Source organism: Ipomoea nil, unplaced genomic scaffold, assembly GCF_001879475.1.
Source record: "Ipomoea nil cultivar Tokyo-kokei standard unplaced genomic scaffold, Asagao_1.1 scaffold1416, whole genome shotgun sequence".
NCBI lineage: Eukaryota > Viridiplantae > Streptophyta > Magnoliopsida > Solanales > Convolvulaceae > Ipomoea > Ipomoea nil.
In genome coordinates, this window is record NW_017617844.1 from 1,433,173 (window position 1) to 1,488,384 (window position 55,212).

General features: G+C 38.4%; 2 protein-coding genes across 2 annotated transcripts; one reads left to right on the top strand and one right to left on the bottom strand.

Moving 5' to 3' along the window:
- The first annotated feature begins 1,629 nt into the window (after nt 1-1,629).
- LOC109187003 (cytochrome P450 87A3-like) lies at nt 1,630-8,736 on the top strand. The gene is made up of 9 exons (XM_019337166.1): nt 1,630-1,899; nt 2,321-2,630; nt 2,703-2,852; nt 2,947-3,195; nt 3,285-3,374; nt 4,955-5,033; nt 5,125-5,231; nt 5,428-5,555; nt 8,609-8,736. The coding sequence occupies exons 1-9, from the start codon at nt 1,652-1,654 to the stop codon at nt 8,697-8,699; spliced, it is 1,452 nt and encodes a 483-aa protein (XP_019192711.1). The 5' UTR covers nt 1,630-1,651; the 3' UTR covers nt 8,700-8,736.
- Nucleotides 8,737-28,410: 19,674 nt separating this feature from the next.
- Nucleotides 28,411-48,926, bottom strand: LOC109187025. The gene is made up of 2 exons (XM_019337183.1): nt 48,141-48,926; nt 28,411-28,446 (listed from the first exon to the last, which is right to left on the bottom strand). The coding sequence occupies exons 1-2, from the start codon at nt 48,924-48,926 to the stop codon at nt 28,411-28,413; spliced, it is 822 nt and encodes a 273-aa protein (XP_019192728.1).
- Nucleotides 48,927-55,212: the final 6,286 nt, after the last annotated feature.

A 55,212-nucleotide genomic window follows, 5' to 3' on the forward strand; every position in this document is an offset into this window, starting at 1 on the left:
ACCCATTAGTTGGTGAACGGTTTTATTCTCCCAACCGCCATGCTCTTGAATGGCCGTGACCTTCATCCTGAACCGCGGAGAAAGAGAACTTAAAATCTTTTTGATAAGTCTAGATTGATCGAATGGTTCTCCTAGGACAATCACACGATTTGCCAGTTCTTGAACACGGGCATGAAATTCAACAATTGATTCGTCCTCTTTCATTTTCAGATCTTCAAAGTCTGACTGAATCATCTATAGTTTGGATTGCTTGACTGATTTAGTCCCTTCATAAGTGGTTTCCAAAATCTCTCATGCGTCTTTTGCAGAATCACCACTTGCAATAAGAGTAAACTGACTTTCATGCATTAAGAAATAGATAAGATCTAAGGCTTTATTGTTGTAGTTTGCAGATGTCATCTCAACATCTGTCCATTCTGTTTCTGGTTTGAGAACTGGAGGGGCTCCTGTAATGGCTCCATCTTTGGTAGGAAGAGTCCACCTAGTGAGGACAACCCTCCAGATCATCCCCCATGAGCTCGTAGGTGCATTTTGGTGCGAACCTTCCAGTACGTATAGTTGCCACCTATTAATTCAAGAGGTGCTCTATGTCGTTCCATTATGCAAAACTCAATGCACAGTGAGCTAAAGAAGATTGACCAGAAAAGTAGAATTAAGAACAAAAACCGAGATCTTGAGTTCAAGAAACATGAGTAAGCCAGATCGGTCAAACTAATATTTTAAGTCCCCAGGCTCTGATACCAATTGAAAAAGCTCGTGGATCTTGAATGCAAGAGATATCCTAAAGGTTTCTACTAAATTTTAAATCAATTAACAAACTGGACCAATGCCAGACACTAAGCCAGAATTAAATTCGAATCCTAGTGTGGACAAGGTGGACACGGTTCTATGTTCATAATTATAAAGTTATATATTCATAATTTTTGAATTCTATACTCACAATTACTGAACTATATGTTCATAATTATAAAGCTATATATTCATAATTTTTGAACTTCATATTCACAATTACTGAATCTCTATATTCATAATTACATAACTATATATATGTTCATAATTATATTCACAACTCTATGTTCATAATTATAGAACTATATATTCATAATTTTTGAACTATATATTCATAATTATGAACAGTTTTGAAATCATGTCCACCTTACAAGGTGGACACGGTTCCACAACATAATTTGCCAACTGTGAAAATATTGACTCTTTATACTTCAGTAAGTTAAGAAAGTATGTATGAACTGATACTATAATGTAACTACAACTCAAACACTAAAAATAATGACACTTATAAATAGAAATTCATTATTTTTTTTTAGTTTTTTATTTTTATTTTTTAAAAAAAGTTAACAAACCAAAAATATAATTCTCCTAAACCGATAATACAATACAAATCAAGAAGTTAGTCATGATGCCATCCCGTGTCCCTTTCTACACGCCAGCAATTTATTATTCCATCCGTTAGAAGTTAGTCAATTAAATATTGGGTGATCCACTATTCCATTATTCCATTCTCTATCCTTATTCTTCCTTTTGTTCACCCCCAATCACCATAACTTACCTTATAAAAACCACCTCAGAAGACAGAAAAATCACACAAAAATCTTCAACCAATTCCCACTCTCTTTCAGCTTGTTTTGCTGTAATGGAAACACTGTTCTCCTCCTCCATGGATGAGCTGAGGAAGATGAATGTATCAACCATAGTATACTCAGTTTCTGCAATGCTTAGCATTTACATTGCACATTGGATTTACAGATGGAGGAATCCTAAGTGCAATGGTGTCTTGCCACCTGGCTCCATGGGCTTGCCTTTCCTAGGAGAAACCCTTCAGCTCATCATCCCCAGCCACTCTCTAGCCCTCCCTCCATTCATCAGCACAAGAATTAAGCGGTAACTACGAGACCTGTCATCAGTGTTAGGATCAAGTGCTTACCACTACGCCAAAAGCTATAGCTAGTAGCGAAGGCGCAACTTTATTTCTTTATACACCGCCATCACATTTTCGAGAGACAGGACGTTGAACTTGGCTCTTCACGGTCCCCGTGACCTGACTTTAATACTACTTGTTACGATTAAGCCTTTATCACTATGCCAAAAGCTATAACTAGTTGTAAAGTCGCAACTTTATTTCCTTATAAACCGCAATCACATTTTCGAGAAGCAAGCCGCTGGGATTGACCTTCACTGGCCTCCGCTCACAACTACTAGCCACCAATTGATGGACTTGGCCTTTTACCGGCCTCTGCCCAACAATCAGCTCAGGAATAAGAGGAAACTAATGTTTTGTTTTTTGTTGTATTCTTGATTGCAGATATGGATCGATTTTCAAAACGAATGTGGCTGGCAGGCCTGTGATCATATCAGCAGATGCGGATTTCAACAGCTTCATCCTGAAACAAGATGGGAAGCTGGTGGAGACATGGTCCATGGACACATTTGCTCAGGTGTTTGATCAGGAAATGCAGTCTTCCAAGAAGTACACTAGGCATCTGGCTTTGAACCATTTCGGGGTGGAAGCCCTCAGGGAAAAACTCCTCCCTCAGATTGAAACTTTCATCAACCATACCCTCCACAAATGGTCTGCCCAAGACTCAGTTGAAGTGAAAAGTGCAGCCATCACTGTAAGTCTACAATCCATAATCCTCAGGGAAGTTTTAATTTACTTTGCAGTAATGGATTTCGGGTTATGGCAGGCAACGGTTGATTTTGCTGCAAAGCAAATATTCAGTGGGGATCTTGAGAATGCAGCATTCAGTATCAGTGACATGTTCAGGGACCTGGTGGAAGGCCTAATGTCTTTCCCAATCAACCTCCCAGGAACTGCCCATCATAACTGCTTGCAGGTAATTAATACCTTCAAATCCTGCACAAAACACTTCCGTGTGTTACTTATTTAAATTTGAGGGAATTACTCATAAATGAATAAAACATCACCAGATTCATAAGAAAGTGCGCGGGGCGATGAGGGACGTGGTGAAGAAGAGGTTAGAGACACCAGAAAGACCGCAAGAAGATGTGCTGGATCATATGATCAGAGACATGGAAACCCACAAATTCTTGTCAGAGGATTTCATAGTTCAGTTGATGTTTGGTTTGCTGTTTGTCACATCTGATTCAATCTCAACCACACTGGCATTAGCCTTCAAGTTGCTGGCAGAACATCCTAATGTCCTGGAGGAACTAACCGTCAGTACTAGGTTTCCCTGAATTCATTATCACCACACATCTTACATTGTTTTTTATCAAAAACATAACCAAACTGAACTCAATTCCAGGCTGAGCATGACACAATCCTGAAGAACAGAGAGAATCCAGATGCCCCTCTTTCTTGGAATGAGTATAAATCCATGACATTTACATTGCAGGTTTGTCTTTACCTGACTTTGATATCACTTGTCAAATCAGGCGCTTAACACGACAAAAGTCATATTTTCTTATACCACCACATTTTCGAGCCTTTCAGGCCTCCGCCCAACAATTCCCTGACCACTTGGTACTGGGTTTGGCCCTTTATCGGCCTCTGCCCAACAATTCCCTAACTACTTGGTGCTGGGTTTGACCCTTCGTAGGCCTCCGCCCAACAATTTCCTAACCACTGGTGCTGGGTTTGGCCCTTCGTAGGCCTCCGCCCAACAATTTCCTGACCACTTGGTGTTGGGTTTGGCCCTTCGTAGGCATCTGCCCAACAATTTCCAATCGTTATGCTATGGACCCGTGTCCAGCATGCATGCTGGACACGGGTAACAGTGCCGTTAGGCACTGTTATCTTTTTTTTTTTTTTTTTTTTTTTTTCTTTTTTTTTTTAAATTTAAGACCGCTTTGTTATAGGAGTATATGTTCATAATTTTATTACTATATGTTAATAACTGTACATTCATAACTTCATAACTGTACGTTCATAACTCTATAACTGTACATTCATAACTCCATAACTGTACATTCATAACTTCATAATTGTACATTCATAATTTTCGAAGTTCTATGTTCACAATTTTAGAGCTATATGTTCATAATTTTATCACTATATGTTCATAACTGTAAGTTCATAATGTCAGAGCTCTTTGTTCATAATTCGATCAATAACTGTACATTCATAAAATTCCATAACTGTAGATTCATAACTCCATAACTGTACATTCATAACTCTATAACTGTACATTCATAATCTTCGAAGCTCTATATTCACAATTTTAAAGCTTCATGGTCATAATTTTATCACTATATGTTCATAATTGTAAGTTCATAATGTTAGAGCTCTGTGTTCATAATTTCATAATTACATAATTGTACATTCATAACGGCATAACTGTACATTCATAATCCAAAAAAAAAAAAAAAAAAAGTAACGCCGTTAACGGCAAAACACACGCGGATTTTTTTGTTTTAACTAAATGACGCGTTTTTTTTGAAAAACGACGTCATTTTGGGCCCGTGTCCACAATGAATTGTGGACACGGGTCCAGGGCATAATTTGCCAACAATTTCTTGACCATCTGGTGTTGAGTTTGGCTCTTCATCAGCGTCCGCCCAACAATTTCCTAACCACTTGGTGCTGGGTTTGGCCAATATGAATAGTAGATAAACAAATATCGTTATATATTCTTTGAATGAAAAATTTTCTAAAATAATGAAATTTACATATTATGTTTTTTAGTTTTACTATTTGCCAAATCTTTTTTGACAACTCTAATCTACAACTTTTTTTGTAAGTACTAATATCTAGTTCTAGAGTTACTTTTTTTTTCTCTTCGGTAATTCTTTCTATTTGATTTTTGATTGTACTTGTTCTATCAGTCATATCTTATCGGCCTCCGCCCAAGAATTCTCTGACCACTTGGTGTTGGGTTTAGTTCTTCATTAAACTCCGCCGAACAGTCCTGAATAAGTACCCCCAAAAAATGCAGCATTTTACTTATTGATCTAACAATTATATTGTACAATTCAGGTTATAAATGAAGTCCTGAGGTTAGGGAATGTTGCTCCTGGATTTTTTCGTCGCGCTATTAAGGATATTCCTGTCAATGGTACGATGACCAAACAACATTTTCCACTTACTTTCAAGCTTTCTAAATCGAGAAGAGTTTGAACTTTGAGAACAATGCTATCCCTTTTCAGGATATACTATTCCATCAGGTTGGGTTATTATGATTGCCACAGCTGCGCTTCATCTAAACTCTCATCAGTTTGAGGATCCACTCGCATTCAATCCATGGCGCTGGCAGGTACATATATTATATTTGTGTCAATAATACTGGGTACAACTATTTATATCATATTTAGTTATCTAATATTATCAGTATCAGAGCAGATTAGCACAGTAAAATCCCTAAAACTAATTATAACAAATCAGAAATTTATATTTTTTACTTTCATATGTATAGCCAACTCTGATTTTATTTTTGTTTTATTCTTTAATAGAAAATCCAACAAAATAGTGCAAATAAGCATTTCATGCCATTTGGATCTGGAATGAAGCAATGTGCTGGTGCAGAATACAGTAGGGTGATTTTAGCCACATTTCTGCACGTTTTGATAACGAATTACAAGTAAGTCCAAAATAGACGTGACAAATGAGTCACCTGGGTTAAGTTTATTAGGTCAGGTCAAGTTAAGTAGCCCGCAATACAGGCGGGACGAATTTGATTTTCGAGGCCCGCCAAAGAGGCGGGCTTTGGCAACACAAGGTGACCCCTTTATAAACCAGCAAATTGACTGCCTTTAAAGCCCGCCTTGCCAAGGGGCAGACGTTATGCCGTGTAACTGTGTTCACCATTCATGGTAAACACGATTCTAACGATATTAGTATACCGTTATCTCTTCTTTTTTTTTTTTTTTTTATAATTAATTGCGTGACTTTTCTTCTTTATTTTCACATTTTGCGGTTTCACTTTAATTTGAGGTGAACAAAGATTTCGGACATTCATAAATTATGAATTCATGCCTGCACATTCACTTTGGAACCATGCCTACACATTCCCGTCCGAAATCACGGACATTCATAAATTATGAATCCATGCCTGCACATTCACTTTGGAACCATGCCTACACATTCACTTTGGAACCATGAGATTATGAATTTTCTGTTATAAGATTATGAATTTTCTGTTATGAGATTATGAATTTTCAGTTGTGAGATTATGAATTTTCTGTTATGCGATTATGAATTTTCTGTTATGAGATTATGAACTTTCATAAAATTCATAATTTCGGACATTCATAAATTATGAATTCATGCCTGCACATTCACTTTGGAACCATGCCTACATATTCCCGTCCGAAATCACGGACATTCATAAATTATGAATCCATGCCTGCACATTCACTTTGGAACCATGCCTACACATTCACTTTGGAACCATGAGATTATGAATTTTCTGTTATAAGATTATGAATTTTCTGTTATGAGATTATGAATTTTCAGTTGTGAGATTATGAATTTTCTGTTATGCGATTATGAATTTTCTGTTATGAGATTATGAACTTTCATAAAATTCATAATCTCATAATAGAAAATTCATAATTTGATCAAACGCGCGCCGTTAACTCCACATCCGCAATTTTTTTTTTGGCCTAAAAACGACGTCGTTTTGCCTTGTGTTCACCATTCTCGGTGAACACGATTCCATGGCATAATTTGCGGCCAAGGGGGGCAAATTATATCGTGGACCGCGGTGCATTATTGATTATTCATCGCGCATCAAAACGATGTAGTTTTATTTAATAAAAAAAAAAAAAAAACAGAATCCGTTTCGAGCCATTTCGCAAAAAAATAACTCTGTTCTTCAGTTTCATTTTGTATACACTGCAGTTTCAGTTTAACACAACTACAGTTCCATTTCGATATAACTACAGTTTCATTCAATATTTATACACTCAAATATGTGAAAATGTTATTTAATTTTATTTTATATACACTATAGTTTTATTAAAACACAACTACATGTTCGATATAATTACATATTCATTGTACAATATAGACTCAAATATGTGAAATGTTATTCAGTTTCATTTTATATATACTGCAGTTTCATTTCACCACAACTACAGTATCATTTTGATATAACTGCAGTTTCATTTGATAATATAAAAATAATACGTGAGGCAATGTCGATTTAGATACACTGTAGTGTCACTCCGTTAACACTAACAGCGCTCCGTTTCTTTACTTAAAGAAACGGCATCGTTTTGATGCGCGGTGCATAATCGATTATGCACCGCGGTCCACGATATAACGACGGGCCAAGGGGCAATCATTATTGCATGGACCATGGTCCACACAATTGTGTAGACCATAAATAAAAAGTACATTTTTAATATACTAAGGGTACATTATTTTATATAATGTACGTTCAGTACAAAAATAATGTACTTTTAATATATTAAAAATATACCTGATATTCATAATCCACACAATTGTGTGGATCATGGTCCATGCAATAATTTGCCGCCAAGGGGAGTTTTGGCAAGTCCAACTCACTTTGATGGTTTTAGATATGATATTTATAAGTTTGAACTCTAAATTTGAGAATTCTTTACCGCTCATGTTTTGGAGACTTGAGATCAATTACATGGAGTGTTTCAACTGACGTAGAGACCTCTAAATGCTTGTATATTAGTGCTCACTACAAGTCCAAATCCATACATGCTCTTTTAGTTAGACCCTTCATAGCCAATTGGACCCGTGTCCAGCATGACAGTGTCGTTAGTGGCACCGTTATCTTTCACTTTTTTTTTTTTTTTTTTTTTTTTTTTTTTTTTTTTAATTTCAGACTGCTTCGTTATTAGAGTATATGTTCATAATTTTATCACTATATGTTCATAATTGTAAATTCATAATGTCATAGCGCTGTGTTCATAATTCCATAACTGTACATTCATACTTCCATAACTGTACATTCATAATTCAATAACTGTAAATTCATAATTTTTGAAGCTCTATGTTTACAATTTTAGAGCCCTATGTTTACAATTTTAGAGCTCTATGTTCATAATTTCATCACTATATGTTCATATTGTAAGTTTATAATGTCAGAGCTCTGTGCTCATAATTTCATAACTGTACATTCATAATTTCATAACTGTACATTCATAATTCTATAACTGTACATTCATAATTCTATAAATGTACATTCATAATTCTCTAACTGTACATTCATAATTTCATAACTGTACATTCATAATTTTCGAAGCTCTATGTTCACAATTTTAGAACTCTATGTTCATAATTTTATCATTATATGTTCATAATTGTAAGTAAATAATGTCAGAGTTCTGTGTTCATAATTCCATAACTAACATTCATAATTCCATAACTGTACATTTATAATGCCACAAACGAGTAACGCCGTTAACGGCGAGACAAAATCATTTTTTTTTTTTTTTTTTGTAAATAGAATGTCACATTTTCCCTGACGTCGTTTTGAACTCGTGTCCACATTGCATTGTGGACACAGCATAATTTGCGGCACTTTGTTGGACCAACTAGTCCATGGCCCAATTACTATACATATATAATAAGTTTTTTTTTTTTAAATGAAGAAAATCTAATTATATCATTATACCACAAATATTAATTCTTTATATTATGGGATTTTGGCAGATGGAAGATGGTGAAGGGAGGGAAAATTGTCCGAGCCCCTATCATAAGATTCCCAGATGGATTTCACTTCAAGATCTCAATGAAGATCTAACAACTTCCGATTAATTTTTCTCGATATCAATGTACATCAATATCGAGATTATTAAATAGAATAAATATAATATACATACATATATATATATATATATATATATATATATATATATTGTAATTTTTTTCTACCTACAAAGTCATTGTTATTATTATTAAGTAAACTAGTATTGTACCCGTGCGATGCACGGATATGACTTATGTTAAGTAATGTTACTTAAATATTAACATATATAATAAATTGTAAATAACAACATTCTTAATAATAAAACAAAAATAATATACTGATGTTTTCAATGACTTCACATTGGGATAAACGTACACACTTTTATTTGTAAATTGTATTTGTTTAATTATTGTAAACTAATTAAACAGTTATTTTATTTACATTAGAAGGTTTGGGCATTTATATCTCTAACATATTGAAATTAAACCATCGCAATACAAAAAATCAAATCAATCAATTTAACTAAAAAAAAAAAAAAAACATTCACCAATGTTACTTAAATATATTTACATTAGAAGGTCTAGGCATTTATATCTGTAACATATTGAAATTAAACCATCACAATGCAAAAAATCAAATCAATCAATTTAACTAAAAAAAAAAAAAAACATTCACCAATGTTACTTAAATATTAACATTAACATATATTTACAAAGCACAAAGAGTCAAAAACACCTCCAAGGCTCGAATTCACAACCTCCCATATGTGAGTCCAACCTAAGTGTCATCTGTACACAAGGTGCTTATCATAAATTGTAAATATTAACATACTTAATAATAAAATAAAAACAATATACTGATAGATGTTTATATTCATTATTTATCTATTTATTTATATTTAGTATTTAATTACATATATTAAAAAATAAGATGGCTCTTTGTAATATAAAAAGATATTGTTGCGATTCGTAGTTGGTGTACATTATGATTTATTTGCATCCTCCATCTTTACTAATGAATTTTTCCATTATACTCAATTACTCTATTTGCTCCCGTAAATAAATTACCGATTCTTGATTTCCATTTTTTTTTTGAAATGATGTAGGAGAATTATAATTATATATATATATATATATATATATATATATATATATATATATATATACAAGTTTATGGAATTAGAATAAAAGATACTATCCATGAACCTTCTACAAATATAATAAATATTAATATTTTGTTCAATACTTTCACATGAGAATTTACGACATATATCTCACAACACATGAAACATGTAGGGAAAAAACTGTCATTGCCAAATATCAATAAACGCTTGCAAAATAAAGAGTTCATAGTACAACTAAGATCCAGTTATATACACAACTAGTAAATTTCTCGTACGATGCACGGTCATTAAATATGGTCTGTTTATAATTCAAGATTAACCTATAATAGTAATTGTAATAATAAAAAAAATGAAAGAAATTATAAATAAATTAGTAAATAACAAATAGTTTTAAGAAATTATTTTATTAAATGACAAATAGTTTAAGAAATTACATGCTCTTGCTCGTTGCTCTTCCACGTAATTCAGGAACCTCATAAGTTTAGTTCTGACCAAATGCACTCGGAACCTCAATATGATTTCGCAGAGTTTGTTACTACAGAATGTTTCGTTTATGTGTACAGTGCTGAATTAGTGCACTATTTATACTATATTTTTGAGTGTTCATATCTTGATATCTATATTCTGTGTATGCATTAAGCATTAATGATTCGTTATTAATATCCTTAGGAGGATGAACAGCTTTCCAGCTTATTTTAAAAGTGAGACTGTGGGTATTCTACAATTATTGTTATTTTAAGATTCTAAGATGTTTATTTAAACTAGTAATTGTCATATGCGATGCACGGACTATTATTAATTTAACAAATTTACCAATTAAATTTTTGACATTCTCTAAATTAGCAAAGAAAGTAATGACTATGGAAACATAAAAACTTACCTGAGTTCTTCAGCTCCCAGAAATATTCATCTTCTCTAGATCGCACGGTATAAAGCTCCATAAGAGATTTAAGCTCCCAAAAATATTCTTCTCCCTATTCTAGGCACAACCATCCTCCCAATTGCAGCCACGACCAAAACATAATTATAGTATTGGTTTGGATGATGGCTTATTTATAGTGTTGAAGTAGGTGTAAATGTTCATGTAAATATTGATTCTAAATTTTAAATTGATCTCCAATAAAAAAAAAAAAAAAAAAAAAAAAACGAAGCCTCGGAAAATGTTCTGATGATGTTGCCGAGGCCGGGGCGATTCTTATTGGTCTTAAAGTGGCCTAGGGTATGAACTTTACCAAGGTGGCTATTCAAAGTGACTCGCCCAATGTTGTCAAATGGATCAATGATCTGCTTTTTGTCGCCAATCGTGGAGGAACTCTCAACAACCTCATTTTTGAATGCAAGTCTTGGTTGAAGAAGGATTGGAGCGCCAACTCCTATCACATTTTGAGAGAACAAAATCAAGTAGCGAATTGGCTTGCAAATAACTCTCGTTTTCATCCCGATTTGGCCTTGTTTTATTTTTGCATGAACGCCGAACTTGAAGCGTGTGTTCACAGGGATTCTATATATTGAGGTTCCTTTTGCCTGCGGTGATTGAGTTTTGCCTTTTTCCCTCGGGGCTTCGTCATTCCTTCTTTGTAAAAAAAAAAAAAAAAAAAAAAAATCTCCAATCAAAAATTCATTTGTAATTCAAAACATGTGGTTATTGAAATTTGCAAGAATATTTTGTTTATTGCAGTAAATGTGAACACAATTAATGCATTCATACTTTGCTAATATCATTTGTAGATAGTAAATGCTTATATATTAGAAACATAATATAATTATTGCAATGTTAATTCTCAATTATGGATATGATCAACAATTATAACCAACATGGTTGGTGTGGTGGTTCAGCACCTCGTCCCTTAAGCGTGAGGTGAGGAGTTTCATTCCCACCCATGTGAATGGAGGTCTCCTATTGCTTAGTGCCCTGACTATTGGGAAGGGGATTAGTCTTCTGGCTAGAGGGATACCTTGGGCAACCAAAAAAAATGGATCAATAATTATTCCTCTCCACTAATCTCTTTTTACTTATTATTTACTTTGATTTTCTTTTCATCTTTATTTATGATGATTATGAAGTTCCTAAACTCTTGATATTTCATAACTCCCAAATGTACTAAATGGCGGGAAAGATTTTTCCTACTTCATTTTGCTTTAATATATATAGAGATAGAGATTCTGATCTAGTGTACCAAATTAGAGTTTTAGTATTAAGAAATTATTATTATTTACACTGATGAACAGGTGCGGGGGAAGTATTCATCAATAAATAATAATCAATTGTATTTTTGTTGTATTGAAAATAGATAAGCAATTGGCATGAAAAACTCAACAGGCGTATTAAATATATAAGATAATGCTATTATATTGAAAATGGAAAATGGATGAAAATATTTAAAACTGAACACATTAAATATTTAAATGTCGATTACATACCATTACATACTCTCAGTTTTTTGCTTGGGAATGAACACGCACGTGCCAAATTTTTGTGGTCATTTGAATTTCAACCACTTCAATATTCATAAATTTGACATTTAATATTCTCATACAAATCTTTGTAGGCGGGAAAAATTAATCTGTTTCATTTTGTTTTAATTGTAAAGAGCTGTGTGCGTGTGAGATGTTGTGGCTATTTTATTTTATAGTAATAGTAATAGTAAGAGTAAGGATAGAGATAATAATAATAATAATTGTAATAATAACTGCTCATTAAAATAACAATTATAATAATAATTGCTTACAAAACCATTCGCTATATTATAATTAAGACAAAGCAAATCTACAACTTCTTCATTGCATGATGTTGCCATCTATGCTACCACCCGTAACCCAATTGCACATGACACACTACTAATAAAAAAGAAGAATACAAGTACTGAAGATGAAATGATGACAATGCTACACAAAGGAGAATTAAGAAGATGTAGAGATATTCAAACCAAAAGTAATATTTATTTATGAGAAAATGACACTTTTTTTCCCTGAATTATATGTTAATAGCACATTTTCCCCCTCAATTATTCATGTAAGCACATTAGCCCCCTCAATTATTCTAAAAGTGGTTGTTTTCCCCCCTGATATATTAAATTGACACTTCTACCCTTAAAGTAAACATTTTATTTATTTTTTATCTCCAACAAATTATTGCTTATACGTAGGGGTGACCACGATTCAATTCGAACTGAACCGGACACTATAGCAATCGAATTGAAAGTTTCCGGTTATGATTCAAATCCGGAACCCAATATTTAGATTTCAATTTATTAAAATTATGAATCGAAAACACTAGATCCTGAACCGTGAACCGACAATTCTGGATCTGATTTGCGACTTTGAACCGTCTTTATTTTAAAATTTTATTTTTTATTTTAAAATAGTCTAAATTCAACAATAAATGTATTTTATTTTATTTTTTCAGTTCGGAACATGAACCACCCGTTGTTCCGGTTTGCGATTTTAATAAACTCTAAATATCAGGTTTTGATTCTAAATTGTAATTAGAATATTTCGTTTGGTTGCTATAGTGTCTATTCGATTTGAACCAAATCGTGGCCATAATTTGTTAGAGAAGAAAAATAAATGAAATATTTATTTTAAGGGTAGATATGTCCGTTTAACATTTCAGGGAGGAAAACAGCCACTTGAGTATTTCTGGAAGGAAAAGTGCTATAAGTATATAACTCACGGGGAAAAAGTATCATTTTCCCTTTATTTATTTTATCGTTTTTAAATAAAGTATTTATACTAGCATTATTACAAAGTTGCAAACATTTATTTTTGTGAAAATTATAATGAATATCTCCTATGAAAATTTATATAGTAGGGATGTAACTTTTAAATATATTAACGCAATAACAAGAGTTTTTACTCTGTGATAAGTCCCAGCCAGAATTCAATAGGAGTAGTTACTCTACGTAATACTCCAAACAAAATGAAATTAAAATAATCAAGGTAAAATAAAAAATACACAAGATATTTTTTATCGCAGTTGGAGAACACTTCCAACTCTGCGGGGCCACGCCCAAAACTTTCCACTAAAGATCAACCAACGTTTTGTTTGTTGGAATTTTTAGCTAAAAATGGCATTTTGAGTGATTATTTTGTGGTACAAATATATGTGGGTCCACTTCCAATTTGGGTCGGGTCAAAGTGGATTCGGGTTCTTCGTAGTGAGACGAAGAATTTGATATAATGTACGCTCAAAATGGGTAATAGGTGAATGAGAAATTGATTCTCAAAGTGAACCTATTTGAGAGAAGTCGACAACTTAAACCTATTGTTTAGTGGCTAATTAAAATTAGCACTAATCTTGGTGCTAATTACTTAGCATTCACGAAGGAATGCTTGTAATTTAGCATTGGAAAAGGTTAAGTTGCAACATGGTAATTAAGCTTTTGAAAGCTTGATTAGTGAATTGGGAAAATGAACTTTCGTGCTATGCTTTGTGCATTGACGAAAGTTGTGCATGAATTGAGCTTAAGCTTTGGATTCCAAAGTAGCTCGTTTCGTGCTGTGGATTCGGTGTGCACGAATCAAATGTTATATGCATTGATTCGTGCTGCACCGTTTCGGTGCTTGCGGACCACTCGGGTGTGGTTTCAGGTCCCAATTTGTTAAACCTTCGGGTTTATACGGACTTCTCGGTCACGCAGATATTTTGAAACGGGTCGTTATGGTCGGTACGAATTAATCGTGTATTAAGTTCGTGACCGTTGATATTATTTCGATAATAAGTATGACCGTTTCAAACGTTTTAATTCAATTTTTAAATTGGATTAATGGTGGTTTATGTGCCATGAATATGTTATTTATTCATATTTCCCCTACAAATAGCTATGGTGGTGGCAGAATGTTTATACACAACATTCAAGATTGAAACTCTCAAAACCTTTGCATTTTCTCTCTACTCTCATCTCATGTTTTGAAAAGAAATTATGCCAACATCTTCCATAAAACATCGGAGTGCTCAACTTGTGTTCTAGTTCGCCGGACTTTGGGTTGGAGTGCTCGAACGCCAAAGTCGTAGTCCGTTTTATCCTGGGAGACTGACGCCACAACGATCCTAGCACCCTCGGGAGGTGGCAAATCAGTTTTAAGGAGAGTGTGTGTACACACGACTCGGGCTTCCTCTGCTTCTTCTTTCTTCTCGTTGGGTTAAAACCTCAGGTTTGAAACCCGTCTCTTGTTTATTTTTTGTTCTTGGTTTCGGACCAAGTGGTGGGATTAATCTTGGATAGATTAAATCCTTGTACTAGTTTTGTACTAGTTGTGGTGGGATTAATTTCGTGGAAATTAAGTCCTGTGTACTAGTTTCGTACTAGTTGTGGTGGGATTATTTTGATAAAATAAATCCCTATTTGGTTAATATATATATATATATATATATATATATATATACACACACACGTTGTATATATATGTAATTTTGATTTCGTACCAAAATTGGTTGGAATTAATTTTCTATAAATTAAATTCCATTTTTTGGGACAAATATATATTTTATATATATATATTTTGTGTATCGATTTAGTCACCAATATCCAACAATCTTAAAACTGATTATTTCTTGGTGATTAAATTGATGGATTCCACGAGTGGTGGAACCGTGAATGTTGCTCGTGATGCACATTCAAATGGTCGGATCGGCAACGTAGTTGCACATTCCAAAACCCCGGTGAACTTTGGTTCGGAGACCGGTGGTGGCATCAAAGGGTATATCCCTATGATGAAGGTATGTGGGACGGTACCTTGTGGATTGGTCGAAAGACCATGGAGATTCAAAGAAGTTGAATTTTGAATGGTGGCAACTTAAAGTGTTGTTCAACCTAGTGATTCTCGGCATGTCATGGTTCTTGATCGAGATGGTTCCTAGTTGAAAGGAACATGAGTCTAATGCTCAAACCGTTAGCATGGTAATGATTTGGAAATATTTGATTTTTCCTATGCCTAAACTATGTTTTTAATGGCTTGTGTGACTCGTTGTGGGAATCTTTGGACCTGAAGTATAAGAGTGATGACGCTAAGGCAAAAGTGTTTGTCGTTAGCCGATTACTTGAATACAAGATGGTAGATTCCGGGATCGTCCTAAGTCAAGTTGACGAAGGAATGATCGTGAGTGAAGCCTTTCAAGTGGAATCTGGTATCCATTTGTTGCCTTTGGGCAGAAAAGACTTCAAGAAGCAATTCCACGGAAAATGCTTGAATGGCTTAACGGCCATAGTGGTATGTAACAAACGTGTTGCATGGTTGAAATCTCGTAAAGGACTTCGGTTCTAGATTTAAAGTATAGTCAATTTGTCAAAATTGGGATGTCTATATAATCGTGAGCGTCAAAGCTCAAGTGTATTGAATATTTTAAATAATATTCTTAATACGATTATAGAAGCTTGATTCAACTAGTTGGAAAATTTGGTTTATATAATCTTGTTAATTGTGTGAAAATTAACTTGATTAAAGATACCAAATTGTACTAGTATGAAATTAATTTGTGACAAATGACGGAAGTGTTGGGACAACAAAATAAATCTTGAACCACCTAACTTGCGAGTAATGGTGTAATGATTTATAAAGTTGTCACTATTGTGGATTAAGACAAGGTTTTGTCTAAGTTTTAGAATAAAGGCAAGGGTTAATTACTAATCGGGCTGTAAGCTCGGTGTAATAACCGTAATTAATAAAATATTATTAATTGGTCTTGCTTGGTTGACTCTTCGTGTTTGTGGCACGGTAGACAAGGTCATGGTAATTTTGAATCTATACATAGATTAGTTAGCATGGACCACATTCCAAATTTTATGATAAGCACAAATATGATGTTTGTGATGTGGCAAAACCACCGAGAAGTGAAGCGCACATCTCGGGTCTGAGAATGCTAGAAGCACCTCAAAGCCATGTGACCGAGAAGTAAACGTATCTTCTGGTCATAGGCGAGTTATCGAGAAGTGGAGGTACGTAACCTTCGGGTGACACCTTGGATGTATTTCTCGGAGTATTAACGATAGCACTCGGTAGTGCTAACTGAGTTTTGCTTGAGGGCAAAAACGATGTTGTTGATAAATTTATTCTTTATAAGAATAAAGTGGAAAACCAACTTAATCGTGGAATTAAGGCGGTTAGAAACGATCGATGTAGTGAATATGAAACACCTATTGGTGATTTCTGCGCAAGCATTGGTATCGTACTCGAGCGTACGGCACGGTGTTCACCTCAATCGAACGTTGTTGCCGAACATAAATATCAAGACGTTGATAAGTTCGGGTTTACCTCAAAGTGTGTGGGGTCAGACAAGACTTTGGACAAGTAAGTACCTTTTAAATAAGGTTACCCGCATGAAACTCGATAAGGCTTCTTATGGGTTATGGGTACGTAGGAAGCTTTCCTACTAATACCTGAAATGTGGGGGTGTCTTGCCAAAGGCGTTCTTTGGTTCTTAGTACACGAGTCCTATGTTCTGGACGTACATAAGAACACGATAAATTGAATCAAGAAATTCATCACTCTTTGAGAATGTATTTCTGCGAAGGTTCAATGAAGGAACCTAGCACGTTGAAATGAACGTTCGACGTAGCTGTGGTTGGAGGGTATGAAAGAGAACCCGAGCTCAAAGTTAGACGTAGCAAGAGAGCTAGGATCGAAAAATCCTTTGGTCCAGATTTTCTAACGTACATGTTAGAATGTGATACGCATATTCTAACTTGTTTACTAGAAAATGAACCGAATTTTCTGACATGTTTGTTAGAAAACGAGCCTCAAACGTATGTAGAAGCTGTGATTTCTACGGAAGGACCAATGTGGAAAGAGGTTATAAAGAGTGAAGTGGATTCTATCCTACAGAATCACACTTGGGAACTGGTTGATCTTCCTCCGGGTAGTAAGCCCTTGGGATCCAAGTGGGTCTTTAGACGGAAGTTGAAACCTGATGGTTCCATTGAGAAGTATAAGGCTAGACTTGTAATTAAGGGTTACAGGCAACGCAAGGGCCTTGATTACTTCGACACATATTCTCTTGTGATGAGAATGAAATCCATTAGAATGATACTTGCCATAGCTGCTTAGCGAGACTTGGAAGTTCATCAAATGGATGTGGAAAATCACTTTCTTAATAGACATGGAACGACCTGAGGGTTTTGTGGTTCCGCGCTATAGAAAGAAAGTGTGTGATTGGTGAAATCGTTGTATGGTTTAAAACAATTGCCTAAGCATTGGCACGTGAAGTTTGATCATGCAATGATAACCAACGACTTTAGTATAAACGAAAGTGAAAAGTGTGTCTACGTAATGGATACGATAGACGGTGATATCATTATTTGTTTATACATGATAAACTCATCGTGGGTAGTAACGATCAAAGGATCAATTCTACCAGGAACATGTTAAATTTGAGATTTGACATGAGAGGTGTGAGTTTGGTAGATTTAATCTTCGAGATTAAAATCGTGAGAAGACCGTACGGTCTCGTGTTAAGCCAATCTCATTGTGTTGATTGAATCCTTGCAAAGGATGATAATCAAGTGGCTTGGACACCGTTAGATACTAACGTACAACTAGCCAATAATCACGGAGATTGTATTTCTCACGGAGAATACATCCAGATTATTGGTAGTTTAATTGTATCAAATGGGTGGTACTACGCCGGATATTGCCTTGCGGTTAACAAACTCGGTTGACATACGAGTAACCCTAGTGATACGCACTAGAAGGCAATAGTGGAAGTTATGAGATAGTTAAGGTATGCTTGTGACTTTGGACTGCACTACGTGGGATATCTAGCTGTATTTGGAAAGTATAGCACGTTAAAAAGATATCAAAGGACGCTAAGTCCATTGAAGGCTACGTGTTTACGTAGGCCAGTGCAGTTGGTTGTATGGAAACTCTCGAAACGATTTGTGATAGCTAAGATCCATGACGGGATCAAAGCTGAGAGCCTTACACTCGTGTCGCGAGCGAGTAGGCCAAATGGCTATGCCATTTTTCGGGAATGTTCCTAGAGATAAACTCGTACCTCCAATTTGTGTGCGTTGTGGTAGTCAAGCCAAAATTGGTTAAGTACAGAGTTAGATGTGGAATGGTAAGTCTAGACTTATAAGTCGTAGACATAATACCATTAAACAATTTCTCACAACATGGGTTATCTCTATTGACTACGTGATGTCAAAAGATAACGTAGCGGCCGCTAACTCGCTAACCCGAGGGTAAGCAAATGGTTGTGGAGAAATTGGCACGAGGAATGGGTTTGAAGCCCTTGGAATAAAAAGTTCTATAGTGGACACCCAACCTAGCTGGCACCTAGGTTCAATGGGACAACTAAATTATGGAACGAAGCGTGTCACTGTGGGGGTCCCAGACTCCCTACCATTCCTCGTTAGAACAGTGACTCCCGCACGAGGCTAGCATGTTGATGCTTTAATGATTCGAATGTCGGTTGACATGTGTGAGTATGCGGGATACTCGATAAAGAATCACCCTATGTTAGAGAGAAGTGGGGTCGCTTCAAAGGAGAATTGATGGGCTCAATTCTTTAGAAACTCTCGCAGAACCAGGAAGGTGACCCATGACCAAAACGGGCACACCCATGAGAACAGAACAAAGGTTGGAAGGTTCCTGTGTGGGATATGTCATCGTCTACACAAACGGCAGTTGGTTCAAAGACATCAAGTTCTACCATACAGCCAGTAGAGTAAACATTTCTTCACAAGGCAAGGTTCAAAGGGTAACACCTACCTATGTTCGTGTCGTTTTTTCCTCGTCCCGAAAATCAATTTTCATTCATGTGGGGGATTGTTGGAATTTTTAGCTAAAAATGGCATTTTGAGTGATTATTTTGTGGTACAAATATATGTGGGTCCACTTTCAATTTGGGTCGGGTCAAAGTGGATTCGGGTTCTTTGTAGTGAGACGAAGAATTTAATATAATGTACGCTCAAAATGGGTAATAGGTGAATGAGAAATTGATTCTCAAAGTGAACCTATTTGAGAGAAGTCGACAACTTAAACCTATTGTTTAGTGGCTAATTAAAATTAGCACTAATCTTGGTGCTAATTACTTAGCATTCACGAAGGAATGCTTGTAATTTAGCATTGGAAAAGGTTAAGTTGCAACATGGTAATTAAGCTTTTGAAAGCTTGATTAGTGAATTGGGAAAATGAACTTTCGTGTTATGCTTTGTGCATTGACGAAAGTTGTGCATGGATTGAGCTTAAGCTTTGGATTCCAAAGTAGCTCGTTTCGTGCTATGGATTCGGTGTGCACGAATCAAATGTTATATGCATTGATTCGTGCTGCACCGTTTCGGTGCTTGCGGACCACTCGGGTGTGGTTTCAGGTCCCAATTCGTTAAACCTTCGGGTTTATACGGACTTCTCGGTCACGCAGATATTTTGAAACGGGTCGTTATGGTCGGTACGAATTAATCGCGTATTAAGTTCGTGACCGTTGATATTATTTCGATAATAAGTATGACCGTTTCAAACGTTTTAATTCAATTTTTAAATTGGATTAATGGTGGTTTATGTGCCATGAATATGTTATTTATTCATATTTCCCCTACAAATAGCTATGGTGGTGGCAGAATGTTTATACACAACATTCAAGATTGAAACTCTCAAAACCTTTGCATTTTCTCTCTACTCTCATCTCATGTTTTGAAAAGAAATTATGCCAACATCTTCCATAAAACATCGGAGTGCTCAACTTGTGTTCTAGTTCGCCGGACTTTGGGTTGGAGTGCTCGAACGCCAAAGTCGTAGTCCGTTTTATCCTGGGAGACTGACGCCACAACGATCCTAGCACCATCGGGAGGTGGCGAATCGGTTTTAAGGAGAGTGTGTGTACACACGACTCGGGCTTCCTCTGCTTCTTCTTTCTTCTCGTTGGGTTAAAACCTCAGGTTAGAAACCCGTCTCTTGTTTATTTTTTGTTCTTGGTTTCGGACCAAGTGGTGGGATTAATCTTGGATAGATTAAATCCTTGTACTAGTTTTGTACTAGTTGTGGTGGGATTAATTTCGTGGAAATTAAGTCCCGTGTACTAGTTTCGTACTAGTTGTGGTGGGATTATTTTGATAAAATAAATCCCTATTTGGTTTATATATATATATATATATATATATATATATATATATATATATATATATATATATATATATATATATATATATATATATATATATAAGAGCGCTCATATGCGGCGGGGTCTTACGGTGCGGCGGTGCGGTCAAATTCCAGAATACATCAACAGTGTTAACAATATGCACCAACAGTGTAATAAAAACACACCCCAATGAAATGTAATAAAACATCACAAAATACACCACAGACTCAAAAAAACACACCATATAACTCACCACCCCCAATGGTGTATTTCTGAACAGTGTATGATGTTTTTACTCACACCTAATGGTGTGTGTTTGGTGTTGCAGGGCTCTGTTTACTCTGTTTTGTGTGGTGTATTTCCTAACGTTGATGGTGCATATTTGGTGAACTATTGGTGTTGCCGCACCGTAAGACACTGCCGCACCTGAACCCGCCTCTATATATATATATATATATATATATATATATATATATATATATATATATATATACACGTTGTATATATTTGTAACTTTGGTTTCGTACCAAAATTGGTTAGAATTAATTTTCTATAAATTAAATTCCATTTTTTTGGGACAAATATATATTTTGTGTATCGATTTATTCACCAATATCCAACATTGTTAAATACATAGTTCAAATAATTTACAAAAATTAGGTCTACCACCTATTTTTAACATCAACCTTATACAATAACTCAGTAGCAAAGTCTCAAAATACAATTTGAGCTAATATAACAATTACACAAATTATATACCACCCGAATTTTTCACACAACATGTAGTAGTCTTAAGTGTAGCAGCTACTCCAGATAGTACTCCAATTTATATCTTTTTCTTTGAAATTTCTTCACGTACTTTGTATTTTGATGTATGAATTTATCAACCTGAAACTTCAACTTTTCTTCATTACAAGGCTACCTATTTATAGTGTTTGGACACTATAAAATTAGGTAATTTTGTTGCACATAGATCATGCCTTTCACTAAGTGGAGTTGAGGGAATTAATCTTAGCCACATCTTTGTTGAGAGATTTTAGCCACTTCCATCATTTTTGCAACTTCCATAAACACATCAACATTAATTCTTTGCTCCACAAAAATAGCTTCAAAATTATCACTGACTTGGACCAACAAACTTATAATATGCCAACTAAAAAACTAACATATGCCAACTAAAAACTAAATTAATATTTTCATATTAATTTTGTACTAACAATCCCCCCCCCCCTCCCCTCCCCCGGCATATGTTGATTAAACAAACAATCAATCTCCCCTTTATAGCAAACAACTCCTCCTAAATATGTACATGTCTCCCCTTGAGATTTTACAGATGTTCTCTCCGGCAAGCCAAGACATGGTTCACACACAATTCACACAAAATTTCTAGTACAAAACACTCAATGATACCCCTGAATTGTCACACTCTCCCCCTTTTGATTAACATATACTAAAAGTAAAAATCCTACGATTCAAGTACGCACACCTAAGACCATGCAACTATCTTTATCCTGAGCACTAAGACCACCAGATGTAGGAAGTGAGAATGACACATGCAGTACCATAAGTCATTATCATGCAGAGATAATAGCAAGATACCTTAGCACCAAAAGTGATATGGGTGTGTTTTTGGGATAGAGATGTAGTTGTTCGGTTTCAAGATCAAGAATGATGTATCAAGCTCAACATATTTTTCTTGTTTAAGCCGAGTAGTGAACATTGTTTATTTTGAACTTCATGCTCGGGAGTATAGATTTCACACTTGATAGCTTTCACAGTGGACTTTTCTTGGTTCCCTTTGAACCTAATTAAGCATCGGGTAACCCTCTTCCAAGTAGCCATTTTTCACCACATTTCGGCCTGAGAATGTCAGCATAGAGAGAAGTCCTTTTTGGACTCTTTAACTTGTGTAGATCGCTGACCAATTTTGGCAGTAGAATTACAACAATATAAGGAAAATTTTAGGAGTGATTTCATCATAAGTCAAAGCATTCAAACATTTGATTCAGAAAGGACGACTTCATAAAAGTGTTTACAACATTTTGATATGCTAGAATGTTAACAGTTTGAGTACCAAAACAAATTACCATTTTGGCCATAAGCTTGCAAAGATCAAGATAAAGCCATATCTACTCTACTGCTACCCCATAAGATAGTGATAGTACCTTAGAAAAGACATGTAGTAGAAATTAAGCATTCATCACCCAAAACAATAAGAAGATTACAAAGAGGCACCTCAAAACGCTAGGGTGCTATCAGAAGGAGAATATTGGGAGTCTGACGGTGTATTAGCAGCTTAAGAGTCTTGAACTCCGGTGTCATCTATATGATGATCAATAAACAGCCTATAATCTTCTTTGATTGGATTAATTTCTTCCTCAAGGAAATTCATCATCATTCTTCTAAGAACCCTGCATCACTAACAAACCATAAATATGATTAAAAACTCATCTTCATCATGCCTTCAATCTTTTCTTTTCAACTCTCTTCCCTTCTTCTTCTTCTTCCTTGTCATTGAACTTCTCTTCACTCGGCCTACCAGCCATGGCTTTTTCTTCTTTTTGTTTCTTTTGTTTTTTTGTTTTTTTATTTTTGCAAAAAGTATTAAATTAGTGCAATTAAACAATTGTGATCAATGAATTTAAACTAAAAGGATATGTATAACAAACTTTCATGGAAAATATAGACTATTCTTTTAAAAGTAAGACAAAAAACTTCAAATTAATAGTTTTGAAAACAAAAATCAATTTTTTATAACGAAAAGGTTTAAAAAAAATAACAAAAAAAAATAGTATAACATAATTTACACAAAAGAATTACTTCAAAAATCATTTCAAAGTGCACAACCATGTCTGTGCCAGAGTTCTTCACATCTAGTACCATCTGGAGCTCTTAGTGTTTCTTGCCCAATGATTCCTCCTTTTTCATCGTTTTCAAACTACCATGACGACGAGGACATGTTTGCAGACATTGAGACTTTTGTTGCCATGCTGCGCACCTTGGGCCTCCATACTTTCTTTTGCCTAGGCCCCGATCTTTTCACTTGAGCCGACTGCAATGTCTCCCACCATGCCCTCTTTTGTTGCACCTAAAACACACCTTATTATTAACAAACTAGTTAAAATATCCTGACTACCTTTTTGCCTTTTGTGAGTTTTCTTTCACCCAAGTAGTGGTTTGCTGATTTCCTTGTTTGCGGACATAGCCCAAACATGGTTTATTAGACTGGTTTTCACTTTCCCTTAATATGTCATCTAGGCTTTCAGCACCTGGGTTGAGCATCCTAACTTGCTTTCGCGGGTTTTCTGACTCTTTTTGCAAATAACTTTTCATTTGAAGTTTTAAGTTCAAGTTCTTACCTAAGAGTTTCTTCAGTGCATTTCAATTTAGAATTTTCAGTTTCAAGAGATTTAATATTCTTAGTCAAAGTGTGATTTAGCTTACTTACCTTGCACCAATTTTTGAATATCTCCTCGTAGGCTTGAGCATGGTCGTCATCTTCATCTTCAGAAACATCTTCCTCTACAATTGCCCCTTGTTTTGCAATCTCTTCAGTGTAATATGTTGTGCCAAAGAATTTTTCAAAATCAGCACGCTCTTCCAAGTCATCTAGATGACAAATATTCCCATAGAATGCTACAAAGTTTCGGGTTTGTTGTTTTGGCTTTTCTTCATCTAAATCTTCAATGTCGTTCCAAGCGAGATTATTTGATTTCTTCCCTTTATTATTTTCACACTCAGACTAAATGTATCCATAACCCCCACATTCGGAGCATTGAACTCCTTTGTGCTTGTAGTTTGCATTTGAACTTTTGGATTTTTGATTAGTTCCAAACTCGTCTCCTTTCGAGTTCGCGCCTCGAGTCTTACCGTTACCCTTCACTTTCTTCGGGAATTTGTAGAACTTTTTGGTCAGCATGGCCACAACTTTACTCATGTCAGTGTCCGAATCAGAACCAGAACTAGGAGTAGTTACTCCAAATGTAACTCCTTTGTCTTTCTTTAGGTGCTTTTCTTCTTCATCTAATTCCATTCCATATGTTTGCAAATTCCCATCAACGCATCTAAGGTAAGAGTTTTGAGATCAGTTGACTGCTTGATTGCATCTTGAACCTCGGTGGTAAGGATTGCAAGACTTTTCGCACCAATTTTTCCTCACCAAGTGGCTCCCCTAGATTGCTAGCACTGTTTGACAAATTTTTTATCCGAGCACTAAAATCTGAGGATTGTCTCAGTATCCTCCATTCTTAGGCTCTCGGGACAACAATATCTGCAACTTAGAAACTTTGACCGAACATGTACCTTCATAGTGAGTCTGTAGAGCATCCCATGCATTCTTTGCATAGTCAGTTGCTGAGATGAGTACAAATTGGTATGGAGGTAGACTGTTAGAGCACTATAGATTGCATTTATAGCTCTATTGTTATTTTCTTCCCTTAAATAACCCTAAATTCCGTTAGTATAAACTTTAGTAACGGAATATTCCGTTAACTATTTATTATTCTTAACATACTCTCTCCCTCTGACTGCGAACGCACACTTTTTAGGGTTTAATCGTAGATTGTATTTCTTCATGACATTGAAGCAATCCGCCAAATCCTTTGCATGGTCAACTTCCTCTTTGCTTTTGACTAGCATGTCGTCAACATAGGCAGCCATGGATTTGCCAATCAGATCTTTGAATAGCCGAGCAGCCATCATGGCGTATGTGCCCCCCGCGTTCTTGACGCCAACAGCATGACTTTATAGCAATAGACTCCTTCCGGAGTTACAAAGGCAGTTTTTTCCTCATCCGACTCGTGCATAAATATCTGATGGTACCCCCGGAAGGAATCCATAAAACTGAGCAGATCACATCCAACCGTGTCATCGATTAACTGGTCGATTCGCGGCAGGAGAAAAGGATCCTTTGGGCATGCGTTGTTAAGACCCGTATAATCTACGCACATCCTCCATGCCAGCGGCTTGGGCACCAACACCACGTTAGCCAGCCAGCCGAGATACTTAACTTCTCGGATATGCCCTACGGCCAGTAAGGTATCCACTTCCTTTTTCACGAAGTCTCTACGATCATTCGACAGGTACCTCATCTTCTGGGCTATGGGCTTAAGGTTGGGATCGCCCGCTAACCGATGCGATATGATGGACCGGACAATACCTAGCATATCCTCGGGTCCCTAGGCTAATATTTCCCTGTAACCTCTTAACACCTCAACGACTGCCTTCTTTACTATTGCGGGCAAGCTTACCCCCTCCCGAACTGTCTTTTCCGGCTGGTCAGGTTCTAGAATGACTTCTTCCAATTCGACCGCTGGAGCCGGGAGCTCTATCGACCGCTGGAGCCGGGAGCTCTATCGACCGCTCACTCACCTGGTGAGCGATGGTGTTTACCCGGTAAAACCCCTGGCCAATCTTCCGACAAGCTTACAGGTAACAACTACGGGCCATATTTTGATCACACCGCACCACCCCGACGTCGGTCGGTGTGCGGAAATTCATGCATAGGTGCTCAATGGAGACCAGGGCGCCCAAATGCTCAAGACCTGGTTGGCCGAGTATAGCGTTGTGCGCACACTTCAGAGCGACCACCACGAATTCCACCTTCAATTTTTGGACATGGGGCCAGGTTCCCACCTCTACAGTCAACGAGGTATACCCCTTAGCCTTGATGGCGTCACCTGTGAAGCCCGCCTACGGGTTCTGACTGGCCGCAACTACTCACGAGGCAGTCCCAATTTCTGGAAATCCTCTAGGTACAACACGTTGACACTACTGCTCATGTCAACCAGTACTCGATGAATGACCGACCCCTAGATATCCATGGCGATTACCAATGCATCCCGATGGGGAGTGGGATCCCTTGATATGTCATCGTCTATAAAGACGATCGGCTCCCTACCTGCTTTCTTTCGGCCTGACTCTTGGAACGCTATCGCTCCCACGTATAACTGCCTTGCTCGAGCCTTTCGAGCTCTCGCCGAGTCACCAACTTCGTGGCCGCCTACTATCATATTGATCACCGACTTATGCTTCCAATTTTTGTTAGTGTCATCCTCTTGCATAGGATGTTTGCCCTTGTCCACGACCTTCGAGGCAACTCGGGCGGGCGCCTCTTTATGGCAAGGTGGGCCCGGGCGACGCCACAGATTGGGAGGTAGTGGCCGACCATGCTTTATGAGCGCCTTGATCTATTCCTTTAGGCCCTCGCATTCCTCCATGGTGTGGGTACTCGGGCGGTGATATCTACAGTAAGGGGCAGTGTCGCTGCCGACCACCTATGGTTTATCACCCGATCGGATGGGCGAAGGTGGAGGTAACTGTGTGTCAACCTCGTGGACGGATTGAGCCATCGGCCGAAAGGCAGGAGCTCCTAGCCGGTCTTGAACCCGGCGAGCTCTCACACGAACGTTCCCCGCATCATCTGTTCGACCATTGCGGGGGTTATCCTCCCGGAGGCGCCTGTGGGAGGACACCTCTTGTTTGTGCTTCTGCATGATCGCCTCCTCCGTGTTAGCCAGTTGGTTAGCTCCTTGGATTGCCTCAGCATATGTCTTGGAATTTTCGTCCCGTAGCTTGCTGTAATACCCGTCCGCCCTCAAAGACTCAATGAAGAATGTCAGGGCTGACTGGTCGTCCAGACCATCGACTGCATGGGCCTCCTTCTTCCCAAGTTGGTGGGGTGGTGGGGTGGTCATGGTCGTGGTGGTGCTGGTGCTGGTGGTGGGCTCATGCTCGTGGTTGTAGTGATAATAATGATAATTTTGAAACTAACATTAAAAATTAAAAATAATAATAAAAAAAAGTGAAGAGTTGAGCAAATAAAGAATCCATAAAATGTGTTCCGTCAAAAACTTAGGAAGACATTTTATAAGTTGAACATTTTTTTCATTGATCATAATGAATATTTTCCTTTAATTTTATTTTTCTTGAATACTCAAACATGCAAAATCCAAAAAAATGACATCCGAAAATCATTTTCGTGCCTTCAAACCGATCCAAAATTGCAAGGTTAAACACAAGCTAATATCATTAAAAGAATGCCTAACAAGAAAAACACCATGAACAATGAAATTTTGAATTTTCTATGGCAATGAAATTTATGAAAATTTTAAATTAAAAACAATAAAATTAGTGACTTTTTTTTTTTTTTTTGGTATTTTCAAAAAAAAAAATGAAAATCTCATACCTTGCAAAAATTTCCTAACTGAAAATGAAAACTAATGACTTCTTGCACTTTTCAAAAACAAATGTCATACTTTTACAAAATTTTCCGACCGGTAACGATCAATGGATGAAACTTTTGCCAATTGACTTTTCGGCATTTCTCAAGAATCCCCTTTGCAAAATGTTACGGAGTATTTATTTTCGGATTTTCTTAACAAAGCAACATAAATATAATTTCTCCTTCAACGCACATGGGTGGGTTTATGAGGTCCAAACGAACTATAGTCCAATTGAAAGTGCGGAAATGGATTATTTGTGTGTAAAGTCAACAACAGAGATTGACTGGGAAGCTGTTTAGGCGGCTCATGATTTACCTTCTCTTGTGCAGGGGTTCACGGAACTTATATTTGGGAATACGGGTCAAATAGGTCACCCAACTGCACACCAAAGTGCAATTAAGCCATCAAACTAAAAACAAAAAAAAAGTTGTAATTGGGCCCCTAAACAACAAAAAATCATGAAATTAGGGCCAAAATAACCTGTTTACTTGAAATTGCGGTACCAATTTTAACAATAATTTGTAAAAATAATTTTAAATTAAAAAAAAAAAAACTGCCAGACACGAATCGTCTTAGGCAGGCTTCGTCTCCATGGCTGGAGACGAAGGAACCTTCGTCTCCATGGCCGGAGACCATCCCTTCGTCTCCTATAACCGCCTGTAACCGCCTCTGGGTGGTGGTGGCGGCGGCGGCAGCGGTGCTGTGGTAGTGATAGTGCGGTAGTGGTGATGGTGGTAAGTGTAACAACCCAAAATTTCATTTTATAAATCCGGTATTAAGAAATCCCAAAATAGCCATTTTCACTCCATTAAAAAATTTTACGAACAATCGGTGTTTGAATAATATATTTTCGTCACATTTTAAATTAATTCGACACCAAAAATGGATTCTATTTGAAAATTTCTAAGTTTTCGGGTACTTTGCATACCAAGATTTAAATCGAGAAATTTATCTGAGCGAGACCGGGAGAATTCAAAAAGATTTTAAACAAGTGTTCATCCAAATAGCTTTTTGGGAAAATTCATTTCCAACCCAAAAGTATTTAAAGTTAGCATTTCTAGCCTTGGTCCATGATACAAGGTGAACCATTCCACTCCAAAAGACTTTGCTGAGAAACACTTTGTATGCAAGCTTTTACCATTTTGCCCTCAACCAATCATTGGCCTTCTACCTAGGGTTTTGGACCCTATATAAACTCCACTATTCCATCTTGATTCCGTGATCTCTTTCTTTGCCTCTCCACACACTTTGTCTGCCAAGAGAAAGGGAGAAAACAACATCACAGTAAGCTCATTTCCTTCTTCAATCCTAGCCTTCATTTCTCTTCTAGTTCCTTTTAATCTTTGAGGTTCTAGGCTAAGGTTGTATGGTGTTTGGGAAGTATAGGTGGTGAAGGAGGCACAAGCTAGATAGAGAGGAAGAAGAGATCCAAGCTAGAAGAAAGACTACAAGAGGTATAACCCCATGGATTCTTCTTTAAAATTTGGCTCTGTGAAGCCTTAGTATTGAGTAGAAACTATGAGATTTTGTTGTGTTTATGCTTAGAAGTGATTTAGTATCTGTTTGTGAGTTGTTGAGATTGTTTTGGACTTGTTTGGATTGGATTTTGCAGATGAAAAACCTTCTGGTGCACAACACAGTGTGCACCAGATCAGATTAACGACCCTAGCCGCGACCCATCAGGAGGGTCGCCGGCTAGAGCCGTGCTTGCACGGGACTAAGGCACGGCCCTAGAGTAGGGCCTCCGCCTAGTCCCTGTGAAGTAACGGGGTACAAGGGGCGGACCATGAGGAGTCCCGCCCCAGGTCCCTGACTTTGATTCTGAGAAGAATCTGTGCAGTGGTCGGGCCCTTGTGGCTCAGCTACGTGTCGTTTCGGGCCGAGTGTTACGAGCCCTTGCGGCTCGGCTCTTCGGGACCGTCTCAACACACATTGTGGCTTTGATTTCGTTGAATTTGGATCTAAAATGAGTATGTTATGATGGAAATTGTGAAGAAATACTACACAGAGTATATATTTTGCTATGCTCTGTATATGAGGAATTGTTACCTTTGTGATCTATTTGATGTTTTTATTAAGTATAGAAACATGATCATTTGAGAATGTGATTCACTATTATAGCATGATTAAATTGTATTATTTGATCCAAGAGAATAGAAGTATATTTGTTGAAGTGAAATGTATAGAAGTTGCCTATTTGCAAATCGAGCATGACATTATACTTTGAATACTTCATTATGTTTTATACATGATTTAGAAGCATGTTATAGAGCATTTTGACATTTCACATGTGTCATATTTCAAAAATGCATAAGGGGCCAACGTGAGCCCAAGAATACTTTCAAAAACCATAAGCATGTGGTATATCATTCTTTGATGCATTGAGAAGTAGTAGAGTTGTTGCATGCATGAGATTGATGCATGAGAGATATATTTATGTATTATCTATATCGGTGAGGTTTTGGAGGATACCGTTTGGACTATGTCCTCTCGGGAGATATTTATGGACATTGCAGTCCCAGTATATGTAATGCGGCGTATTCCCACATTACGAGGTCGGAAACTTCCCAACAGGCTTGGAATCCTGGTTAGGGGGTATGCACACTAATAGTTCTATACCTGATTCCACAGAGTTAGAACCACGAGATGGGTTCCGTAGACGGTAGGAGATATTGGGTCGGATTTATGCCGTTCCCGATGGGGTAATTCACGCATTGGTGAAACCCTAAGCCGTCTACGAGTATAGAGAAAGAAAGCGAGTCAAGAGAGACTCAAGAGAAAGAAAGAGAGTCAAGAGAGACTCAAGAGAAAGAAAGCGAGTCAAGAGAGACTCAATAGTAAGAAAGAAAGTCAAAAAGAGAACCTCCACAGAAAGTACTCTATTTTTATAAAGAGTGTATGAGTATATATATATATATATATATATATATATATATATATATATATATATATATATATATATATATATATATATATATATATATATAGTTGCACGAGATTGCATATTAGTATGTTTATATTATTGCACGAGATTGCATATGAGTATGAGTATATAGTTGCACGAGATTGCATATTAGTATGTTTATATTATTGCACGAGATTGCATATGAGTATGAGTATATTATTACACGAGATTGCATATGAGTATGAGTATATTATTGCACGAGATTGCATATGAGTATGAGTATATTATTGCACGAGATTGCATAAGAGTATGATTATAGTATTGTACGAGATTGCATATGAGTATGTATATAGTATTGCATGACATTGCATAAGAAGTATGATTATAGCATTACACGAGATTGCATATGAGTAAGATTATTGAATTGTACAAGATTGCATATTTGAATGACGTATAGTATTGCACGAGATTACATGTGATTAGAGTATCGTATGAGATTTTCCATAAATATCTCCCGAGATTGCATAGGTTGACTTAAGATTTTCCATCGAGCATGATTATCTTGTTGTACTGGAAGCTCTATTTATCAAGTTATGTGATGAGAATGTGAAAGTATGAGAACACCTGTTATATGGTCTATCAGCATGATCCTATCTATAAGCATGAATTGCTTGTTAAGTTATTTTAGGAGTCTATATGTTGATGAATCTATGTGAACAGTCTTATACATATATGAGCATGCCAACTGATATTATAGGGTGCAAGCATCTAGAAAGAATGTGATAGATCTAAAGATGATTTGAGATGAGCTTATTGTTATAAAGAAATCAAATGTTTTCTAAGTAAATGCTAGAATGCTTTACAGGGTTGAGTGAGGTTATACTTAACTTTGTGCTAACGGGTGTTTTCCTATTTATCTATGTGTTGCTTGCAAAACCCCTTTCAGGTGGACCCATCAATGTGAAGAAGTCGAGTTAGATTAGTCTCGTAGTTAGAGATATCTAAACTCAAGTTTTATTGATGATTATGTTATGGATTTTAGACTTATCGAATTTATGGTTTTGAGGATGTTGTAGACTTTTGGGGTGACGATATTTCCCCCTTATGTTTTCAGTTCTTATGATGGATGCCAGACTTTTACTTTATTTCTAGTTTTACCCCTTCAGCCTGTGCAATCACCACGGAGTGGTGGTTGTGGCGGTGACACTCCCACAATTTATCTTTTAGTTTTTCCGCTACTTAGTGACGTTATTGGTTGTTTAGAGTTGTAATTAAGAGTTAGAAAAGTGGGGTGTTACAGTAAGGATGTGGTGTGGTTGTGGTTGTGGTGGGGTGGTGGTGTAGTCATGGTCGTGGTGGTGGTGGTGGTGGTATGCTCGTTGTCGTGGTTGTAGTGGTAATAATGATAATTTGAAAACTAACATTAAAATAAATAATAATAAATAAATAAAAGTAAAGAATTTAGCAAATAAAGAATTCATAAAATGTATTCTGTCAAAAAGTTAGGAAGACATTTTCTGTCAAGTTGAACATTTTTTTCATGAGAAAATTTCAATTTTGATCATATGACTATAGGGGCTTTGTTAATTTCAGCTCCTGACTTTCAAAAGTTTCAATTTAGTACCTTGACTATGCAACTTTTATCAATTTTGGTCACTCTGATCAAATTGCCGACCAAATTTTGCCAAAAAGTTTTAACAGTTAAAATAATAAGGGTATTTTAGTCATTTCACATCTCTTCCTTCTTCTCCAGCGAATTCTTTTCTTTTTTCGGTGAATTTTGGTCACTCCAGTTGCACGCGATCCAATCGCATAGAATATTAGCTTGGCGTTGGTCAAATTGAACTACTGTTGGCCCATCTCCATCTCCGCCTACAGGGATACTACAAAGATCTCGCCATCGGTTCAGCAGGCCTCAGCAGGCCCTCAACCATGTCCCCGCAGGTATGTATCTCTGTGTTTGTAGTGGTTCTGGAAGGGTTTGAAGCGGAGAAAACGGCGTCGTAGAGAACGCACTTGAGCAATGGTGTATGAGTCAGTGCCGGTGGTCCAAGGCAAGGCAGCTGCAAAGCAACTGAGGCTGTTTGGCGTGAGCATAGTCGGCGTTGAGCCTCGGGGTTTTGACGCGGGTCGGGGCGACCCAGATCGCGACGGTGGTGTTCTCCGCCGGAAAAAAAGAATTCGTCGGAGAAGAAGGAAGAGATGTGAAATGACTAAAATACACTTGTTATTTTAACTATTAAAAATTTTTGGCGAAATATTTGGCCGGCAATTTGACCATAGTGACCAAAATTGATAAAAATTTCATACTCAAGGTATTAAATTGACACTTATAAAAGTCAAGTGTTGAAATTAACAAACCTCCTATAGTCATATGACCAAAATTAAAATTTTCCCTTTTTTTCATTGATCATAATGAATATTTTCCTTTAATTTTATTTTTCTTGAATACTCAAACACGGAAAAATCCGAAAAAAATGACATCCATTTCGCGCCAACAAATCGACCCAAAATTGCAATAACACAAGCTAATATCATTAAAAGAATGCCTAGCAAGAAAAACACCATGAACAATGAAATTTTGAATTTTCTATGGCAATGAAATTTTGAATTTTCTATGACAATGAAATTTATGAAAATTTTAAATTAAAAACAATGAAATTAGTGACTTTTTTTTTTTTTTGGTATTTTCAAAAAAAAAAAAATAAAATGAAAATGTCATACCTTGCAAAAATTTCCTAACTGAAAACAAAAACTAATGACTTCTTGCACTTTTCAAAAACAAATGTCATAATTTTACAAAATTTTCCGACCGATAACGAATAATGGATGAAACTTTTGCCAATTGACTTTTTGGCATTTCTCAAGAATTTCCTTTGCAAAATGTTAAGGAGTATTTTTTTTTTTTTAATGTTACGGAGTATTTATTTTCGGATTGTCTTAATAAAGCAACATAAATATAATTTCTCCTTTAAGCACATGGGTGGGTTTATGAGGTTCAAGCGAACTATAGTCCAATTGAAACTGCGGAGATGGATTCTTTGTGTGTACAGTCAACAAAAGAGATTGACTGGGAGGCTGTTTAGGCGGTTCATGATTTACCTCCTCTTGGGCAGGGGTTGTGGGAACTTATATTTGGGAATAAGGGTCAAATAGGTCACCCAATTGCACACCAAAGTGCAATTAGGTCATCGAACTAAAAAAGAAGATGTAATTGGCCCCTGAATAACACAAAATCATGCAATTAGGTCCAAAATAACCTGTTTACCTTAAATGGCGGTACCAATTTTAAAAATAATTTTTCAAAATAGTTTTAAATAAAATATTTAATTAAAAAAATAACTAGAACTGTCAGACACGAATCGTCTTCGGCAGGCTTCGTCTCCATGGCCGGAGACCATCCCTTCGTCTCCTAGCCAGGAGACGAAGCCTGCCAGAGATGATTTGTCTCCGGCAGTTCTAGTTTTTTTTTTTTTAATTATTTTATTTAAAATTACTTTTTAAAATTATTTTTAAAATGGGTAACCTCCACGTCAACACAATTTCAAGTAAACAGGTCATTTTGGACCTAATTACATGATTTTATGTTGTGTTAGGAACATAATTGCATTTTTTTTAAGTTCAATGGCCTAATTGCACTTTGGTATGTAGTTGAGTGGCCTATTTGACCCTTATTCCTTATATTTGTTAGAAATTTTAGCAAATATGACATTTTAAGTGGTTGTTTTGTGGTACAAATATATGTGGGGTCCATATCTTATTTGGGTTGGGTCAACGTGGTTTTGGATATTTTGAAGTAAGACGAAGAAATTGATATATTATAAGCTCAAAACGAATAACATGTGAATGATAAATTGATTCTCAAAGTATACCCATGGACTTGGAAAATGGAGATGGAAGGCTTGGAATTGAAGAAGCCTTTGCCCAAAATTGCAATGGGAAGTAGATTTGCACTAGTCTATATACAATTCCTTTTTAAAATGAGTTTGAATTGTATAACATAAATGCTCTCTCTTGCGCGTAGATACCTTACAGTTTTCACCTTCTGGTGAAATGCGTTAATTTTACTTAAGGCATCCACAATAGTGGATTTTAAGTGATTTGGCCTAAAATCTTGAAGATGATTTTTCAACAAATGGGAGTCTTTAAGTGGTTTTTACCAGCCTAAAAACTTGAAGTTGGTTTTGCAAAACTAGCACCCAGTTGGGCGTGTGTACTCCACACGCTCGCTAGGCGCATTTCTCTGAAGCTTTTCTTTTTCTTTTTTTATTTCAAATTTTTTTTTTTTGCTTTTTTTTTTTTTTTTTTTTTTTTTTTTTTGCCATTTTTCCCTTCCCTTCCATTTTCTCTTTTCTAGATACACCTGCAAAATATTTCTCAAAATCTATGCCTAATGGGAATTAAATAACGTTCATAACCTCATAATGGATGTATATTATGCCAACGTTTTGAAAATATTTTTTCCAACTAAATTAGAATATTTTTTCCAACTAAACCGGAAATTGATGAACACCTTTCAGTTAAAAGCCACTGAACCGAGAAGTGTGATTTACTTCTCGGTCACCTTACAGAAAGTGACCTTTTGGTCTGGAACCTCTCGATTTGTAACTTTGCGGTCTAGGCTGGGAAAGTGACCTTTCCGTTCACCTTGCAGTTTGGATGTACCTTTCAAGTACGTGGCCACCTTGCGGTTTTCATCTTCTGGTGAAATGTGTTAATTCTACTTAGTATGAGAATTAAATCTATTAAATCTACTTACTATCTTAGACTGGTGGCTTAATTGCTCCATTAATCACCCACAGAAGCACGGTTGCCAGCCGGCGATTCTCCCGCGTTAGCGATGACAACGACGTGGCCATTAGCCGGCGGGGCCACGACGTTCTGTCCGTTGTTCCGATTGATGCGTCGCGTACGAGCCATTAGCAAGGCTTAGAGACGGGACCCTTAGTATGGATCTCCACGCATGGCGCCAATGTTGGTTTTACTGCTTTTGGATGCCGGTCGGTGGGCCAACACTACCGTAAAATACATAAATCAAAGGGTTAGATGAATAAAAGAGTGAAGTGATAGAGAGAATAATGTGGTATTATTTCCCCAAATTTTTGGCCGCTAGAGTGCCAGAATTGTCGTCCCTTTACATGGTGATCCCAATGGGATATTTATAATAGAGTACAAGATTCCTACAAGGAAAGTAGGGCTGACATAGAGCTAATTCTATATGGAAAGTAGGGCTGACGTAGGGCCAATTCGGATATGGAATCCGGCCTACTTCATACTATAACGGTCTGAGCTAACAAAGGAAACTACTTAAAATAAATAAGGAAGTCTCCGCGAAATCTACCTGTAACCGCCTCTAGGCGCGCACCCAGTCGGGGATGGCCTAACTGCCGAGGAGGGGTTTTGAGGGGCCGCGATACCCAGGTGAGGACACTCCGACCACGGAGCCTAGTTGCCCTATTGAGTTCCTGAGTGGTACCCGGTTGGGGACACACCGCCCGCGGAGCATGGTCGCCCACCCGAATCCCGCAAGGCATTCAGTCGGGACACACCGACTTCCGAGGCAGGTCGCCCAACCGAATCTCATATACGAACCCAATTGAGGACACACCGGCTACCGGACCTAGTTGCTTGACTTGAGCTGGCCGATCTCCGCCTGAGTAGGCGTCTGCTTTCCTGAATGGCCGGTTGCTTGAAGATGACTGGCCGCGATCTCCAGGCGCTTTATATGTCGTACCAAGATCATGGGTATTTGTTGGTCCCGAAAGGGTGGCGAGAAGTCTAGAGCGGGGGTGAATAGACTTCTCTAACTTTTTAAACTTTCTTCAAAAACACACAGGGCAAATAACACTTTGGTAATTTCAACTCTAAGTAACAAGCATTAACAAGATAAACAACTTAGAGTGTGCAGCGGAATAAGTAGCGGTAAAGTGTTATGCTTAATTAGTGCGGTGCTCAAAGAGAGATTCTAAGCATGCAACACGTTAGAAACACCTGATATGGTTCAAGGATGATGTACCTAAAGTTTGGCTTGCATGCAAACGTGGGAACTATCAAACCCAGACAGATAAAGATATGCGATAAATCGTAATTGGGTTAGTTCGCAATTAGAATAAACATGCATGAAATGTATGAGCAGTAAGTAAACAGAGAGAGAGATTTATAGTGGTTCAGAGGTGGTGTAATCCTCCTAGTCCACTCTTCTCCTTTCACTTCAAGGAGGAAATTCACTATTCTTCGATCACCCAGATACAATAGTGAATAAGTGTCCACCGACACTTCTCCGAGTGCTTCGCACAAAGCTACACTCCTCCAAGGTTTTTCGCAAGCTCCTCTTGTTACTCCGCCTTCCCGAGTACTTCGCACCAAGCTGTACTCCTACACCACGAGAACTACGCACAAAGCTACGTCCTCCAAGGGTTTTCACAAGCTCCTCTTGTTACTCTGCCCTTCACCACGAGTGCTACGCACAAAGCTACACTCAACCAGGGTTTTTCACTCTCTCTAGTTACTCCGCCCTCTTTCTACACTCAGTAGAGAATATTACAAAGAAATAAAATTTCTCTCTCACTCAGACTTGAATTTTATTCTATGAAGCTCTGTTTCCCCCTTTTTCGGCTAATAAAAAAATATAGCTTGTATCTTTTGCTTGTATGTTTTAGCCGTTGTTCAAGTTGTTGAACTGCTCAATCTCTTGGGGTTTTTCTTGCTTAACTCCTCTCTTCACATCTGTCTCTTTGTCTTCAAGTCTGCTTGGACAATTTATAGCTAGTAAAAGCTATTTGCCCGTTGATCAACTTTCGATCTCGATCGTCCATTTTGAATTGTAGTTGATCAAAAGATATTGTCAACTTGATCTGAAATATTAGGTAGATGTCTTTTCTCCTTTTGTCAGATGATTTGAATAATTTGCCCGTTGCCGTTTCTTGAATTTTGTAGCCTCCAGATTTTGAATAAATTCGGCGCGGCAATCTTTGACATTTATGGTCCTTCATAGATACTCTGACATGTCAAGTTGATCAAATAATTTATCTGCTGATTCTTGCTTGAGTATAAAATAATTTCTCCGCGAATCAGCCTTCTTTGAGCGTCTCCGGTCTCCATGTTAGCTAGTCTCCATTCCAAGCTCCAAGCTAGTCTCCATTACACTCAGGCTAGTCTCTCATACGGTTTGGTATACTTTGAGCTAGTCTCTCATACGGTATACGGTACGGTCCAATATACTTGGTTTGGTATACTTTGAGCTAGTCTCCCATACGGTATACGGTCCAATATAGTTGACCTTGAGCTAGTCTCCAATATACTTGACCTTGAGCTAGTCTCCCATACTCTCCAAGCTAGTCTCCCATACGGTTATACGGTCCAATATACTTGACCTTGAGCTAGTCTCCCATACTGTCCAAGCTAGTCTCCCATACGGTCCAAGCTAGTCTCCCAAGCTTAAAAATGCTTCACTTAAAATTCGAACTTAGGATCATTTGGCATAGCTCACACGCGTTTCTTCCAACTCTTCTAGCATGGTTCTTAGTGATTTATCCGCAACTTAATTATGTTAAGCTATAATCCCGCTTAACTTCTTCAAATAAATCATGATCTTCCAGACTTGTACATGGGTTGCATGATATGGATGCACTATACTCCGTAGACTCAAACTGACTCTAATAGAATAAAAATGGGGACTACTTGATTTTTCAAAAATACATTCGGCTCATCAAAATTTACAATATATTCCTAACAGTATTGCCCATCTGCTAAGTGTTGGGTTGTGCTTGAGTTAGATTGCCTTGTTTTATAACCCGATCGGCTGTCTGATTTGGGGTATCTATCAATTTGTTTTACATTCTTTTCAATTAATAACTAAATTTCTAATGAAATTTGTGAGATTTACAAACGATTTGTATGGGGAATTGCTTCAACAACACTTAAGTTGAATAACATTCCTTTTTGCTATCATGAATTACATCAATTGAACAAATTTATGCTGTCGAGTGCAGAATTTTGGCCTTCAAGTGCACATTTTTATGCATTCAAGTGCATATTTTTGTGTCTTCAAGTGCACAATTATGGGTCGGTGTTTATTATATGTTTTGTATTTCTTTTTTTATGTTTTGTATTTTATTCAATAATCTATAACTAAATTTCTAATGAAATTTGTAAAATTTATAAACGATTTGTATGAGCAATTAGTACTGTCAAAGCGGGTCGCCCCTACCCATTAGGCCGGTTCCATTGCGAAAATTTTGACGGGCTTTTATGGGCGAACCCACAGGCTAGACTTCATATAACCCTACCCCGCCCCATGTGGGCCGACCCGCGGTTTTTTTTTTTTTTTTTAATTTTTTAATCTTGTGAAAATAACTTTATAAATGAAAAGAATAAACACATTAACATTTCCGGCCATCTTTAGTCTAACAATAAGTCAATAAATATTTTAAAATCATGGTAAAGTTCGACTTCAAAATTATTAAATTCAAAACAAAACAGTGAAACTAAGTAAAAATATTAAAATGCAAAATTCATAATCACATATCAATTCATTACACAATTTTGACTTATTCATATTATACAATTTTGACTTATTCATAATCACATATCAATTCATTACACAATTTTGACTTATTCATAATCACATATTAATTCATTACACATTTTTGACTTATTCATAATCACATATCAATTCATTACACAATTTTGACTTATTCATAACACATATCAATTCATTATACAATTTTGACTTATTCACTTATTGTGAATCCCAGAAACAGTCATAATTAGCATTTTTCAATTCATTACACTTTGCATTCAAAATTTGATATATATAATATATATTGTACTTACTGTCGTCACTTGTCATTGAGAACAATAAAATATTATTATTATTATATATATATATATATATATATATATATATAAGGGCCTGCTCTTTTGCGGGCCTATTTTTTCATGAGCCTAATTAACCCGCTCCGGCAAATTATGCCCTGGACCCGTGTCCACAATGAATTGTGGACACGGGCCCAAAACGACATCGTTTTTCAAAAAAAAACGCGTCATTTAGTTTAAAAAAAAAAAAAAAATCGCGCGCGTTTTGCCGTTAACGGCGTTAACGACGTTATTTTTTTTTTTTTTGGATTATGAATGTACAGTTATGTCGTTATGAATGTACAGTTATACCGTTATGAATGTACAGTTATGCAATTGTGAAATTATGAACACAGAGCTCTAACATTATGAACTTACAATTATGAACATATAGTGATAAAATTATGACCATGGAGCTTTAAAATTGTGAATATAGAGCTTCGAAGATTTTGAATGTACAGTTATGGAGTTATGAATGTACACTTATAGAGTTATGAATCTACAGTTATGGAATTATGAATCTACAGTTATGGAATTATGAATGTACAGTTATTGATCGAATTATGAACAAAGAGCTCTGACATTATGAACTTACAATTATGAACATATAGTAATAAAATTATGAACATAGAGTTCTAAAATTGTGAACATAGAACTTCGAAAATTATGAATGTACAATTATGGAGTTATGAATGTACAGTTATGGAGTTACGAATGTACAGTTATAGAGTTATGAACGTACAGTTATGGAGTTATGAATGTACAGTTATTAACATATAGTAATAAAATTATGAACATATACTCATATAACGAAGCGGTCTGAAATTTATAAAAAAAAAAAAAAAAAAAAAAAAAAAAAAAAAAGAGATAACAGTGCCTAACGGCACTGTTACCCGTGTCCAGCATGCATGCTGGACACGGGTCCAACGCATAACGATTGACCCGCTCCACTGCGGGGCGGGTACGGGCCAGCCCGCACGCTTTAACCCACTTTCACAGTACTATGGGCAATTGCTTTAATAACACTTAAGTTGAATAACTTTCTTTTTGGTACCATAAATTGCTTCGATTGTACATCTTTGTGCCTTCAAGGGCATAATTTTAACATTCCAGTGCACATTGTTTGTTAATTTGAAGTGTAATTTTTTAAAGAGCAGTAGATATGAATAAATTTAACTGCTGAGATTTGTGCGCCCGCATTTTTTATCTGGATCCCTTTAAATTGATATGCTTATTTGATAATAAAATTACCAATTTAGTTATTATATTTGAATATTTGTATTGTTTTACGTTAAAATAACTAATTGGTTTTATTATGTGTAAATAATTAACATAATAATAAGGGAAAATTGTAAAAAACGTCCCTCTATAATATGCCAATTATCAATGTCACCCCTGAATTATGAGTGGTGTAAATGTTGCCCCTCAATTATCGAAATGGTGCACATATAGCCCCTCTCGTAACAGACCTGTGGTTCCCCACCGCTGTCCATCGCTGGTACTTCGAATCGAGGGAGAGAAAAAACAACTAAATTACATATTTACTCCGACTTAACGGTGTCGTACACTAACGGGAAACCACATGTCCATTACGGGAGGGGTTATATGTGCACCGTTTTGATAATTGAGGGGCAAACATTTACACCACTCGTAATTCAGGAGTGACATTGATAATTGGCATACTATAGAGGGACATTTTTTACACTTTTCCCTAATAATAATAATAATAATAATAATAATAATAATAATAATAATAATAATAATATTATTATTATTATTATTATTATTATTATTATTATTATTATTATTATTATTATTATTTACAATGTCTTAATAAAATAGTGGTGGGTATGGAACCCTGCATCACATGGTGATGGGGTGAGGGTGAATTTTAAAAAACTTCGTTATAGGTCAGGAGTGAGAGCGAATAAAGAAAGTATAAAGATAGTAAATATAGACATATAGTTACTCCTGACCCACTCCGATTCATTGTCTCCCTAATTTTAAGGGCAATTTATATCCTACACCACGGCGCGCGTTACACTATGCGCCCAGATGTAAAACGACGTCGTTTTAATTATATTTTTTTTTGAAATTTTCCGCCCCAGTGAATGGCAGTAGTTTTTTCTTTTAAAAAAAACCCGCTGTTCAAGAATGTACATAATGTTATACTAGAATACACATAATGTTATACATGAATGTACATAATTATATAACAAAATATACATACTCTTTTTAAAAGATAATACACATAATCTAACATAATACATAATAAACATAAACTTTTAACATAATACACATCAACTCTTAACATAATACACACAAATTTTCTGATTCGGATGTACATAATTGTATAAAAAGAATGTACATAATTGTATAAAAAATACACATAACTGTATGAACCAATACACATAACATTGTGAACAAATACACATAACGTTGTGAACAAATACACATAATCTCAGCAACTTCCTACCGCGCCTCCCAACATTACCCCAAAACGACGTCGTTTTGGGAGGCGCGCGGCGCACAGTGCTATGTGCGCCGTGGTGTAGGATATAACGATTGAATTTTAAGATAGCCATATATAATGTGACATTTGCTTTGCTCATTGAACGAGCAATTGACTAAGAGAGCTAGATCAGAGCCAAAGAAAATTTTTATTTTTCAAATTATTGATATTCAAACTAAAAGCTATTCAAACATCGAAGAATATTCTTTTACTTACTATTCAAACTAAAAGCTATTCACACATCGAAGAATATTCTTTTAAATACTATTCTTTTAATAATTTATATAAATATAAATATTACATCTTATATTATTAAAAATAATAAAAGAAAATTGCACTTTGCATCTCTAAGTTATAAGATGATAATTGTAGAATTCATTCATAATTATTGGTCATGCTCAATTTTTATCCCTAAGTTATCATTGGTGTTGCACTTTTCGTCCCTTTACTAACAAAACATTAAGGACGAAATTTGCAACTTTATTATAGGGCCAAAAAGTATCATTTTCCTAAATAATAATAATAATAATAATAATAATAATAATAATAATAATAATAATTGATGGAATTAATTAAACCGGGGGTCCGACTTAACTAACCCGAATGAGAATATGAATAATAAAGAAATGATACGAGTGATATAGCGAAGGCCGTGAGACCGTCAATTGTATTAAATGCCGTGTAATTGGCTATTACAATGATTCTTCAGTACAAAGTGTATCTGTAAAGTAGATCGTAGATAGCGTGTCCCTTGTTAGGAAAGGAGGGGGGCTTTTATACAAGCCAAGCCCCCAACCGCCTCCCCCTAGAACGGGGGGTTAGTTGGATCTGGAGTTGACCACGCGCTGCGGGGGCCAGGCCGAGCTCATCATGGGCCCAGGCCGGGCCCATGTGGAGGACGGCCCGGCCTCCTGGAGAGGCAGGCCCGGCCTCCAACGTGGCCCGTGCCGGGGCCACGTGGCGAGGCCCCGGCCGGGGCGGGTACGTGGCGCCGCCCCGGGACCCGTTCTTGCTTCGCGCCCTCGGGTCGATTCCCAATATATCCGTCATCAGTCCCCCACTCTCCGAGCTGCGAGTAATCATCAGTGAAGGAGAGTAGATGCTCCGGCCGACCCCCCAAAATGTCGACCCCGAGATTTCCGCGTCCCAGCTGTAACACCCCGTGTTACGGCCTTCAATCCCGGATTAATTATTTAATTAATCCCGTTAATAATAATTAAATATGATTTAATTCGGTTAGGTTTCCTTTAATTAATTAATAAGGTCCACCATGAACCGTGGACCCTTGCCTAAATTAGAGTCTTAAGCCTATTAGGAATAAAGAAAGTAAACCCTTTACTATTCAGATTCTAATTAGGAATCCTAGACCTAGTTATCTATTAGGAATAAAGGAAGTAGGCATTTTACTATTCAGACTACGATTAGGATTCCCCTTAATTAATTAATATGGTCCACTATGGACCATGGACCCCATATCCCTAAAATAAGCCCTTAGTCCTATAAGGAATAGAATTAGTAAACCCATACCATTCAGACCCTAATTAGGAGTCTTAAATATATAAATAGGGATATAGGAGGCACCTAAATCTCTCACCACACAAGAAGTTCCAAGAATCCCCTTAGGAGAAATCAAGAAAGAAGAAAGCTTAAAGAAAGACCCTTCATAGCCAAGGAATTAATTAAGGCTAAGAGGTAACCCATGTCTCAACAAAACCTATTTTCATAGCTATGATTCCCCTCTTAGGATTTCCCCATATTATTGTGTATTGATGATTTGTGATATTATTATTGATGATTGGTGGGATGATTCCATGGGTGATCTTGATGATGAAAGGTTCTTGATAATTATGGTGTTCTTGATGATTATATGACGTTCTTGATAATTATATGGTGTTCTTGATGTTCTTAATGATTATATGAGGTTCTTGATAGTTATATGATATTCCTACCGAATCTTGATTTTGGAAGATGAATTGTGTTCTTGTTGATTTAAAAATAATTAGAACCCTAGGTTATATCGTGGGATTCGTATGGAATTATTCTTGGTATATTGGGTGGGAATTCGCATGATTGGGTGTTGATTATGTTTAGAAAAGCATGATAGGTTATGTGCCGTATGTTTCTTGATTTTGATCTGTTAATTGTCTACGTGTGTTATCAATTGCGTTTGAAAGTGTCTAAGCATGGTTTCGGGTTCCACAAAGGTTCCCGGGGCGTTTTTGGTGAAAAAGAGTCAGTGGGGGGTAGGGGACCCGCCACCTACCCGCGGCCTTCTTGGGCAACACCGGCAGCGGGCAGCCGGCGGGCGGGCAGTTGCCCGCCGGGCACCCGCTGCCCGGAATAGCTACCGCCGGCGGGTGAACCCGTACCCGCTGGTTTGTACCCCACCTTGGGATTTTGGCTTCCCCGTTTGATGTTCCCCCGCCCCCCGTGGTGTCCCAACAGACTCCGTCTATCGTGCCTATGTCTAGTTTGATATTTCGGGTACCGTTCGTAGGTTGTATGAGTCTTATATATTGCATGCTAGTTGACTTGGTATCCCGTTGACCTAGGTGAAAGAAGTATGAACCCCTTAGGATTATTCTTAGTATGTGAAGGATCACGCATAGGTTTTGTTATACATTTTCTCCCCCTTCCCAATGTGCTAATGTGGGTTGCATGTGCTTGCTATGTGTTATGTGTGCATGATACCCCAATTCGGTTGCGATCGGATTGGTTATTCCTGCGCTGCGGTTCAGAAGCTGGCTGCGGTCAGATTTACACTCTTGGGCTGCGGTCTACCGTTTGGTTGCGATCAAACGTTTCTACCTGAGCTGCGGTTCATATTTCCTGGCTGCAGTCAGATGACATACTCTTGGACTGCGGTCCACTGTTTGGTTGTGATCAAACTATGATGAGCTGCGGTTCATCGGTCGGTTGCGATCGACCCCTCGGTGTTGCGATACGGGGCAGGGTGCTGCGGGGCCGTGTCAGAGCTATATGCGCTGACCCTCATGTATGGGCATGCGATTGGTCCTGTGGTGCCAACAAAGTGTGCTATGTGATGAGATATGGATGAGTTGTTGTTATGAGTGTCTTGGGAGGTGACTTTGGGATTTATGCCGGGAATCATATATGTCGGGTTATGGATATTAACTGTGCTTATCTTTATCTGCCTTGCCTGTTTCCCTATGCTTATGAATTGTATATGCTTGATTATGACCGTTGTCTGTGCTAAGCTCTATCTGTTGAGTCTATCCCCTGTTTTGAAAGCTAGAGTTTCTTAGGATATATCTTCATGCTTCAAAATAGTTTTCGTATATCTATATATATGTCTATATGTATTGTATTTCAACGCGTTGGAGTGGGTTACCAGCATCTCTCGCTGAACAGATATATTTGGCTTTCAGGCACAGACGAGTAGATCACTGGAGCGCGCTAGAAGCTTGGGGCGTAGATTAGATAGTTTTCCCTTTCGGCCTGCGTGCCATGATTTAGTATTGATACTGATTGAGGTTTTAGAATTTAGCCTGTGCACCCGAGTTCTCTAGCTCGGGTGTGGCATAGTACCCCGTACTCTTTGTATCGTATTTTGGGATTTAATGAGATTCTATCTTTATTATATAAGTTTTAAAAGTATTGAAAATCTGGGGTGTTACACCAGCCTTATAGGTGACGTCAAAGTGCACTTCTTGTGATAATGATGAGAACTCCATCCGGAACATGACTCATTCATCTGCTAGGACGCATACGCACCGCCGCATCTATGCCATGTCACTACGTCACGGCGCCGGCGCGGTGGCGTCGCCGTGACGCTGCCACGGGGGTGGCCTGCAGGCCGCGCCTTCGTGGCCCCCCGGCTGACCTCCTGGGCTCAAGCCACGCCGGGGTCGGCCTTGGCGACGGTCGTCTCCCTCTGCCGGGGTCACGCCATCCTCCGGCGCCGAGGTCGACCCGACCTCCGATGCCGAGGTCGCACCGACCTCGCCCGCCGAGGCCGTGCCGACCCCGGGGTCGGCCGACCTGCCACGCCGAGGTCGGGCCGACCTCGACCTTGGCCTATGGCCGAGGTCCTCCAAACCGCCCCTATTTATTTTTATTTTTATTTTTTTCGAGCCTAAGCACTCGGGCTCCTCCGTCAGGGTTGGTACGCGAGGTCCGGCCTCGTGCCCCCTTAGGGTGCGATAGCCGCTCCGTCCTGGCTCGTTCAATCCTAGGCACTCGGGCTCCTCCGTCGGGGTTGGTACGTGAGGTCCGGCCTCGTGCCCCCTTAGGGTACTTCAGCTGCTCGAGCTAAGTCCTTCCGGACTACGCCACCGGGCTCTTCCGTCGGGGTTGGTACGCGAGGTTGGACCTCGTGCCCCCTTAGGGTGTGCCTAACCGCTTGGGCCCAGTCCTGTCGGACTAAGCCACCGGCTCCTCCGTCGGGGTTGGTACGCGAGGTTAGACCTCGTGCCCCCTTAGGGTGCGCGTTAGCCGCTTGGGCCAAGTCCTTTCAGACTGTGCCACCGGGCTCTTCCGTCGGGGTTGGTACGCGAGGTCGGCCCTCGTGCCCCCTTAGGGTGCGTCCTCCGTCGGGGTTGGTACGCGAGGTCGGACCTCGTGCCCCCTTAGGGTCCGCGGGGGAAGTCATGAGTGAGCACCCGTTTCCCCTTTGTTTCATGATTTTTATTTTATTTTATTTTATTATTATTATTTTTTTTTTTGGAGAACCAACTTCGTAACAAGGGTCCTACTCACAACGTGTTTCGTGACATGAAACTTTATTCCGCTTATTGTTGTTCACCAAGACATTATTGGGGGAGGGGAATGGTCCTCCTCCTAGTATAGCAATGCCAAGATCCTCCTCTTACGTGGTCGTCCTAGTGTGGACCTGGCGGTCCTTTTGACCAATTTGGCGGTACGCCTTCAAGTAGCAACTGCGGCTCACCTTTTGGTCCCCTCGGGCGACCCCGACCCCGGTCGGTGTCGGGAATTTGAGGCACAGGTGCTCCATGGAAATCACGCACCTGAGGTCCTCTAGGGCGGGTCGGCCGAGAATGATGTTGTGGGCGCAGTTGATTTTGACGACTACGAACTCGACCTCCCACCTCCTGGTGTGAGGTGGGGTGCCTATCTCCGCCTTCAAAGTGATCGACCCCTCTGTCTCGATTGAGTCCCCCGTGAACCCGGATAGGGGGGTTCGTACCTGCTCCAGCTGCCCTCTTGAGAGTCCCAGCAGGGTGAATGTGTCGTAGTACATGACGTTGACCGAGCTACCCGTGTCCACGAGCACCCGGCGCACCACCACGTTGTTGATGTCCAGCTTGACCACCAAGGCGTCCCGATGGGGGAGGGGCCCGTCAGGTAGGTCGGCGTCGGTGAACGTGATGGGCTCCCTCTTTGATTTCTTCTCATGGGGTGTTCGTGTGACCTCCCCCACGTACAAGCTTCTCGCCCACCTCTTCCGCTCGGCTGGCGAGTCCCCTCCCTCAGGCCCCCCGAAGATGACGTAGATAGTACGTTTCCTCGGGGGCTGGGAGTCCTCTGTTGTCTTCTCCCCCTCCTCGGAGCTGTTGTCGTGGTGGTCCCTCTTACGGGGAGCCGAGGTGGATGGCGCCTGGCCACCCCCTTCCTCCATACATTGCCTTGCTTCTGGCCCTGCGCCTGGCTAGGCCTCTTAATGAATTGGCCGAGGTAACCCATTTGGATGAGCTCCTCTATTTGTCTCTTTAAGAGGATGCATCCGTCTGTATCGTGCCCCTTCTGCCGGTGGAACCTGCAGTACTTGTTGGGGTCCCCCCTCGCCGATATCTTCATGCACTCCTCCTTCGGGAATACCACGATTCCCTGGTCCTCCGCGTGCGCCAAGATGGTACCCACAGGTTGTGTCAGCGGGGTGAGACAGCGTGTGGGGTTCAGCCTGGGCCCCTCAGCGTACTCACGTCGGTGTGGCCGCGGCGCCTTGCGCTCCTCCTGGGGCGCCTTGTCTTTTCGACCTCTTCCTTCCTCCTGTTTCTTCTTCCTCTTCTCGGCAGCCTCGGCGTCAGCGTACCTTGCTGCCTTGTCCATCAGGTCGGTATAGGTCTTGGGGGGGTACCTGATGAGGTCCTGGTGAAAAGCGCCTGACCTCAAGTTGTTTCGGAAAATCACCATGGCCGACTTCCCATCAAAGCCGGCGACCCCCATGGCCTCTTTCTTCCACTTGCTGAGGTACTCGGCCAGTGACTCCGAGCTCCCCTGCTTCAAATCACACAGGTCGGCAATTTGCTTCTTCCGTGGTATGCCGGTGGCGAAATGGGATAGGAACTGCCGGGTGAGGTCCGCAAAGGTGGAGATGGACCCCGCCAGGAGGGATCCGAACCAATCATGCGCTTGCCCGTCCAGGGTGGCGAAGAACCCCCTACATAGGATGGCGTCTGTTGCCTCGGTGATCATCATGGCGGCCCTGTACCTGGTCAGGTGTGCCCGCGGGTCCGTGGTCCCCGAGTACGCTTTAATGGAGGGAAAGCAAAAATCTCGAGGTAAGGGCTCCTCCATGATGGCTTTTGCGAACGGGGAGGACAACATATCCTGGGGCTCTGGAGATCCGTCCCTCTCATCGATCTTCTTCTGGAGCTCATTCATCCTCCTCCACAGCTGCTCGACCTCTACTCGATGGGAGCTCGGAGCTCTACCATTCGTTTCACCCGATCGTCCGACCCGGGAGGCCTGCTCACGTCGCGGGTGGGGTCGGGGGACCCGCCCTGCGGACCCACGCGAAGCTGCCTCGTGTTGCGGCTGGGCGCGTGGCCCATGGCTCGGCAACCTCCGAGTGGCCGATTCTTGTCGCAGTGGCCGGCGGGAGCATGATTCCTCCGCCGGTGGCCCGTTAGCCGGCCTCGGACCCAGCCTGTCCCGGACCGACACGTGATCACCCAACCTCTCCAGGGCGGGCCTGGTTTGGGTTGGTGCCCTTTCATCGCCGTCGCGCTGGCGGCCTCGGCGGGAGTCCCCTCCTCCCCGCCTCTCCGATGGTCGAGGCGAGTTGACCTCCCCCTGGGTGATAGGTGCCTGGGGTGGCCGGGTGCTTGGATCGCTGCACCCCCGGGTGGGAGGAGGTGGAGGTGACGCCGGCGCCCCTCGGGTGGGGCCTAGGTCGGCTTGTTCCTCTGCCCGAAGGCCCGCCCGACGCGCGCCAGCGCCGTGGAGGCTTGTTCATAGACCGCCACCCCATCCTGGATGAGCGCGCGAGCCGGAGTGGGGGCGACAGGGGGTGGTGGCGATGCACCACTGCTACGGTGGTTGGTGAGCTGGGCCCTCAGATCCTCCCCCGACCTGGTGGAGGCGGCCGGTTGGATGCTGGGGGCGGGGGCCCCGTTAGGACCGTTCCCGTTTGCGACGAGCTGGGTGCCGCGGGAACCATTGGCTGGCCTCGGACCCAGCCTGTCCCGGACCGACACGTGATCGCCCAACCTCTCCAGGGCGGGCCTGGTTTGGGTTGGTGCCCTTCCATCGCCGTCGCGTTGGCGGCCTCGGCGGGAGTCCCCTCCTCCCCGCCTCTCCGATGGTCGAGGCGAGTTGACCTCCCCCTGGGTGATAACTACCTGGGGTGGCCGGGTGCTTGGACCGCTGCGCCCCCGGGTGGGAGGAGGTGGAGGTGACGTCGGTGCCCCTCGGGTGGCGCCTAGGTCGGCTTGTTGCTCTGCCCGAAGGCCCGCCGCGACGCGCGCCAGCGCCGTGGAAGCTTGTTCGAAGACCGCCACCCCCTCCTGGATGAGCGCGCGAGCCGGAGCGGGGGCGACAGGGGGTGGTGGCGATGCACCACTACTACGGTGGTTGGTGAGCTGGGCCCTCAGATCCTCCCCCGACCTGGTGGAGGCGGCTGGTTGGATGCTGGGGGCGGGGGCCCCGTTGGGGCCGTTCCCGTTCACGACGAGCTGGGTGCCGCGGGAACCATTGGTATGACGAGAGCTGGATCTCGATCGTGCCATCGCTGTGGATGAACAATAGTGGGGAGAACGCTTAAGCTTGTACAGCAGCTCTCAACAAGAGCACCAATGATGGAATTAATTAAACCGGGGGTCCGACTTAACTAACCCGAATGAGAATATGAATAATAAAGAAATGATATGAGTGATATAGCGAAGGTCGTGAGACCGTCAATTGTATTAAATGCCGTGGAATTGGCTATTACAATGATTCTTCAGTACAAAGTGTGTCCGTAAAGTAGATCGTAGATAGCGTGTCCCTTGTTAGGACAAGGAGGGGGGCTTTTATACAAGCCAAGCCCCCCAACCGCCTCCCCCTAGAACGGGGGGTTAGTTGGATCTGGAGTTGACCGCGCCCGGTCTCGCGACCAGGCCGCGCTGCGGGGGCCAGGCCGAGCTCATCATGGGCCCAGGCCGGGCCCATGTGGAGGTCGGCCCGGCCTCCTGGAGAGGTAGGCCAGGCCTCCTGGAGAGGCAGGCCCGGCCTCCAACGTGGCCCGTGCTGGGGCCACGTGGCGAGGCCCCGGTCGGGGCGGGTACGTGGCGCCTCCCCGGGACCCGTTCTTGCTTCGCGCCCTCGGGTCGATTCTCAATATATCCGTCAATAATAATAATAATAATAATATGGCAAGTTGCCGTCTCAGTTTGCAATACTCTAGCTAATTTGCAAGGTTGAACACAAACTAATATCATTAAAAGAAAATCTGGGGGTGTGGTTGAGTAGAAATGACTCATCCATTCTTAATCAGGGGTCAAGGCTTCGATCATTGATAAAACTTTAAATCTTTCAGTGAAGAGATTAGTCACTCTGTCCGATAGTGGAAACTCTGGGTACCCAAAAAAAAAGAAGAAATATCATTAAAAGAATGTCTAGCAAGACAAACACTATGAACACTGAAAATTTCTGTGACAATGAAATTTATGAAAATTTTAAACTAAAAACAATCACAAATTGTGAAACAATCACAAATTGCAATTCTAACTAAAAATAAAAACTAATGACTTATTGCAGTTTTCACAAACGAATGTCATACTTTTCTAAAATACGAAAACCGTTTTATTCATATTTTGTCAGGAATTAATTTAGAAGGGTGTATTCAATATTGACTTTCATAGACTTTTAAGACCTTTAAAAATTTGGAGATATTAAATTCAAACTTTTACTAAGTCTTTAAAAGTCAAATGGTATCCAATAAAGATATTAAAGTTTTGCAATTTTCAAAAACCTCAAATACAAAAAAGTTGAAATCCGACCCTGGCCTTAACCACAAACTTTCAAATAGGATCATAATTACTTTCTCAATCTACGAGTCAATACCGTCCCCCATAACCTCTCATTTAAAAGAGTTATTTTGTGCCACTAAACCATAAGTTAATTCGCCATTATCCTATATTTTCTAATGTATTTAAAAAAAATATCATTTTCGCATGCCATTGAGAGAATTCATCGTACACCGGACAACCTATTAACTTCCAAACATCACATAATGGCACGTAAAAAAAAAAAAAATTATTTTCGCAGGCCATTGAGAGAATTCCTCGTACACCGGACAACCTATTAACTTCCAAACATCACATAATGGCATGTTTGGTACAATTCCATCATCATCATCATTATTTTTTGAAAAATCATCATCATTATTTTATTATATTATTATTATTATTATTAGGAATAAGGGTTAAATAGACCATCAAACTGCAGACAATAATGCATTTAGGTCATTGAATCTAAAAAAAAAAACAATTAGGTCACTAAACTAACCAATTTCTTTCAATTAGTCTAATTTTCAAGTTTTGCCAGGTTATCCAAAAAATTTAAAATATTTTTTAAAAATAATAAATTAAAATAAATTATATATATATATATATATATATGTATAAATGTTTCTTCGTCTTCGGCAGAGACGAAGAAACGTTTTTTTTTTTAAATATATTTTAATTTGTTATTTTTACATAATAATTTTTAAAAAAATTATTTTAAATCTTTTGGGTGACTCGTTATTAACCTGTAAAACCTGTAAATTAGACTAATCGAAAGAAATTGATTAGTTTAGTGGTCTAATTGTTTTTTTAGGTTCAGCAACCTAATTGCATTATTGTGTACAATTCGATGGTCTATTTGACCCTTATTCCTTATTATTATTCTTTGATCATCATCATCATCACCATCACTACAGAACATCATTTGTCTTTATATCACTTCTTCAATTTCAAATTTTAATAATTTTGTTCTTGTCTATCAAACAATGAAATTTTGAATTTATACTTTATTCTCATCTTAATTTTTTCCTGAAATTAAAGTTAAAGTAGGCAGTTTAATATTGCAGGCAGACCCATGTTTTCAGACCATAGACAATATAATAATCCCTTAAAACTGAGATTGACTTCAATCCCATTATAAACTGCCCTCAGCTCATATCAGATTGGAAAAATCACACTACACAAAGGCAAATTAAAGCTCCCTATCTAGCTCTTCCCTCAGTTTCATTCCTTGCAGCCATGGAAACTATGCTCTCATCATCATCTATCTTGGATGAGCTAACCAAGATTAACATATCGGCCATCAGATTTCTGTTGTATTATTCCCATAATTTTTAACCACCATAGCTCGCCTCCGCATCATCATCATCAGGGAGGGGGCAAATGGCTACTGGGGATGAGGAAGAAGCTGACATCAATATTTTCTGCTGCATTTTACACATTCACGCACATTAAGTACAAATCTCAGGCACATTAAGCACAACACTCACGCACATTGAGTACAAATCTCAAGCACATTAATCCACCGCACATCCGCACGGGAAGCATTCACCGCACAGGAACCTTCCAATATATATATATATATATATATATATATATATATATATATATATATATATATATATATCTACAATTCTAACAAGAGCCAATAATGTTAGACCCTTAAATGGAACAGAAAAATGCCGGTCCTATTGTTTCTTAAAAAGAATGGTTCATATTATACTATTTTTCTTAAAATGAATGGTTCATATTATTTTTATTTTAGTATTTTTTTATTGATTTTCCTTATTTACCCTCTATTATATTATTTTCTTCCCTTAAATAACCTAAATTTCGTTAGCATAAACTTTAGTAACGGAATATTCCGTTAAGTATTTATTATTTTAACTTACACATTAATTTCTATAAGAAAAGTCTTAGTTCCAAACCACATCCCAATTACAGTTGGAATAATTGTTAAACATATACTACGCATATGTTAAAATATATTTAAAATATATATAATATAAAATTTAACATAAACTTTGTTCAAATAATTAGTTTGCCTAAATACATAACATTCAAAGTTAAGCATCAAAGATTATAAATCAAGAACTTTAAAAATCATTTGATCAGAAAAAAACTTAATATTCTTTTGATTATTTAGATCAGAAAAAAAACTTAATATTTCAATTATACATTTACATTAATATTTTTTGTATATATATATATATTTTTTTTTTAAAAAATCAATGATTGCATTATTGTTGATGAAAAGTATATACGCCATTTTATTACTCTTATTAAACTAAATAAAGTAGTAGCTACAACAAAAAAAAATAATACATATGCATTTAATTAATTTAGAATTAGATGTCTATAATGCCTTTATTTTTAAAAAAAAAATTATTCATTATAAAAAATTTAAAAATAGATATAATTTCATTAGTTATATTATCTTTATTTTCTACAATTCAAAGATTCATTACCTTCAAATTTATCAATTTATTATATTCACTGCATTGTCCATTGTCTTCTTTTTACATTATCTTGTAATTAAATATCAAAGTTATAATACAAAATACATTATATATATTTATTTACCAAGTATTTTATACAAATATAATAAATATTAATATTTTGTACAATACTTTCACATAATAATCTACGACACACATCTTACAATGCATGAAACATGTAGGGGAAAACTACCACTACCAAATATCAATTAGAAAATTCAATAAATATTATCTTGCATTTATATATTTTGAATTATCGATTTAAATAAATAAATTTAATATTTATTTATATATGCATGAACATCTCCGATATAATTGCGTTGATATACTATGAAATACTTATTTAAAAATAATCATTGGGCATTATCCCATTCGTGCAAAGCGCGTAAAAAAACTAGTATATATATATATATATATATATATATATATATATATATATATATATATATATATATATATATATTGGCAAGTTGGCAAGTTGCCGTCTCACCCCTAAGCTATCGTTGACCCTATATAAAATATGTAATCGTTGGCAAGTTACGTTGCCGTACGGGTCTCAGTTTGCAATACTTTTCAGAAACGAATATCCTTAAAACAATGGCTAGCTAGCAAGACAAACTCTGAAAATTTCTGTGGCACTAAAATTTATGAAATTTTCCATTTGCAAGACATCACAAGTTAATAATATGTGATTTTTCCTTTCCAAAAAAAAAAAAAAAGATATCACAAAAAAATAAGCATATTAAATTATTGAAAGATATTTTTTTTAAAAAAAATTGTTATGAAATAGTTTGCTCACATAAAGAAATGTTAATATGAAAAATTGATATGAACATACCTATTATAATTCACAAATCAATATATGTTATTTGAGCATCCATTTTGCTTAAATGCTCTTCAAGAATCTATGTAAGTAACGAAAATATTACAAATAAGACATATTGGGTCATATACTACAGTACTATAGACATATGAAATTAAGCATATAAATATTACCTTGATTTTTTAGAAAGATAAAATCATCTTCTAACCAGTAAATTGGCATTTAACCTTGAAACTAAAGATAAGTAGATACATGTTTACAAATTTTAGAAAACTAACAATTCTTCATAACGAATGAAGACAATCGGTATATATGAAGATTTAGTTGAGAGAATTTGAGAAAACTCTATGAAATTACTAATA

Excerpts from the sequence above, each read along its gene's own strand:
- LOC109187003 (XM_019337166.1), top strand. The coding sequence starts at position 1,652 with ATGGAAACACTGTTCTCCTCCTCCATGGATGAGCTGAGGAAGATGAAT. Across the intron at positions 2,853-2,946 it reads CCCATCATAACTGCTTGCAG|ATTCATAAGAAAGTGCGCGG; the intron begins GTAATTAATACC and ends AAACATCACCAG. Across the intron at positions 3,196-3,284 it reads ATGTCCTGGAGGAACTAACC|GCTGAGCATGACACAATCCT; the intron begins GTCAGTACTAGG and ends ACTCAATTCCAG.
- LOC109187025 (XM_019337183.1), bottom strand. The coding sequence starts at position 48,926 with ATGAATGAGCTCCAGAAGAAGATCGATGAGAGGGACGGATCTCCAGAG. Across the intron at positions 28,447-48,140 it reads CGGAGGACCAGGGAATCGTG|TTGGGTGACCTATTTGACCC; the intron begins GTATTCCCGAAG and ends TTTGGTGTGCAG.